Source organism: Pinus tabuliformis, chromosome 4_2 (genome assembly GCF_031772625.1).
Source record: "Pinus tabuliformis cultivar Carrire ecotype Pingquan chromosome 4_2, CPIR1, whole genome shotgun sequence".
Classification (NCBI taxonomy): Eukaryota; Viridiplantae; Streptophyta; class Pinopsida; order Pinales; family Pinaceae; genus Pinus; species Pinus tabuliformis.
This window is the reverse complement of record NC_142304.1, coordinates 504087364-504159452: the sequence shown is the minus strand read 5'-3', so window position 1 is coordinate 504159452 and position 72089 is coordinate 504087364. Positions and strand designations below refer to the sequence as shown.

Here is a 72089-nt window from a genome sequence, read left to right as displayed (position 1 = left end):
GCAAAAGTGGATGTAAACATGGCTGCAAAAATGGATGCAAAAGTTGATGCAACAAAATTCGATGCCAAAGTAGATGCAATATGAGACACAAAACCTGATGCAAATCTTGACGCAAAAGTGGATACAAAAAGGGATGCAAAAATAGATGTAAAATTTGATGAAAACCTAGATGTATATGAGGATGAAATCGTGGATGCAAATTTAGAAGGAAAAATGGGTGCAAAGGGAGGTGCCAAACTAGGTGCAAATTATGGCACAAGAAAATTGGATGCAATAGTGGACACAATAACATATGAAAAAGAGGATGTAAATATGGATGAAAAATAAGATGTAAAAGAGGATGCAACAAAAGTAGATGCAAAACTAGACACAAACCTCGATGCAAAACTTGGTGCAAAAGGGATGCAAAAATTGATGCAAAAAATGATTTTAAAAACGATTGAAAAGAGGATGCAAGAGATGATGCAAAAGTTGATGCAAGTGTAGGCGCAAAAAGTGGATGTAATAGAGGATGGAAAAGTTGGTGAAACAAAATTAGGTGCCAAACTTGATGCAAAATGTGGTACAAAGGATGGCACAAAACTTGGCATAAAACCTAACGTAAAACCTGATGTAAAATTTGGTGCAAAACCTATTACAATACCTAGTGCTAAACTTGGTTTAAGACTTGATGCAAAAATCGGTGCAAAATTTGCATCAAGTTTTGCACCATATTTGATAAATGGACACAAATAGCACCAAAAATGGGCTCTAGATGCAAAAGAGGAAGCAAAAAGGGATGCTAATCACAGGGTTTTGTTGTAGTGGGACCTTATTTCTTTTTGGAATAATCTATTTGCAAAATATCTACTAAATTGTCCAAACCTTGTGACTGGAGGGGGTCTAAATGTCAAACTAGGGATATCTAAGTCATGGGGACCTAATGCACAGGTGTATCCTCTGGAAAATTTCTTCTTAAACAAAATACGGATGGGGCGTCTTATTGATGTTAATATTATCAAAGAAACTCCCACCTAGAGGAATAGGAGGGTGGGTGAGGCAAGGGTTGCTAAGAGATTAGACTTCTTTATGATAAAAGATAATTTGGCTGCATATATTCCTTTTTTTCGCCAATGGGTTGGCACTGGGGGTGACTCTGACCGCTTCCCTATTTATATGGAACTAAAAGGGGCTAGTAGGAAGCCTGACTCGCCTTTTAAATTCAATTATTTAAAAGATTTGTCTTTCAATAAATTAGTTCGTGAGATTTGGAGTGCTCAGAATGGCTCCTCGGCTTTATCCCTTGCACGGTCCTTTATGGAGAAAATTAAAAAACAGAAACATGCTAGGCACTTATTCCTCATTAAATCAGTTTTACAGGCTATTCTAGTTTATTGGATTGCTCTTTCATAGGTTCTAAAAGGTATCCTTTCACAAATCTGGAAAATTTGTGGTCGTTTCTCTAGGCAGGATCAAAAGTGGAGGATGTACTTCCTTGGGTGGCATAGGAAACAATTGCCTACCCTAAATAGAAAAGAGGGTGGGGCATAAAGGACCTTCCCTATTTTTCTCTCTCACTGGTAGAAAAATCGGGATGGAGTCTCTTAACGAAGAACAATTTATGGACTTCAGTGATAAAAAGAAAATACATTAATCCCATTGATTTGATGGTTTGGTTGAGAGCTCCAGAGAAGTCTCATAGAAATTCTTCGGTTATTTGGAAGGCCACAACTGACTCTTTTGATATTATTGTTGATGGGTTATCATGGTTGGTTGGCAATGGTACTAATGTTCAGTGGGAATTGATCCATGGGTTGGTTGTAATGAGCCTTTCATTCTTACTAGGGGACTGGTTGAGTCACTTGCTGTTAAGGGGGTTTTTTCACTCAACCATGTTTCTCATGAAGAGTCTACTACTTGTTGGAAGTCTGTGGAGGCATTAGGGCTTGAGCCTCAGTGGATGGGGGTTTGGAGGGATTACATAAAGGAACTTCAAAGATCAAATGTTTGTCTAAAGGATAGGGTTGATGATGTTTGTTGGGTAAACTCTCCTAGTGGTCTATATGCTCTGAAATATGGTTACACTTATCAAATGGGAAGAAGGTTAGGGGATGCTCGACACTGGTGGTCTAAGTATTTGTGGAAGCTCAGTTGTCCCCCTAAATTTAGACTCTTATTCTGGTGCATTCTTGGGAACAAATTCCCAACCTGGGATAACCTACAAAAGAGGAACAAACATGGTCCTGGTTGGTGTACCCTGTGCAAATCCTCTGAAGAAATCTCTTATCATCTCTTCTTGTCATGTTCTTTTGCCTCTAAAACTTGGGAACATTTCTTAAAATCAGTTGGTATCGCCTCAAATTGGTCTGGGAACTTTATGGAGACTGCTTGGCAAAACTGGTGGGCTCATACTTCTGATCCTCATTATCGAAATATTCCCCCGATTATCAACTAGGCCATTTGGGTGGCTTGGAACAAAAGCATTTTCAAGGATAAGCCATTAGACCCATATGTTATAGGTATTCAATGTGCTTCCATTTATGAGTTGATCCCTCACAACATTCCTGCTACTCCTTCTTGGAATATTCAAGTAGAAACCATCATAACTGATATAATGTGGGCTTATTTTGATGGGACTTCTGATGCCCGCAATCATTGTGGGGCGGGGATCGTCATACACTTGAATGAACATAAAACCATAAATTATTTTGTGGGTATTGGGCATGGTTCAAATAACTTTTCTGAACTGTTTACCTTGAAAATTATTTTATGTTGGTTAAGGCAGCTGGGGGTGCTTTCTTCTCAGGTTTTTGGTGATTCTTTGAATGTGATCAATTGGGCAAGTAATGTGCAGTGTTGTCAAAATTTTACTCTAATGCCTATATTAGATGCGCATGCAAAGTTTATTATATAGCTGCCACCTCTCACCTCTCAGGTAGCTGGCTACCACCGTTTGCCACCGTCTGCCACCTCTCAGGTAGCTGGCTACCACCGCCTCTCAATTTCTTGCCACCAAACACAATATGAAATTAGTCTTTACCATCTGCGGAGGAAGGTTTCCGGTGAGACTGTTGTTGGATAGGCTTCAGAGCCGAAGTCTGCAATGGCAGGAGTGGCAGCAATGAGTGATGAAAGAGAAATGTTTGTTCTCTGATGAGAGGGACCTACTATTATGCTGCTCTATTTGTCACTCTCATGGTGCTCTGTTCGCAAGTATATTTGTCTCTATATTTGCAGCTGTTTGCTCGTTGAGCTAAATGTATGTTTGGCAGGTATGAGTTCCAAATGCAGTATGGATCGATAGGCTGGTCTGTAGGAGCAACACTGGGATATGCTCAAGCAACGCCAGAGAAGCGTTTAATATCATGCATTGGTGATGGAAGCTTTCAGGTGCAGATGCAAGGATTTTTATATAAAATTCTGTAATATTTTATTTAATGAATAACAATGAATCTGTATTTGAAATATTAAATTCCTTCGGGTTATCTGTTTTGTCCAAAAATCAGTAAGTTTTTATCCCTAAATGTATTCTTCCTTATTTCAACAGGTGACAGTCCAGGATGTGTCTACTATGATTCGAAATGGGCAGAATCCTATCATTTTTCTGATTAATAATGGAGGATATACTATAGAAGTTGAAATACATGATGGCCCATACAATGTCATAAAGAATTGGAACTACACCGGTTTAGTAGATGCCATTCATAACGGTGAAGGGAAATGCTGGACTGCCAAGGTATTTTTTTACATTATTGTAGACTTTGGGACTTACCTTTAGTTGGTCAAAACTCTGTATCAGATTGGTGATCTTAATCTACTCCTCTCTTTTTGATTCTTATCATGGCAGTTTTGTTGTTATTGTCAGCTTTTCATCGTTTTTTCTCAGCCCTAGAAAATGCAGGATGCCTAAGTACTCTGTACCAGGTATTTGTTTTGTTATTTAACAGCACCCCTTCTTTCTGTGCAGGTTAAGACGGAAGAAGAGGCTGTAGAGGCTATTAAAACTGCCCTAGGACCCAAAAAGGATTGCTTATGCTTCATTGAAGTTATTGTACACAAGGATGATACAAGCAAAGAGTTGCTTGAGTGGGGTTCCAGAGTCTCGGCAGCAAACAACAGGCCGCCAAATCCTCAATAGGGAGGCTTTGAAAAGACTAGCAATTGGAAACACTTTTTTGCGCCTCATGTCTGAGATGTCATTCTTTCTCTGGTCTGGCTTATAGGATCATGTTCGAATTATTTATATCTGAATTTACTTTCTTATATCCGAGGTCAAGTTGTGGTCACAAACATAGGGCTACTTTTTGGTGACTGGTTAGCATGCTTAGTGTTTAGTGTCAAACTTAGTCGGAGCTATTCTTGCAATATAATTAAAATAAAAAAATTTCTGGTTATGGATTTTTGATCTAGATGATCTGTATGCGTGAGAATCGCTGCAAAAAACACATGATTGACTGTGAGAATCGCTCCAAGTGAGGTAAGTTTAATGGTTAATGCTCATAGTCCAATATGTTACCATGTTCTTCATCTGATCCGCAAGCATACATCAACAATGTTGTTCAAACAACTGCTTTAGACATTCGCTGTGCAGAGATTTCAAATAACTTGGCCATGGATTTTGATAGGTCATTCCTGTTCAATTTCTTTTATATTATAATTCCTCAAGCAAAGACGACCTGAAACGCTAAACGCTAAACGACAATATTACCTGAAACGCTAAACTCCAATATTACCTGAAACGCTAAGCTGTTTTAGCACGACTCTAATGGTTTTGAACAGTGCCCACATAGCGATCCATGAAAAATAAGTCATATTTTGCCAATTAAAAATTACCTGAAACGCCAACAGACTCGCCGTTATTGCCAGTATTTCCGTCAATATAACGGTCGCACTCTCAGATGCTTCTCGGTCTTCTCTTTAACAGACGGACAGCAACAACGCTGTTCTCGGAAGAATGTAATTAGGATTCGACGGATAATTCAAGATTCAACGAACATTAACAGAGTTTATTGATTAGCAAGGAGATGAAAATCGGGCGTGCCGGTTCTCGCTGAAACTTATCCCAAATAAAACATTAATGGAAAACTTCCACACGTAGTCCGATGAACGGGCCCCATTTGACCAACTTGGTTCATGCAATTGATAAAGTGTGTCTGGTAAGAACCACGTGTCAAACTTTTTCATCAAACTTTTTGTGATCTGAAAAAGTGTCATGTAACTCGCTGTCTGCATGGGTATTGGCATGGTAGCCATATGGCAGTCTCACATCTGCTAAAAAAAAGATGTCATTGCAATTCCTATTATATCTAAAAAGATAAATGTTTATAGGTTTGCAGGTTTTGTTATCATGTCACTAGAACTCCTGTTATATCTAAATAACAGATCAATGTTTATAGGGTTCAGGTGTTTAGATGTTGTCTGTAAGATTCAGATTTGAATGGGTAATGGTTTGTTAATGGGAATAATGGATACTTTAGCATCTGCATTTGTATTCACCTAGTTTTATAGATATGGTATGAATGCTCGGCATTGGCTCTTACTGGATTGATCCATTTTTGTGGGAGATTCCATTTCTGTAACCAAATAATTTGAACCAGTTCTGAGTCCAAGGTATCCTGTTTAGAAACACCTGTTCTGGTAGATATACAATACAACCTTAGGTTATCAGACTGCATGACCTTACTGGTCGAGTCCAAGACCACGCCAGTAAATTTAGAACTGTTATCTTTTGATGTCTTTCTATCATCAAAATATGAGGACTTTGCACCAGTTTTATACTGACATTTTTCCATACAGGTTTGAAAAGGTGTGGAAAGAGCTGCAGACTTAGATGGTTGAACTATTTAAGACCTAATCTAAAGCATGGAGGGTTCTCAGAAGAAGAAGATAACATCATCTGTAACCTCTATATCAGTATTGGTAGCAGGTAGTTAAAAACAAGACAACCTTAAAAGCCACTCATTCATTGATCTGCAAAACTGAATTTTTTATTTTACAGTTATTGATTGGAACATTAAACTTGTCCTGTGAGTTCTGGCATTGTGCAGGTGGTCTATAATTGCTGCCCAGTTACCAGGCAGAACAGATAACGATATCAAGAACTACTGCTAAGATATTAACTCTCTGCCTGTATCAACTCATTCTCCTTAGTGCAGCGCACCAGAATACATTCAGCTCATTTTCCTGAGCACACAAGAATACCTTAGGCTGAGCGCACCAGAATACCTTCAACATTCAGCTCATTCTCCATAACATAGGCTTCACATGCGATTATGATCATATAACGGAAACAAATGAAGTATGTGTTTTGGAGACACGCAAAAGATTGATGTTTTCCATATCTATATGCCTCTTTGAAATCTGGAGATGCATGAAATGTTCCATATCTGCGATTCTTCCATATATGCATGCCTCTTGGAAATCTGGAGAAGCTTGAGGTCTGGCATATTTGTATGCCGCTTTACAATCTGGAGAAGCTTGAAGTTTGTCATATTTGTATGCCTCTTCACAACCTGGAGAAAATTGAAGTCTACCATATTTGGAAGCCCATACGAAGGTACTGCATATGAGAGCTGTGGAATAATATAATATAATTGAACATTTCTATGAGCAATGTTGTTATAGAATTATTTATTTCAAATTTCAAGAATATTCCTAGATCCCTGTGTATCAAATTTCGGAAAATGTTTTAAAATCTGCAATTTAAAAAAAAATGCCATTCTCCGTTCCTTTTAAATTCTTTAAATTGATTTTTCGTCTTCACTAGAGAAACCCATCTAAACTCAGAATCTGATCATTTTGTACACTTGTGCATAAAAAAATGCCATTCTCTGTTCCTTTTAAATTCTTTAAATTGATTTTTCGTCTTCACTAGAGAAACCCATCTAAACTCAGAATCTAATCATTTTGTGCACTTGTGCATATGATATAACACGGGTTTATATGATGGTAATTCTAAAGTCTGTGTATCCTTTGCATTGATTTTGATAACATTTTGAAATCCAAATTCGGCTGCCAAGATTTCATTAATGTTAATAACATAGTGGTTGCCTCCGCTCGGTGCTCTGTACTTGTAATTAGATGTTTTGGTTTTCAATTTACTTTGTACAATCGCTGCTAGCATATTGATATTGTAATGTTGTGGTTTCATTGGTAGCTTTAACCATAATGAAGCTAATTTTGTTGCCTGAAGGTAACATTCTCAAAATTATAGACAGCAGAGCCATGAACTCGCTCGAGGTAATTTCATTCTTATTCTGTTACACTTAATTGAGTTTATAGAGGGGTTTCTGTGTTTGCAGAATGAATAAGTCATGCCCAAGATTTTAGTGTTTTATTATACTTACATGAGATAAGAAATCATTGAGATTTATCCTTCAATACTTATTGTAGATCCATACATGGAATAAAAATCCATTGTGATCTGCGTAAGTCTGATGACTACCTAACTGGATTGGGCTTGCTAATGTTGTCTCCGCCATGGTTGCTTGCTCTGTTTTTCATCTTGCAGGGAAAATATAGAACAATATTGTATCTATCTAGAAACTGTACACAAATTATAACCAGGACAATGCAACCTACTAGCTAGCAATAGATTCGCACCAGCGAGAAATCCCAAGTGAGTAATGCAAGCTAGCGATGCACGCCATTAATCTTAGCAATAAAAGTCCCCTGCCCTGCCATTTCTTTCTTTCTCGGTTCCAGCGCCAACGTCCCTCCTTGTCAGTTCATTATTGTATAAAAATCAATAAGTCTCAGTAACTGGATGGGTATTGCGCAATGATTATGGAGTATATTTGAGTTACAGCTCACATTTTTGAGGAGAGATTGTCAAAATTCTGAATCTCTTAATATGCTCAGTAATAGAGTGACATTTTGAAATCCAAATTCGGCTGCCAAGATTTCATTAATGTTAATAACATAGTGGTTGCCTCCGCTCGGTGCTCTGTACTTGTAATTAGATGTTTTGGTTTTCAATTTACTTTGTACAATCGCTGCTAGCATATTGATATTGTAATGTTGTGGTTTCATTGGTAGCTTTAACCATAATGAAGCTAATTTTGTTGCCTGAAGGTAACATTCTCAAAATTATAGACAGCAGAGCCATGAACTCGCTCGAGGTAATTTCATTCTTATTCTGTCACACTTAATTGAGTTTATAGAGGGGTTTCTGTGTTTGCAGAATGAATAAGTCATGCCCAAGATTTTAGTGTTTTATTATACTTACATGAGATAAGAAATCATTGAGATTTATCCTTCAATACTTATTGTAGATCCATACATGGAATAAAATCCATTGTGATCTGCGTAAGTCTGATGACTACCTAACTGGATTGGGCTTGCTAATGTTGTCTCCGTCGTGGTTGCTTGCTCTGTTTTTCATCTTGCAGGGAAAATATAGAACAATATTGTATCTGTCTAGAAACTGTACACAAATTATAACCAGGACAATGCAGCCTACCAGCTAGCAATAGATTCGCACCAGCGAGCAATCCCAAGTGAGTAATGCAAGCCAGCGATGCACGCCATTAATCTTAGCAATAAAAGTCCCCTGCCCTGCCATTTCTTTCTTTCTCGGTTCCAACGCCAATGTCCCTCCTTGTCAGTTCATTATTGTATAAAAATCAATAAGTCTCAGTAACTGGATGGGTATTGCGCAATGATTATGGAGTATATTTGAGTTACAGCTCACATTTTTGAGGAGAGATTGTCAAAATTTTGAATCTCTTAATATGCTCAGTAATAGAGTGAACTTATGAGCATGAATTACTAGAATTTCTACATAGGAAATATTGTTGGTACGAATTGTCCCCATCACCATCCAAGATCCCAAAATTTCTTGTGCCTTCCATCAGTTTTGAAACAGAGCCAAAATTTGCTCGGGCAAGCCGGCCATATGCCCCTGTTTGTCTGGTAATAGAAGAAATGAAATGGGGAATTGGCATCGGCGAGTAATTTCGTTTTGGACAATTCGTTCCAATTAGTGCTTGCCAACGACAACAATTGTCACACACTTGCAACGACGTTGGCATCGACAACTTGCTAATTTTTCGGTTATATAGGCAGGGACTACCGGATGCATGCAACACTTGTTAACTTATTGTTGAACTTTCTTTTCCAACTTGGAAAAACTACTTGTATTCTCTCTGTGTTCTCTAAGCATAAGAGTTATACTTCAGCGAAGACAACATCTATTGTCTTACCATGTTTCGTCTTGATTTTTCATTATGCAAATACCCTGGAGCTACAGTTCCTTGGGATATTTTGTTTTCCCCTACGTTATTAGGGAAGGATGCCTAATAAGAGTCTTGAGTGAGTTATTATAAATACTATTTTTTTATACAAAATGTTTTGTTAACTCTTTCTATAATTGAAATTAATTATATATATATATATATACATTTTCTTCTTATCTTCTGATTTTTTTACTTCTATTGTCTTTATAATGTTACTTTTCTCTTTCTTCAAATCTATGACACTCTCTTTTGTTAATGCTAAATAGGTTACAACTAAATACATCCATTTTATTATGATATTAGTAGTATATACTAAACATAACCATGTTTCTACAACTCTAGCTTTTCATACAATTAGAATAAATGGAAGTGTGGATGTATTTATACACCATTATAATTGTTTGTACAATGATACATTCTTAAATATATATGAGAATAAATATAACAATTTATTCTTCTTTAAACTTAAAGTTTCCTTTTCATGCTCCTGTATGACATTTTTATAATTTTATATGTGACCTTTACCTATACCTAGTTACATTTTGCATATTTTTATGTAGTAAGAACCTTTGTACATTGACATTTTTTTATAGCTACTGTATTTTCTTAACTGTCCATTACTATAAAATAAAACATTCAAATATAATGAATTCATCTCTAGTAGTAACATTCTTATCTTTTAAGTGCATCATTAACATGTCCTCTAATATCTCACTAGTCCTTTATGTTTGATCATGAGTTTGAGGATGATAGGATGTACTAAATTTTAACTTACTTCCCATGTTTTGAAATAATCCTTTCCGTAATTTTGAGATGAATTTAGCATCTCTATCTAAAATTACAACCTTAGGTACCCCATGAAGTGTGAAAATCTCCAATATTTATAGCCTTAAATGTGGATTTTGTTGGAATAAAGTGTGCAACCTTCTTGAGTTTGTCAAATACAACCATAATTGCATCATGTTGCTTTCTAATCTTTGGTAACCTAGTAATAAAATCCATTGAAATAGTCTCCCATTTCCACTCAGGAATGGGTAATGGTTGTGACGAACCAATAGGATGTTGATGGGATGCCTTAACTTGCTAGCATTCAACACATCTTGCTACATATTCAAGTGTCTCCTTTTTCATTTTCATTTGGGTTGATAAGAATCCTTTCTCAAAATTGTGATCAACTTTTTGTAACTAGGATGACTAGCTATTAGTTATTTATGCAGCTCATCCAATACAAAGGATTTCAGATTTATTTCAATTGGTATGTAAATTATTCCACTAAATAACAATAAATTTTGGTTGTTAATTGAAAATTCATATTCCTCTCCTCCTAGTTTTTCAGTTTTCTGCATTTCCTCTTTAATTTTTACATACTCTAAATCTAAATTTGCAGTTGTTTTGACTTTTTAACTAGATTTGTGGACCAAGTAATTTCTCTTAGAGCACAAACATGGTTAACATTTCTACTTAAAATATCAACTAGCTTGCATCCCTTTTTTATGGCATATTTCAAAGTCATACTGACTTGTAAATGCCAACCATCTTTCTTGCGTTGTATTTATATTATTGGATTAAATAGGTATTTGAGACTCATGTTATTTTTTCTTAGTTGAAACTTTCTCCCTATCAGATGGAGGTGGCTCCACACACATGACAAAGAGGGCTTATGAGAGCTCGAAAATAAAAGTAACGAGAATTCTAATTGTTCTTCAATCAGAGAGTTCTTATGAAAGGAGGCCACAATTTGGATAGAACCCAGCCACCGTATTTCGGCCAGCCTCGGCCAGATTCCCGATGAATTTGTGGCCCGGTTAATTTGTCTCCTTCTCTCAAAATTTGAATTTTCAAAAAAAGGTGAGGTTTGTTATTTTAAATATATATATATAAAAGAAAACGGGGGTGGTGGGCGACCACCCCCACCACCCACGCCTCTCCTTTAACATCATAACCACTATATTAATGTGGGGCCGACGGGGATTGAACCCGCCTTGCCCACATAGGCCGGCCTCCACTTGGTGGCCCCATATATGGTGGGTACTGTTGTAGGGAAAAGTATCCGACTCGGATGACCCTATCCCACTCTAAGGGTGACAGTTCCTTAGCAACAACTGTAAAACAAACTACTTAAGGTTTACTTCTTTATGAAAGCAAAAGAGAATGGAGAAAGCACTAACCGTTGCCTTGCGCTTAATGTCGAATCCAAACTCTTCTCTTTGGCCGCTTGCTCCTAGCTCTTTGTTCTTCTGCTCGCCCAGCTACGATGAGATCCTGCAAAATAACAAAGAAGGAAACTACAAGAGGTATGCAATCATAACTAGTTCATGGATTAGTGTAAACCAAACATGCAATCATCACAATATATAATTGAAACAAGAGCACATAGAAGAACCTCAATAGCTTTTATTAATGAAGAAATAAAGGTTCTGAGAGTATTACAACCATTGAAGGCTCCAACCCAGCAACACCTCCCAGCAGAAAGAATTGCTCTTCTTCACCTCTCTCAAACAATCACCCAATAACTCAATAGTGAAACCAATAGCATATCATTACTTTGCACAAAATTCCAGCCTCCTGAGCTCATAGGAGAGAGCTCAATATATAGATGAATTGAGAAAGGATGAGTCAGCTTGCAACTGATGTGTAGCTGCCTTGTGTCCTCTCTCTCTTCAGTTAATCTTTAGTTGATCTTCAGTTCTTGAGTCCACTTGGAGAACTTTGCTTCCACTCGGAGAAACAGAGCCTCTGACTCATCACAAGGCGAAATACCTGATCCAAGTGTCATTTTTGGAAGATTCCAAAGCAATGACTCACTGTGCCACTTGTCCCTTTTCGCTCAGCGCAGGTGGCCTTTGTCCCACTTGCTTTGCAACGCAGGTACACCATGGAGCAACTGAGTTTCAGCGCAGAAACCTAGTGGAGCACCTGCTTTGATTTCAGGATTGCTTGTTTTTGAGTGTTTTCAGGTGGAGAACTGATCTGAGAGCTGTTGGTTTGCTGACCTTGTTCCTCTAGGGGTAGGAACATAATGTTTAGGGAACTTTGGATCCCTTGGATTATTGACAATTCATGCTTGTTGCTGTAAGGCACAAAATTGTCTATAACAGATGCCCCCTAAAGTATGAGGTCGTTTATCGAGTGAAATGCTTTATTGAGAGGATCCGAAGTTCATTCAATTTGCTGAGAAGTGTCCTGTAATAAGATACAATACAATACATTATTTTTCATACATTTTTCATGATCTAGCTGAGGCGGGCATCCCCATGCTCAGCTTTATAAATACATTTTGGTACATAGAACAGACGATCGTCTGATTGTAGACTGATAATTCTCTGCTGAAATTATCATCCTTTGAGAAGGATGATCATCTGCCGTAATGGTGTACATATCAAATGTCTTTATGTCCTGAATATATATTGCAGCCCGGATGGATGAAACTAGATCCGGGGTCTTCAATCTCTTCCGATCTTCACTCGATGTACAAGTCGATCCATGTGAGAATTTCTTGAAGTCGAACATGGAAAGACATCGCTTGATTACCGGTCAATGATGTAAACCGTTAACAAGCGCGAGAGGAGTCACTGATAAGGATGATGACCCTCAAGGTACGACAGTACAATCCACATGGTGGGAATAAAAGACTTGGCGTCGACCACCATGCAAAATCTTCTGGTCGAAGGTCATTGATGTATACCTGTCGCCGGAAGTGAGAAACTTGCCATTGAGGCATGCAAGCTTCAAAGTACTGAGGGGGGTGTTCCTAGATCAACTCCTTGGATAATGAGCTGATGTCGACAAGGAGCGATCCGTCAAAGGAGGGCCTTAATGAATCCCACATCAGTGACACGGAACGGAGCTAGTGATTGTGATGAGGTGAAAACAAACTGTGATGTATGATTCAGGGTGGCGGTCATGAAGTGGATGAAGGATAATGTATGGCAGTGGGTGGAACACGGTTGACTCTTTACAGAACCACATCTCTTGAACATATAACGACACTGATGTGATGGATTGGTAGCATTACCCCAATTGTGGATGGTGTGGCGAAGACCATGGTTATGAGACCGGTGAATGAAACAACCCAACCCGATGTGATACGGAGGACAAAGTGTCATGTTCAAGAGCGACTTGCTACCATTAATGCTGTGAGGTTCTCCCAATTTTTCCCCAGTCATTGCTGACCAGTACCTCTTTATTTTTGTCAAGCTTGAGGAGGATAACATATGCTTGTTCTATAACCTGCCCTTCGGGCAAGCCCATCGCTATGTTTTAACGAGCCTAGCGATAGGGAAACTCGTTCTCGTCTAAAGACAAGTTTGTCGCTATTTAATGAATTTAACGAGTCTAACGACAAGGATAACTCGGTCCTTTTCATTTTTTGAGAGTCTGAAAAGGTACATAAAGTCAACTCCAAAATTCCTTTTTCGTCATCTAATCCCTTAAGTCTGAAAAAGTATAAAACAATACAGAAGGGATGAATTTTCGATTGCTTTAACGAGCCGAACAAAACAAGCGCTCGATCTTTTTGTGCAATAATCCCTCAGGTCCAAAAAGATTAAAATCTAGAGGAGGGATAGCTCTTCCGGTTGCTTTAACGAGCTGGAAGGCCAAAACTCGGCAAACTTTTCATATTTTACGAGTCAGTGAAAAGAGCTCAAAGAAGACTCGTCTTTTGAGGAACGAGTGATAAACAGGGATAGCAGCAGATTCCAGGTACAGGTTGGAATTTTCCAATCACGGCAGTGTCACAAGGATGGCTAAGTGAAATCACTCTTCGCAGCTGTTCCTCAAAATGGGTAAACAAACATATGGAGATGAACGATTGGCCAAATGAACGGATGGAGGTGATGGCATATAAACACGACCAAGGGCTTTTAATATGGCTGTCAAAGGTTACATTTACCAAGGTTATTTACCGAGATGGGTTCGTTTTTTAACGAGCTTGAACACTGCTCGGTTCTTGCGTTTATTTTTTAACGAGCATGAACTATGCGCTAAAACTGCTCGGTTCTTGCGTTTATTTTTTAACGAGCATGAACTGTGTGCTAAAACTGCTCGATTATACCAGTCTTAATACAAGGAATGCTTTAGGTGAGGTAATCTTATTTAAGGAGCGATACCTCACTAATTACTCCAATTTGGCAGGTTTTAACTTTTGCCCTTCATCCTTTCTTTATGCAAGCTGGAAACGGCTAATCCTACGAGTTTAACGGGTTAGACCTACAGGTTTAAAGGGAGGACCTAAAAATTTAAAAAATAAATAGTCGTCCCGTGCTTGCATTCCAAAAGGTTCGCATGCCCCCAGGTATAAAGTATAATTTCTAGGTTCGTCCTCTTACTTATTATCCGAAAAATGGTTTTGTTCGCTGCCGCAAACTAAACTCTCTTTTCGGCGATGTCTATCATTAGGTTGCTAAGGATGGTGACTACTTGTTGCAGCAATTTCCTCTCTTTCTTTGAAGACTGCCCCTACTTCTCTTTTAAAACATATTGTTTTAATGGGTGAGGCTTGACATTCAAAGATGGTGCCTTCTTGCTGCCACAAATAGATCCCCTCCTTAGGAGAGCCCACCTCTTTAGACAAAGGGAGCGATTCTTCCGCTTCAACATAACTTTGACAAAAGAATTTTATCCTAGAACAACCCTCTCTTCCTTTTTTGGACGGGGTACGGACTAGTCCATTCTTCTGCGGAAATTAACTTTATACCTAAGGTTTTCTCTGCCCGAGGCAGGCCAGGGTGCATGCCCCCTGGGTCCCCATTCTTTTCTTCTCGAATTACTCGCATTCATCGGGAAGTAGAACCGGGGGCGGTGGCATTCCTTGAGTGAATAAACCGTTAAGGGATGGTATTTGACTATTTGCAATGCGTGATCCTGGAAATGAAAGTTGGTCTACGAGCTTGACCATTCTTCCTTCGTGCGGAAAACACATGACTCTAAAGAGCGAGGACACTATTGCCTCCATGCAATATATATAGTCTCGTCCAAGGAGTAAGTTATATGCCAAGGGTCCCTGGACGACCATGATGTTCATATGAACTGTCTTCCCTTTCAATGTAACTGGAACATTGGGGAGAATCCCTAACGGGTGACTGGTTCCTTTATCAAAACCTGATAGATTTCTCATCTCAGGTAAAAGCACCGGGCAACCCAGTGCTTTCCAAGCAACAGAGGAAAGGATACTCACAGATGCCCCTTCATCAATGATAGTTCCAGCCATCACCATTCTGTAGATTTGGACTATGATTCTGAATGGGATACTGGCTGGTAACCGGGGTCTGCCTAGTTGATTCCAATCAAAGGAAACAACTAGGTTGCTTGGTGGTGGGACCGAATATACGGCCGGATACGACCCTGACGATGTTCCTTCCTGCGATAAAGGAATGGGCGCATTGCCCTGATGCTCATCAGAGTCTGTGTTGATGAAAAGAATATGGACGGTGTCATCCTTATCCTCTTCAGTGAGGGTGTCATTTGAAGATGGGTCTTCAATGACGGGGTCATTGGAGGATGAAACCTCCGAAGGAAGAACGGGGTCGACTGCCGTTTCGACCTTTAGACTTTCGTCTGTTCTGGATTCAGTAGGTTCATTTTCAATGACCGACACTTCAGCTGACCACTTGAGCGGGTCAGCTGGATTTTCAACTACCGAGGGATTAGGCGCGAGTTTTTGGTATCCAGGAGGAAGTCGTAACGGTGAAACCGGACGATCTTCCAAAACTCTCTTTGCCTCATCTAAGAATGGACATTTGTGGATGGCGTGATCGCCTTCACACAATATACAGGGTGATCTTGGTCTCCCTCTTCGTCCTTCACTCTCGCTAGTTGACGGACTGCAATCAACATGACTACCAGAGGTTGATGCTACCGGATTGTGCAACCTTGGGAACCAGTCCCTTAGTACCCGGGGAATACAGGGACAATCACGATGGAAGTGGGCCCCTTTGCAAATGACACATGGCGATTTAGGCCCGGTTGGTGCAGTGTGTGGGTTTTTGTCAGCTGTCTTTTGCTTGCCCCCAGTCGCCTTCGCCATAGGCCCCTTCTGCTTCTTTTCTCTCTTCTTCTTTTCCTTCTTCTCCATGGGAGGCTGACTTTTGCCGGCTCTTCCTTGTGAAGATGAAGGATCAGAGGAAGAATTGTAAGAAGTGGAAGGCTGGTGGGTAGCTCTAGACTGTTCTGACTGTTGATTCGACTGCTCAGGATTAGAAGCGATCTGGACTACATTAGTTGAAAAGAGCCATACAGGTAGGCCAATTGTCAATCCTGGAAGTGACAATGTTGCCATATGAGGCGCACCAACATCTCCCCAAGAGGAGAAGGGATTTGGACTTCCACCAAGGTTGCTTCCTTGGTTGGTGGGCTCCATACTTTTCAACTGAAAGATCAACGTGGGAATAACAGGTGATTATGTTCCGCTTAAAATAAATTTTATTAACGACGCTTTTAGACACAAACTTGCTTTTTCATGTTTTAAGAGTCGAGAAAAAGCTAAAGATGACTCTAGTCGCCTTCGATGTTTTAACGAGCCCGAAGTGACAAATGCTCGGATGGACTTTTTCAATTATAGAGTTTGAAAAAGGCCAAAAGAAACTTCTCTGGAGTTCTAGGCAGAGGGTGTGCCAAACTTTTCGCGAAACCACAGAATACGTTTTACGGTACGGGTGGTCGATCTTCGTGAATGCTGTGTTCACTGCATCGCGATCAGTAGGGCGGTCGACACGGCTTCCTATGGATAAAGGATAATTGCCTATAGGGGTCTCCCAATATATACGCGACGGTACGTGGGAGCACAAGTCCGTATTAGTGCCACCGACTCTCAGGAGGAATCACCCACCTTCGTAGAGATCGACAGTCACTATGTTTAACGACGCCGGAACACGTCTCTACCTAGACCTCTATGTGTTTGCGTTATGTTACAAAGCGTTGTTATGTAAATTGGATTTATTTTAATGTTGATCTTGCTTATCAGTTTACCTTTAAGGATCACCACGAGATGTATATAACAAATTCCTGAATGCAGTCTAAGATGAGAAGCAAACTTTTCAATCTTTCAACTTTGAAAACCTTAACTACTGAGGGAAAAGAAAGGCAAATCTTTTCACACAGATCATAGAGCACACACTAAAATGCAAATCTTTCCTAAATCGTCAAGCACACAGTCAAATGCAAAATGCACAATGCATGTATTTTCTTTTCCCTTTCTTAATGTGGATGGATTACAAAAAGAAAGTGGTTATATAACTTTGATTTCGATTTAAAGCGAAAGTAAACAAGTTTGTCCAAAATCAAAAGACACCTTAAGATTCACTTGCTTAATCACTGGAAATACATGAAATCAAACCATACTAACGAAAGTAAAATGACTAATCAGCTATGGACAACAAACAAGCTAACTCTTTAGACCAGCAAAATGCCTAACACAGGTTCAGATCTAAGAGGCCAAAAGCAAGACTAGTTTACTCTTCGTTATGGGAAATTGTAAATGAGTAAGAAATACAAAGAACAAGTACAATTTCGTTATATAACAGAGGCAGAATGATGGCAAGTAATATTGGTTTCAAAACAGGCACAAGACTGACACCTAGCAGCAAAACTAAGTGAAAACAGGCAAGAGAAAGGAGGAAACCCCAAATGCACTAGGCAAATTTGGGCCAACGCAGGATCTGCACAGCCAAACTGGCTCTCAGCGCAGGTAGCCCCTTCGGGACCTGCGTTGCAAAGCAGGTAGCCTGTGTACTACCTGCTTTGGAAAACGAGAATTGCGTTTTCACAGTTTCCGGGTCATAATTTTCTAAAAAATGCACGGTTTTTGCTCAAATCAGAAGCAACCAGTCAAGCACACTCAAAGGGATGATTAGGAAGGTGCAAAGCTATCACTAAGAGCTTACAAGGATCCTTGTAGATCAGCTCTTCAAATCATGAATTTGCTTAGAAAATGAGCAAGAGTAGCTGCCCTCTACTTCGCTTTTGATATAGTCAAAAGCTTTTCGATTTGGTACTCTTTTGTTCAGGAAATGAATAGCAAAATACTACAAACACAATCAAACGGATACGATCCCCAGCGGAGTCGCCAGTTTGTTGTAGGGAAAAGTATCCGACTCGGATGACCCTATCCCACTCTAAGGGTGACAGTTCCTTAGCAACAACTGTAAAACAAACTACTTAAGGTTTACTTCTTTATGAAAGCAAAAGAGAATGGAGAAAGCACTAACCGTTGCCTTGCGCTTAATGTCGAATCCAAACTCTTCTCTTTGGACGCTTGCTCCTAGCTCTTTGTTCTTCTGCTCGCCCAGCTACGATGAGATCCTGCAAAATAACAAAGAAGGAAACTACAAGAGGTATGCAATCATAACTGGTTCATGGATTAGTGTAAACCAAACATGCAATCATCACAATATATAATTGAAACAAGAGCACATAGAAGAACCTCAATAGCTTTTATTAATGAAGAAATAAAGGTTCTGAGAGTATTACAACCATTGAAGGCTCCAACCCAGCAACACCTCCCAGCAGAAAGAATTGCTCTTCTTCACCTCTCTCAAACAATCACCCAATAACTCAATAGTGAAACCAACAGCATATCATTACTTTGCACAAAATTCCAGCCTCCTGAGCTCATAGGAGAGAGCTCAATATATAGATGAATTGAGAAAGGATGAGTCAGCTTGCAACTGATGTGTAGCTGCCTTGTGTCCTCTCTCTCTTCAGTTAATCTTTAGTTGATCTTCAGTTCTTGAGTCCACTTGGAGAACTTTGCTTCCACTCGGAGAAACAGAGCCTCTGACTCATCACAAGGCGAAATACCTGATCCAAGTGTCATTTTTGGAAGATTCCAAAGCAATGACTCACTGTGCCACTTGTCCCTTTTCGCTCAGCGCAGGTGGCCTTTGTCCCACTTGCTTTGCAACGCAGGTACACCATGGAGCAACTGAGTTTCAGCGCAGAAACCTAGTGGAGCACCTGCTTTGATTTCAGGATTGCTTGTTTTTGAGTGTTTTCAGGTGGAGAACTGATCTGAGAGCTATTGGTTTGCTGACCTTGTTCCTCTAGGGGTAGGAACATCATGTTTAGGGAACTTTGGATCCCTTGGATTATTGACAATTCATGCTTGTTGCTGTAAGGCACAAAATTGTCTATAACAGGTACACCATGAAACACATACATCCATTAAAACAAACGACCCCCACAAATTAATTAATTTGCCATTTTTAAGTGCGAGAGGCATGGCGCGGGCCACACAATGCAGACCCTACCCCCATTTAATACATGCACTTATGATAAAATGAGAAAAGGTTAAACCATGGAGGGGGCAAGGTTTGACCACCCCACCTCCTCCACCTAACGCGGAATCCTAACCAATCCACCAAACTCATTTCCTTGGGTAATCTACCCTCTATTTTTTATAAACCATCATTTGTTCAGTGCGCTAGAAGATGGAGGAACTACGAGTGGGCACACATTTCGAGGCAGAGGAGGCAGTGCACGCAGTTCGAGGCAACATTTTGCATGGGGGCCGAATTTTAACTTTTTGAGATTTTGACAAATTTTATATGGTTTCAACACTTCTAGACACCACGAACGTAATGGCACTTTCCATTTCTCCATCAGAGTTCTGCATTTTTCGGCTATTTTTCAGTATGGAGGTGGAACCATGACTGGTGTAGAAACATGGAGCAGAATCATGATCCTTGAAATTTTCCTGAGGATGTAATTTTTCTCCATGTACGAATATAGTCAAGTTTATAGTAGTTTTTCATGGTTTTCTGCAGGGATCACAATGGCAAGGTCAGAGTCGCCTTTTGAGTTGCATATTTCCAGTCCACCCATGGAGTAGAATCTTTGAGGAATCTAAAATATTCCTTGAGCACCACATTCTCAATTTCTCAGAATTCAAAAATTTGACAGTCGATTTTGTACTATTCGACTCCACAAATCTGATGGTCCATTCAGATTTTTAATTTGTTCATTGTATTCTTTAGCCACTTTTTAAAGGGGAGTGCAGGTGTGAGCATTCATGGTGAGCAGCCATTTCCATGTGATTGATGCCATGAGATCGAGGGTCCGAATAGCTTCAACAGTTTGACATCTGCTTCTTTAGATGGCCCTTGGTTGTGAGGTATATGCAGTGTGTTCATGTAATTATTTTGCTATGCATTGTGCTGCATAGATCCCTGTTTCATGTTGATGAGAGATCTTGTTTATTACTTATTTTCATGATTCTTGCTTGATGTGACGCGAAATAGTCTATGTGATGTACTTGCTGTCATGATTTGTCATGTGTTTTGAGATCCCTTTGTTGTATGTTGATGGGATATTCATGTTTTCATCATGCATGTTTGCATTGAGATCACTTTTATGTTGTTTTGGCGGGATTCTCATCATGCATGAGTTTGTGTCATATGATAGGAGTCTTTTTTATTAAGAGTTCCTATAGCGGAACATCTCGTAGAGCCACTCCTGCGTGAGGGCATTTTTCCTTGTATGATCGCGACATCGCCTCTTGTGTACATCATCACTATTAACAACAATTAATGTAGCGGCCTACACCATCTTGACACTGGGGCCCAGAGACGTAGTCCCTCCTTGACGAACTCTGTTTATCAACGACTTATGTTTTTATGTTGTTGATGATTGTCATGTTCCTCTTCTTTACACCATGTAGATGTATTCATTTATGTTTCTTTTTAAAAATGCAATTTAACACATCATGAAAGTAAAAGGCCTTGGAAGGGTCCTTCGTCACACCCGAACCTAGATCAAGTGGTATCAGAGCAGTCTTTGTGTGGATGTGAATTGCAGCATGAACAATGGAATGTGTAGCGACAAAGGATGAAAAAGCGATGTACGAGACCATGCTCAAAATTTCCAAAAGGGTGGAAATAATGTATGAAACTCTAGAGAAAGAGACAGAGGAAAAGGAGCGATTGTAGCTTCAGTTGTAAGCCACAGAAGAGGCTGTGAAAGAACTGAAGCACAACAAACATAATCTTCAAACAGAGAATGCTAAATTAAAGATGCATCTACAAGAAGAGAAATAGGAGAAACATAGTCTACTACAGTAGCTACAAGCAAAGGATGAGGCCTTGGAAAAGCTGCAGCGGTAGCCGTAGCGGTAGTCCCTGCCGGGGTTGAGAAACTCCAGTTCCGCGTACGGTATTCATATCGAATTGATTTCCTGTCACTTTCTTCAATTGTGTCTTTCCTGTTTCTTTGGCTGTGTATTATACATTGAACATGCATCTTTGGCCATGGACTTTAGATCTTTGGATGGGCTCTTAGGTACATGGTATGGTTGCATCTTCAAGCATATTTTGCTGTGCGTGGAACACTTTTCCGGACGTGGTCTTCTAGAACATATAAAATAAAAATAAACAAATATAATAAGCATTTTCTAGTATAGATGGAGTACCACTACTAAAGATTTTTACCAAGCCAAAAACAAGTTTCATTAAAAGTATTACCAAAAATCCTAGTGGCCATTGCCTCCTGAGTAAAGAAAGATAATAAATGGAGGACATAGAGCTCCTTAAACGGTCTCAATAATAAGATACATAAACATCCAACCCCTCAAATATAAAATCAATGTTATGTGCCATAAAAATGGAAAGGTTTCAACCAATAAATTATAAAAAAGAGCAGTGTGTAATACGACAGTTCTAATTGCTGAAAACGAACTTGACCCTTCGGTTTAGACGCTGTCATGTAACAGTCGCCAAAGAGAAATGGTTCATGCCTGGAACAAGGAAACCCAAATTAAAAATTAGAAAATGAGTATGGGGGATTTATAACCCAAAAGAGAAGACACACAGAATGGTGTTTACTTGAAGGAAAATTGATTCTCAACACTTTGAATTTACTTGCAATACATCAGGGGCATAGTCAGAGAAATAATATAATAGCGAATTTGCAGAGAATATAGCATTCAGAAGTGGCAAGAAATAAGCAAGCTATGATACTTACTTAGAACCAGCAGCAGTAGACTACTCGTTTGAAGATCAATACAATATTCACCTACTTCACCTACTTTTTGATTTGAGAAATTTTTACTTCCAAAAATTAATTGCCTTATATCTATTTTCAAAATAAAACCTAAAACATAATTTTATTAACTTATACATATTCTCAAAATAAAATTTAATATCTTTATTTTTATACTTAAAAAATGATATGTCGTTACCAATTTTATGCCACATACATACATATTTATACCCTCTCCATACATATATTTATAAAATTAAAATCTATAAAATTGTACATTTCAATAATTATAATAAAATTATGTGCTATTTATTAAACTAATATAATAAATTTACTCAAAATATTATAATTTACTTAAAAAAATAAAAAAATTGGATCCTCTTACACGAGTCTAAATGGATTAACCTATTTCTAAATGGATTAAACTGTGTGAACTTTTCATGGTTTTTAATAATAACCATAAATCACTAAACTTATATTAACATTTACCAGAAAGAAGAAAACACATTTTGATATTGAGAAAAACCTTGGCTGTGCTTACACAGGTCTAAATGGATTATCCCGTAATATAACGCTCATGATAATAGAAAAACTGATGAGAACAGGTGCTCATACAACCGATTTCCATTTTCCAAAGATGAGCTACGCCACTGATTCCACTGCACGAATAAAGTACGCACCTGCATGCGCTGCTTGCAAAATCAAGCGAAAAAGATGTTCAGAAAAATGCGTGTTAGCTCCATATTTTCCTCCGGACAATATCCGCAGGTTCCTGCTGATACGCAGAGTAACATAACATAACAAACAACTCCCTTTAGATAATCATGGCATCCTAACACAGAAGGTTCTTGGCAGAGCTCTTAAATTTCTGCTTTATCTTCCAGGCAAAAGTTGTATTAAGTGGCAGAGCTCTTAAATTTCTACTTGATCTCCGAGGCAAAAGTTGTATTGAGTGGTTATAACTGTAAAGTGGTTATATCTCATATAATTATAGATGTTAAATTTGCTTCCCTAGAAATAAAATATTCTGCACTATAATCCACTTCCGCCTGGTGCCAGATATATGAAAATGCCTGCAACCTCTAATATTTTGTGAGTATTCCCCAGAGTTACTTTAACAGACAAGGATCCCAATTATATAGATATCAATAGTCCGCACCTCATAATATAAAGCATAACTGGTAATAAACACACATTGAATAGAAAATCAAGACAGTTGTACAAAGATGAAAATCTACTAATTGCTACTGTACATGCACATGCCAACATAATCATGACTATATTTTGGGGATAGTTGGATTGCTTGAAGAAAAGCAAGATCAGTCCCTTGAAAAGAGAAAACGAAATAACATTACCATCTCATAATGGTTTCGATTCTCTATAACTGGAAATTAAGGGAAGTAGACCACAAGGATACATACCCAAATTAAAGTCTTCTTTTCCATTTTTGTTCTCCCCGTTATGATCCATCTCAAGCTCAACCAATGCCTTCCTTCCTGTCAACATTTCTCAAGTAAAATATTTGGTATAAGCAGTGCCCAAATTATTTGTACGAGCATTTATATATGTCCTATATAAAGCTACCACATGACATTTTAAAATTTTCGGACAAGAAGCAGCGGCTGCATCGATTCTTTTCCACTGGCATCCATCAGCTATTGCATAATATTCGTCGACTAACTGGGCGGACACTTAGTCGACTTAGCTGCTCATTATACTCCTCTCAGTCGGGAGACATCAATCAACCACGAATATAAACATGGGATTGCCAAAGAATCCACCTGGCCTACATGCAAGCCCTCTAATACTTAATCTACAATTTTTATATTTTTATGTTTTTATTAGGTTATTTTTAATTTAATTTATTATTTTTCATTAAACTTTTTAATTTACAAATCCATTGTTGTGTTGCTATCTGAATATAAACATGGGATTGCCAAAGAATCCACCTGGCCTACATGCAAGCCCTCTAATACTTAATCTAAAACTTTTATGGTTTTAGTAGGTTATTTTTAATTTAATTTATTATTTTTCATTAAACTTTTTAATTTACAATTCCACTGTTGCGTTGCTATCCGAGTGGCAAGGAACAAAGCCTATGCATCCATATCGATCATTCTCATTGCCTGACATTGGTCTCTAAACGGATTGAGTTAATCCCTTTGGCCTGGAAATTGCTCTGTTTTTTTATCTCTACTGTGTTGTGAGTCGTTCTTAGCCTTGTGTGGATGGGGGTGTGGGAATTCCTTGGACTCGCCATCACAGTTATAACTCAGGCATTCATATTTTTTACTGCATTCAACACCTTGAAGAATGAGGTCATCTGGTTGTTTGTCATTTATTTCCTCTGTATGAGGCCTTGTGAAGACAGGGTTGGGGCATCGAATCACCAAGTATTTTTTCAAATGGCTAGGAATACCATTTTAGTGCTTTCCTAATGATTGACCGATTGAACATGAGTGAAGTGCTTGTTGCCCCAACAATGTCCAATACGAATACTAGAGCCAAAGGTGTTCTTTTTCCATTATCAAGTCTTCGTTGCTCTCCAGAGGTAGTTTTCAATTCCACGTTTTTAACTCCATAAATCTACATTTTTTTTCTCTGAGATTACGTTTTAATGACATGAATTTAATTTTCCCTAAAATTTTAAATTTAGGCTTGGTTAAATTTCAGGAGATTTTTCTGTAATTCGCAATGTATATATTATGCTATCAACGGTATATTTTTTTTGGCCATAATTCTATGCCATAATAATGAGTTTATTCTTATTTTATACAATAATAATGATTTTCAAAACCCTCTCATTTTTCGAGAGCAAAGACAGAATTGAGTAAATGGCCATGGACATATTCGTGCAGGGTGAACCCTAATTCATTCCTTTCAGCTGAAGAAATCTTTGACTCTGTCTGGCACAATAGATTTGACCAAGCAAGAAAAAGCCATGAAAGAAACAAATGAAGGTGCACAGGAAAATCAATTCTATTTGCAGCTAGAAACATCGCCATTGTAAAACCAACCAGGCAACAAAAACTACATGTAGCGTGTAATGCACACAAGTAGCTAACCAAAAGTTTGAGACAGCTAGAGTTGCATGCATTGCCCCCACGTGTTTACAAGTTTTTTTATTTATTATATTTCTTATTTTAGCTTTTATTAATATTTTTATTTTTTTCAAATTTTGCAGTGGTGCAATGATTATTGAAAAAACAGGACGAATACACCGCATAGGGGTATCCATCAAATTCCATTCCCAACAGTTTCTGCACAGGATCTTCAGGAAACCTTCATGTACTGGACAAATAGATTCCAAAAATTTAGGTGGTTACAGTAAATTTAGGGTGGTCACATAGAGAAATATATTGGATACATAGATTTTAAGTTCTAGTTGTCCAGGAAAAAGAAAGTTGATTTACCTAGGAAAAAGAAAGTTGATTTACGTTGTCGTTGCTTTCAGGGTATGAGGGATACCTCAGCTCCCCACAAGGTCCCATTCCAACTTGAATTTCCTGCATGTATGTCAAAGTTACAGTTTTGGAAAGGAAACAAACAACATCATTTCAGTTCAATGGAAAACTTGAAATGGAAATATATCTTTCAATTAATTGGAAAGAGATTTAGATCGACATACCACTATGACTTTTCTGAGCATATCTCTGAACACATCTCCGAAACTTCTCATATAATTTGCATACGCCTGAAACAATGTTTTTCCCTTGAGCAGAGGTAGGGTGCCGTACCCTAACCGTTTCTCCTTCGAGCCTTATGGACAGTTTCCATGAAAAATGGTGCGTTTGCTGCATGCCATCTTCATCCACCGATGGGCAGGTCAGTTTTGGCCACCTGGTCCACATGCGTTATGCTGCAGTCATCATTCTTTAGACCATGACCCTCTAGGGTTTAAACAATATGGTTACAACCATGGAGCTCTCAGGTGCTTCGGGGTTTAACGAAGATGACAAGCCTAAATCTAGCCACTATATGGTTACATCCATGGCACGCTGGGGTTTAACACATACAACAATCTTGAATCATGCCACTGTATGGTTACGACCATGGAGCTTTGGTTTTAACGTACAAGCATGAATCTGGAAACTGTGTGGTTACGGCTATGGCACTCTAGGGTTTAACGCAGACCACAAACCCTAATATGGCGAGCTAGGCTGCCGAAACCTTGATTATATTTATAATATAGATGCCTTGGTTATATTTATAATATAGAGGCCTTGGTTAGATAAAAGCATGAAAGGAATTGCATTGCAGACAGAACAAAAAAGACAAACCAAAAGGGTAAACTGAAAGCTTGCGAATTCACAGGAAAAACTGTACTCACATACAAAGAACAATTCAAGTAGTAGTTAGATGTAAGCAATAAGCTCATTTGATGGCAAACATGTTACTAATTCCTCGAAGGGAACAACTGTTTATTAAAAAATTCCATTAAATTTATTTCAAACACAATTCAAAAAAATAGGGAAAAAGAGGAATCTTGAGCTTCAAGTTCATGTATGGCAATAGAAACCCTAGCACACAAAGCAAAGGAAACTGCAACACATGTTTAGATATCCTTGAATGAAACGTATGGACAGGTAATTTCTGTAGCCGATAGTTGAAAAAGAGAAGTTCGACTTCCTGATACACTAAAGCCTTCGGGGTTACAGTATGAACACAAGAAGAAAAAATACGTTGAAATTTGCTATACTTTCAAGGCATCAACATTTATACCTGATAATGCTGTGAGCGTTGAGCGTAATACCTCGAAGCACAAAGAAAATGGTCAATAGAACATTTGGGTGTGATGGAGAGTAGAGCGACTATCTCGCCTCATCACAAAGAAAACCAAATAACTTAGTTCAGTTACGGAATAGGGATTTGCTTACCTTTGAAAAGCCTTGAAGGATTTCCACCGCTAGCATCCATTAAAGAAAATCTCCCCTAAATCTCCCCTCATCCATTTCAAGCAAAAACAACATTTGAACCCTGTAGCCGGGAGGGCCATCACCATCTTCATCTCCAAGTGGTATGCTGGATCAAGGGCCTGGACTACGGCACATTTAAGTAACAGGGTAGAAATTACATGGATGTGGTTCATGCGCTAAAGCAACCTGTAGTAGCGCAAAGCGTCAATGATGATTACTGGTATTTTCATTGCGGTTTTGCACATACAGGTGAAGGGCGCGAAGTGTCAATGATGGATGTTGCTGGCATTAATTAATTTGAAAACCAAGCGTTGCATGCATGAGGGCGTGTGTCTACGCCAAGTGATATTTAACTTTGAGATTATTCAGATGCCCACATTTATGTACGTGTGTTTATAAATTTTACATGTCGCACGTTGCATTACAAATGTCGTGTCAAATTAGTAAACCATCAACCATATGCATCAAGCATCAAATATATGTTTTGTACATGCTATAATGTTGACTAGGATGATTAATTGTATTATACTTGTTTCAAATAAGTAATTTGTACACGCCAATAGCAGGATGATCCCTATGATAATTTTTAGTTTTAAACTAATATAAGATTAAGCCAATAAAACAAGACAGATCGAACGCATGGCATAGCCGGATGATCACTATGATAATTTTTGGTTTTAAACTAGTATAAAATTAAAAAATTCGAAGGGCCAAAAAATATTTAAACACAACAAATCAATATTCCATATTCCAGAAAGCGACGATGTTCAACCCTGACACAAGGAACGCTCTGTTTCCTTAAACGAGCAGTAAACGAGAGCGTTTGAATTGTTCCCACTTGCAATTCCTTTTGAGTCGCTCGAAATAAACTGCAGATCTTGAATATCGCCAACTCATTGACTTTAAAGTGGGGAGGAGATGAGATGTTGCTGAATAAAACATAAATCCGTGGTCCGCATATCGTAAGTCTCGTCGACTAATGGACTCCAAAATGGAAGACCTCCTCAAAATCGTGTTGATATTTTTATATATTATGATAATTGTATCGACGAGATTTCAGTTTGGAATGACGAAATGAGTCAGATTCAAAATTAATTTTATATTTATAAGTCTCTTAAGGATTGATTAAGGATGGCACACGCTTACAATGAAGTAAGGATTCCAGACCCGGCCATAGTGGTAGTCCCTGCTGGGGTTGAGAAACTCCAGTTCTGTGTACGGTATTCATATCGAATTGATTTCCTGTCACTTTCTTCAATTGTGTCTTTCATGTTTCTTTGGCTGTGTATTATACATTGAACATGCATCTCTGTAGATCTTTGGATGGGCTCTTAGGTACATGGTATGGTTGCATCTTCAAGCATATTTTGCTGTGCGTGGAACACTTTTCCGGACGTGGTCTTCTAGAACATATAAAATAAAAATAAACAAATAGAATAAGCATTTTCTAGTATAGATGGAGTACCACTACGGCGCATTTAGGTAAATTCGAAAGATTTTTACCAAGCCAAAAACAAGTTTCATTAAAAGTATTACCAAAAATCCTAGTGGCCATTGCCTCCTGAGTAAAGAAAGATAATAAATGGAGGACATAGAGCTCCTTAAATGGTCTCAATAATAAGATACATAAACATCCAAGCCCTCAAATATAAAATCAATGTTATGTGCCATAAAAATGGAAAGGTTTCAACCAATAAATTATAAAAAAGAGCAATGTGTAATACGACAGTTCTAATTGCTGAAAACGAACTTGACCCTTCGGTTTAGACGCTGTCATGTAACAGTCACCAAAGAGAAATGGTTCATGCCTGGAACAAGGAAACCCAAATTAAAAATTAGAAAATGAGTATGGGGGATTTATAACCCAAAAGAGAAGACACACAGAATGGTGTTTACTTGAAGGAAAATTGATTCTCAACACTTTGAATACCCTAAACACGTATTCTTGACATATTAGTCATTGTAAGGTCGATATTGTTCATGGTTAATCTAATTCTCAAGGTCCTATTATTAATAAATTACAAATATATAAATAAAGAGATCTTGCTTATGAAGATGAATATAAATTTTTAATTTATAAAAAAGCCATTTTAAAAAAAGTTAATATTATTCATAGGGGGTGGGGTCCTTAGGCTTCAATACTATGTCAAAACATAATATAAATAATGTAAGGAAATACATCATATTTATAGAATCTTGTAGACTCTGGACTTCAAATTTTCTCTCAAAGTATTTGCTAAATGATAAGATTAGGTCTTCAAAAAGAATCTCTTTGTATGGCATATCCAACAATATCTATGGTCACATCAAACCTACTTTAAACTATTTAATCTTTCTTTATTAAAATGGATTCTTAATGAGGATCCTATAACCATTTGGCAATATCTACTCTTGAGATAAATTACTTTTACAAAAACATATAAATATTGTCATTAAAACATATACAATCTTCACTATGCATGAATATATAAAAAAAATCTTTGTGCTAAAAAATAGGGTACAATTTAACAATGTCAAAGTCATGTACCATTGGGTTGTATGTTTTTGTTGTTTCAAATTGAAACATATAGTATTAGCATTGATTGTGATGATCAACTAATATCATAATCTTTATTGGAAAGTATTGGACGAAGCACTAGTGGCTTGGAGGGAGAAACCATTGTTTATTTTCCTAACATAAGTTTCCAAGTCTAATTTAGAAAGTAATGATCCAAAAGAATTGCAAGAATACTAAAAATATGTTTAAGAAAACTAGTTATCATAATTACTATAAAGACACATTTAACATTCAAAAAACATAACAACCATAATTCTATCATTTTGTTTCCATTTACCATGATTGATGATAGTAAGGGACTGAGAGCTATTGAGAAAAAGATTAAAAAAGAGATTAAATCAAAACCACACATAATGCCATGGAAAATCCATTTTCTAACCTCACAAAGTATATTTGCAAATGTTTTCAAGCCCTCCCAACATACCCAAAATATTGTTTAAACTACCAAGTTTAGGATTTTGTTTTCCATGAACCACGGCCATAGCATGGCCATGTGGTGGTTTTCATTTAAAATCAATTCATTTAAATCAAGAAATAATAAATAATTTATTATTTATTAGAATAGGTAAGGTTGTATTTTCGATAACATAGTTAACAGGGTAATCATGTATAGCATTCAGTGCCAAACTTTCATTGCCATTGGTATGGGACTTCGTCAGGACCTCAGCCCGCTCGGAGGAAAGCGGGTTTGACTTCAAAACGCCAAAAATGTTACCAAAGTTGCTGAGTGAATTATGAAATGAAATGAACATGGGGAGTAAATTACAAAATAAAATGAATATAAATATATATGATTCGATTGAAATATCTCACAAGATCGAAAAGTTATGAATTCCTCTAAATCAAATATAAATATAAAGAGTCATCGATTGCTATCATATTCATGGATATCAACAGACATGGATTACTAACATCTCTTATTCATCCATATGAATAGTCATGAATTTATACTAAGATCCTTATTTCTTAATTAATGGATTTCAACGCACCACTGTTATTTACCAATACATGACATTATGAATTAATGCCTTATGAGTAAAACTATTATTGTTTAACCAATCACATTGTACTCACACATTTTTTAATATATGACATTCTAATGGCACATGGTGTAAATTAAATAGCAGTGCTGTTGGGAATTCCCTTGCCAGTGAGTCCTCCTTTGTGAGTCAGATCTGAGGTGTTTGGATAAAGCAAAGTATAGGGAACCTTGGCCGGACCACACCTGTTCTTCAATATTTCTGCATTCAGGTTTCTTTCTGTTATATTCTTCTCTATCTCCTTCAACTTTGTTCCGAAACGTTCAAAAGCCTCTATCACACGTTCATCATCACTCCATTCATTCGTGGCTCTCTGCCCCAAATAAACCTCGTCTGTTGAATGCCTCGACAGGATTTCTATCAGGGCTATACCAAGGGTGGTTTGAAATGGGTTACTTAGAGTTCTAAGGATAGCCAAGTCTGGATTCTCCTCCAGCTCTGAGAACTCCTGGGACCCTTCTTCAGGTACTAACCTTCTGCTGATGGTGGGGCGATCAGGCATGTATCCGCCGTAAGAGTATTGCCCGTAATCAACCGCAGCGTGAAGAGCCGAGGCCACCCATATGATTGTTGTTATTGCCTTTTCAACTTCTTCCACGCTCTCCATGCTGTACCACCATGTCTCGTCCTTCTTGTCTCCGTGACCAACATTTCTGATTTCGGTCCACCATGCTTGAAGCTCTGTATCAGATTTCACTGCATCATCACTCTGGTAGTACAAGGACAGGTACTCCTTAACCCATGAAACTATTGCGAACCATATCTCCAATCCATCCACAGCATAAGGGTAGTCTTCGATCATCAGCTTCAGCCCGTAGGGCGTTGATGAGTCCACCACTGCCATACCCCTGTCAAGTTGTAGCCACATATATATATCAAAATTCAAATGGATGAAACAGATCGAGATTAGATTTTAGGCAGTATTAATTATGATTACCTCTTAAGGAGATCTGCAGGCAACCCTTGTTCGTCAAACCTCCAGTCCTTGTACGCTACCGCAGACATCTCCATGCTATACTTTCCAGGAAATACTGTTGTTTCAAGAATGCCTCCACCATTTATAAGAGTTTGGCGAGCCAGAGCATTAATGTTCATGGTGTCTCGGAAATGGGGACTCAGTAGCTTATACACGGGATGCATCACACTCAGCTGTCTGTTGGTGGCGATGACAAATGGCTCCGTGACTGCGTGAGTCTTAAGCCTGAAAAAATCCCACCATTACTCAGTTGGGACCCTATATTATATAATGATATTGTAAATACTAAATAGATTCTGAATATATATTCCCAGATTCTGCATGATTTTACCAGTGGCTGATAAGCTCATGGTAACCAGAATCATTAACGGCTACGTAGCATTTGGCGAGCTGCCATAGAGCTCCTTGTGCGCCTTCCTCTGCAGGAGTGAACACCTTCTGAACACTTTCGCGGCGTTGATGTGAAGGGGGTAGGCTCAGCTCGATTGCGACTGGCCTTAATGTGCCATCCTTCTTAAGGAACAGAATTGTTCGAGAAGCATATATCTTGGTGGTAGGCAGAGCGTTGATTCGGTTCACATAAGGCATGAAGACATCATGGTGGTCCAGAATGAACAGCCTGTTGTCCTCCAGACTCTGAACGTACACATCATATTAATTTACAAATACGTATCTTTGAATATCATACCTTCGAAAGTGATCCAATTTCTTGACTATAAGATTTTTAATAATTTAATACATCTGACCAAAGATAAGAGACCTATAATATTAATTTATATATACGTATTTTTGAAATCTTCAATATAAGATTTTTAATAGTATAATTGCCTTTGATAAGAGACCTATCATATTAATTTATAAATACATATATTTGAAAGGATCCAAGATTTATGTTGGACTATAAGATTTCTGATAATTTAATATACATCCTTCCATCGACACGAGATATACTTTTTTAATTGAAGTTCGTCTTAAATGGTTATTATTTATTATTATTTAATAATAATTTAATTTTTGTAATTATTTGTAATTAATAATTTATTTTTTTGTTAGGGTGAATGTTCTTTTAGCCATAAAATTAATTTATTCATAATGGTTTTTGGTGATTATGTGTTATAGACTTATTGTTTTCGTTGGAAAATAAGGATATCGTAAAAGAGATTTGATGAAAGTTTTTGGAATTGTTTTTAAAAATGATTTAATTATTATATTTTATAGAGGTGTGTATATTTTATTTTTTATTAGATTTGAATTTGTGATGTGTTACGATTGAGTATATATTTTAAATTATTATGTTCACATAATTATAAGCAATAAATAATTTCATTTATTGAAGCTAGTTTTGAAAGGAAAACAAATATATTAGAATTGATACATTCAGAGAAGCTTCATATTTTGTAATATTCATAGATGATGTAACTAGCTTGATTTCGGCTTATCTCTGAAAAACAAATTAGGTGAGATGTTTGAGAAAATCATGTTCTTGAAAGAGAGACTAACATATTGTTGAATTGTTTGAGAACATATAATGATTGAGAATATTGTTCCATCCAATGACTTTAAGCATTATTGTAATAGGTTTTAGATAAAGCAAGAGAAGATGATACTCCTCAACATAATGGTACTATGGAAATGATGAATTACTTGAGATGGTGAGAAGTATCTCAAATTTAAGATTTGAAAAATATTTTTGGGTAGAAGCACTAAGGATAATTTGTTCTTCATCATCACCTAGTATAATTAGAGATGGTGGCATTCATGTGGAAGTTTGATATAAAGTATTCTCATCTGAAATTTTCTTGATGTTAAGCATTTATGCATAATTCAAGTTAATCCCCACAAATAAAATTTGAGGGGATTGACAGCCTATTTAGCATAAACTCGATTTGGATATAGAGTAAATTTACTTGCAAGTAACCCATGGTATTATCACATTATGTAGTCTATTTAATGACATGATGAACCCATTGTAAATTGCCACTTGAGCCATTACTAGAGCATGGTAAAAGAAAAAAGATACTTTAAAAATGTTAAAGAATTTGTTGGATAAACCACTTAAATTGTTTTTTTAATCAAATTTTCATAATTTTATATTTGAATGATTATTATATTTCTAATAGTTCTCTTTTGCATATAACAATTTCAAGGTTGAGTGAGTCTAAAGATTAAGAACATGTGTTTCCTTGTAAAAAGTCACATGCTCAAAACCATAGAAGAATAAAATATATATACCTTATTAAATTTTAGTAATCTAATTATTTGCCAATAAATTAATTATCCCACACACAAGTAAGTTCCTTATCCCCACATAAGTAAGTTCCTTATCTCACAAACCAGAAGTATAATACACAAATACGGATGTTTGACTTATCAAATTATCAAATATAAAATCACAAATAGTTACTGCATTGAAATATGACATCTTTATTATACTATACTGTAAATATTTGTTACCATTCTGCATGCAATGAATTTCATTTACATAATTACATAAGCAGAATCAGATTAAGAAACAAGTATACGGTTGGATGATACCTGCTTTACTGTTAGCCCATCGAGATTCTTTTGTATATGTGAAGCGTTAATGGAACTGATCTGACAACCATATATCTCTGGGTCCAGTTTACTTCTCGGAGGAAAACTCTGTGAATTCAATCATTCATAACATGAAAACAATGTAAAGTAAGGATAACTAAAATATCAAACGAGGTTCTGTATATTGATAATGGCAGAAGGGGCCAGCTCTTTGCTAATTACTTGAAGTCTCTGTATAACAACAGGATCGACACCGGCCAACATCTGGCGCGCAAACTCTTCGTCTGTCCTCCACGCAAATTCGTCAGCTGTGTACATTCATTCCATAATTTGTATCAATTTCAATTAATATCAGGTCGAAATTTAATGCAGAATAAGAACATGAAGGGATCAGTTTAGAAGAAAAGTACTGACTGGCAATAACTTGAGGAAGCGGATACTTGAGCAACTTTTCGCCGTCTGTTGTGAGGAACTCCTTGATGAGTTCAAGAGGGATGAGACTCGTGATAGCGTCCAGAATTGGGTTCTCGGGCAGCTTTATCCCGTCGGAGTAGAGCTTCATAATGTCTTCAAAGGAATCGAATTCGTTGGGGGTTGGATCGAACAGAGATTGGAGCTCTGGTATCAGGAATTGGACGACTGACTTGAGGGCATACGCCAAGAAATCAGACATTTTCAGATGCCCAAAACGTTCATCTCTGGGAACGTAGATGTCAAGGCTCATGTCTAATGGCAATCTGCTTTCGGTAGCGGGGTCTGTAATGCCACAAAATCAACGAATGCCACACAATTAAGCAATTGAGTGGGAACATAGGGATTGTGTTGTTTTATAGATCGGCACTACAAATGAACTAACCTGTTTTTGTAGGAGGGCGGCCCGTTCTGCCCCTCCGCGGGTATGGAAACTGTTGAGACCCTCCCAGCACTGGTCGGCTGAGCTCCACACTCTTGTCTGGGTCTCCGAGATCATTGTAGAAATCGTAGTCATACACTCTGTCCCTCTCCTTCCTCTCAGTCTCTGCCATTCCATCGTATTCGCCTCTCAGGTTTAGCAGTTCCTCATTCCTCAGTTTTATGAGCGCGGGAGGACAATTCGCAGGGAGATAGCTCTGCAGATTACAATAAAACACGGTTAGTAGCGCAAAATTTCGTCAGTTCCTATTCAAAGCATTGTGCCCGATCTCATAGATGTGATCAATGTTAGTGTGGTTCGATGTCATAGATGTCATGATCAATGTTACGGTGGTTTCGTGTAGAGAATTTATGGTTTTGGGCAAAACCTTATATTCTACATAAATATCATGGGCAAAAACAAAAGTTCTCATATAAACCTGGTGGTCGAAAAGTACTTAGCAAACTTTACGTGCACCACACTGAAAATCAATGAAGATTGCACAAAACACTACATAAAGATCATATATATACATATTACCCGATTAGAGAAAAAGATACGGCCTCTATTGTCTGTAGAGGCGGGATACACCCATGAGTTGCAGTCGAAATGAACGTTGCCATGATGGGGAACTTCAAGCGTGAGTGAGTTGAGGAAGAACTCATCATGATGCGAATTAGTGATGAAGACAGCTCCAGGGGGTCCGAAGTCGGAGTCCCAATCAAAGTCGATACTATACGTAGTCTGGCCTGTAACGAGTCTTTCAGGGGTAGAAATCCAGTTTTGTAGAAGCGCTTTCTCGCCAAACTTTCCACTTCCACTGCCTGCAGATGAATTTTCGAACAGCTTACATATTAAATTATAGAAAAATGGGTGAATCAAAAGGAAAAAACAGCTTGAGGATTGAATCTATATGAAGGAAAGCAGCACCCACTGGAATCGATTTGAGATGTGCTGACGAGCTGGAATGAAACTCCCTTCCCAATCAGCTCGCTAAGATCGTCTAGGATGTCTGCACTGAAATCACTAAAATCTAAAACATTTTTCTTTTGTAGCACCACAAACCCTTTAATTTTCTTTTGCTGTCCAGACGTAGACTTGCAATGGGGAGCAAAGTGAAAGACCTCTGCAAGTTTATCCATGGTGGATGGATGAATTGAATATTGCTGCAAGTACCCTAACTGGAATAATGTGAAGGCGAGATGTAAATGTAATGTTAGTTTCTGCCAAAGGAAAAGATGCAGCAAAGAAACGATGATATTGCTAAAAGGAGGAAGTCAAGATCCATTTTATACTGTATTGTATACGGGATACTGATGCCATGCGATATATCTTGGACACCCATCTAGTACCTACTGTGATGAGGTCTCATTAACCATACAAGAAAAGTCAACAGTTTCCTTGCGAAACGGTTCAGGACTTTTATGCCATCTGCATGACAAGTTCAAAGGGTTACGGGTTGGCAGTGCAGCAATAGATGTTGGAATCAATTACGTAAGGGCAGGGTTCCATGATTTACTGCTCAGATTACGAAAGGCTGCATTCGTTACAGATTCGAATTGATATGTTAGTTGATGTTTCCATAGTATCCATGGACTGTTAGGTGGTCTGGCCTCCTAGTTTATTGCGGGCAGGATCATTTTCAATATACGGACGCAGCGTCTACCCGATGAGGCAAACGTGTATCGATGGAGGGGTTTCAATTCAGATATTGCGTTCCACTAGCCTGTTGGGTAGATCTACTTGCAGGTCTATGAGGAAAATAAGAAGCCATAGCTAATTTTTAATGTGTAATTGTGCGTACATGCCTCAAACTTAGTTTAAGCCACGTGTATATAGATATATACCGTCGTGGCCCATAGGGACAGTGGGGCACCACAATTTTAACGTGCGACATCATTAAGTCACTGATACTAACTTCAATTCTGTTGCGTCCTTGATCGCTCACTCATATTTATTTCCATCCCAAGCTTATCCACACAGAAATATACATATTTATTTCCATCCCAAGCTTATCCACACAGAAATATACATATTTATTTCCATTCCATTTTCCAGCACGCAAAGTTATTGGGAGATAGGGACCTCTTCATTGTATCGACCCTTTGAAGTATGAAAATGTCAAGTTCAAGCGAGATTGACGAGAAAAGGGTTTCCAGGCGTCACGGTAGCTGGAACCCTAGCATTTGGTTCCCTTATTTTTCTTGTTACCCAGTTTTGTTTCTCTGCCACTTTGGTCGACTGTTGGCCATGGCCGCCATCAAATGTCGTTGCTAATGCGTTTCTCTTTCCTGGAGCTGGGTTCATTGTTGCTTTCTGTAGAGGTCTTGTTTGTGGCTCGCTTCTCTTTGGGGTATCTGCTGTTTTACCATGTTCATTTTGTATTCAGGTGCATAGATGGTGTGTTGTTATCTTCTACATGTTTTTGTTATCGCAGAAGTTCTTCTCTAGTGACATTTTCTGGGTGTCCAGGCTATATCTAATATTCTTTATAGGTGTTTCTGAAAGTATTTTGATATCATTCAAATGTAATAGGGGAATATGTAAATATCATTTTATTTAATAGAAACATAAGTCTCAATGGAGAAGACTACGGCTTGAAGTTTCCATATACCTAATTCATAATAATCTAATTTTTCATGGGCCTTTTGATGGGCTCCTTTCATGTTGTGTAGATGATAAAGTTGTTAATAGATTGTTGCAAGTATTTCAGGCATTCACTTTTTCTTATATGCACATTGGCTGCCACTTCCCTGCCAAATCCAAAACATACAAAATTCTCAAAGTTGGTTTCTAATGGTCATCTATCTTGAGGGACAACTATAAGTTTGTTTACAATTGTGAGGAATGTCAAAAGGCTATTAGAATAACAAAATATTATGCATTTCCTTTGCAACTTGCCATTCCTGATTTCACTCTCTAAATGGGGATTATATTTTATTGGCCCTATAAGCCCACATTCATCTGCTAGGCATATTTTTATTTTAATTGCAACTGATTATTTTACAAAATGGATAGAAGCAGTTCCTTTGAAAATTTCTAGCAGGTGATTGAATTCCTTGAAAATAATATATTTCCCATATTTGGTTTATCACTATAAATAGTTTGGGATAATTTGTCGGCCTTCATCTCTGCGAAGTTCACTCATTTTTGTGTGGATATTGAATCAATAGGGTCGAGTCAACTAATTAAAATCCTCATAAAAAGTATCAATGATAAGCCAAGAAATTTTCATTCTCTTCTAAATTATGCTTTGTGGGTAGACAGACTTAATTATATCCATTTAAACTCTTTTATGGTCAAGAAGTTTCCATGTTTGTTGAATTCTAGCTAACCTCCCTACATTTAACATTACAAGCAGAAGAGTTGAACTCTATTGATATTCTGAAAGAGTCCTCGCTTTGTTTGCTTTGGAAGACAAAGAAATTATTCGCTAAATAATCTGAAGTGCAGATAACAAATTGTCAAAAAATATTTCAGTAAAAAATCTAAAAGTCTTAGCTTTCAGGTTGGAAAGTTCTATTATCGAACTCTGCCATGCAGAAAAAGGGAAGCATTCAAAATTCCATAAATTATGGATATGTCCTTTCACAATCATAGCCACAGTGAGAAGTAACATGTATTTGCTTAAATATGATAATGATTGCCTCTTTACTTATACTACTAATGGATCATGCCTCAGGCCCGATATTAAGTTGGACAAACGATGGACAAAATATATATATGATCTTTCATGTACATATTGCTTTCCTTTCTTTTAAATTTTTTGTCATTGTTGTTTTTATGTTTCTTTTTGCATTTTCTTGATTTCTTTACCTTTTTTTTTCACCAGTGGTCATTGAGTATAGTGTTGTCCCCCTTTGAATTTGGACCATTTCTAATAAGATTGTCAAAAGTTGCTAATTATGTAAATTTTGTACTAATATCTTCTTACCAACTAAATATATTATAGAGCAGGAGAATATAGTGACCATCTATCGGTATGCAAGAAGATGATGCTACTGAACTTAGAATTTCCTCATCACATTTTCTGCATAAAAACACAATAGGTGATGACTCGACCCCATTTTCTTGCATCCCCTACTTCGTCTCCATATATGATAATTTTCCTACCCTCTCTCACTACTCCAAGCTCTTTTTCACCAAGAGATCCCAAAAATTATGGGTTCTCGCCTATACATACAACCCTCCCTATGAAGTCACCAGATTTTGAGCCAATTTTATAAAAAAAAATGTACAATCCATTGCACTTTTCATGAAAACTCCTAAAAATGCTTAAAAATAATTCCCCTAAATTAACTAAAAATCTTAAAGCCTTAGTAGGTGGGATCCCCTGGAGAAATCGGTACTTACATGACATCATCTTGTAGTTCATATTTTTATTTCAACACATTATGTTACAAGGAGTTATAGATGGTCTTATATATGCTTATTTATACATTTCACATGTTGTTTAAGGGTTTTAATTATATTGATAGTACTAATATGTTCACAAAATTGATAGCTAGAACATCATTATGGGCATGTTATTTTCATGATTAGTCCTTTGGCATAATAGAGAAAAATGGACACTTCCCTCATTGAACAATTATTCTCTACAATATCATTATATTCCTGAGCACAAATATATTACAAAGAAGGATGAAATATGCAAATCTGGAAATTTCTTGATCAGATCATGAATGATCCTTGTGGATATAAAAGTTATTTATTTTAAGTATTAAATATAGTAATTTCGTGATAAGTCTTTGTCATGAAAGTGAAAAATCCAAGTGTGATGGCATAACCACTTGATTAAAAGGATTATCTTCAAAGTATTCAATATAATGACCAACACATAGCCATAAAAGGTGTAAGTACACGTTCATGAGGCATCATAAATTTTATTAAAGGTGATGCACCCCCACCAATGTGGGTAACACAAAGTCATATGATGCAAACTATTGTGAAGGCATGTAATATGCATCACACACTTGACAACATGAACATGATATGCCCTACCAACACTATACACCCCTATATGAGGCCACGCATGGGCGTCCATAGCATACATGTGGTACTACACCTTGTAGAGTTGTAAGGCAGAAATATGAGCCACATGTTATAGTATGGTCATAATGTTTTTCATTTAGATTATTAAACGTTACCAACAATGTGGCAACAATATAAGTTATGTGACAAAGAACATATATGAAATTATGGTCATAGAACATAATACACTCCCTTATATGTGAGGTTGATTAAATGATGGCAATCACACTGCCATAACTATTCATGCATAAATATTAATCAGTTTTTTCAAGCCTACACCATGTATATCAACAAAGATTTATAAAGTTGTAAATAGTATACCTGTGGACCATACATAAATGGATTTGATCATTGATCTAAAGTTATGAGACATGATGTGTGCTAACTCTATCGAAGCCTGACAAGCACGTCTGGACTCACAACTAAATAGAAGTAGTTGTAAGGGAGATTTCTAACTCACCCTTATTCACTTTCATTCCAAAAGAAGAACCTAATCTCATTGTCCCTTTAAGACCTTTGTTTATTGCTCACAACCACTGAAGGGAATCATTGGAAACTGACTCAAGGATATATAAAGCTTGTGGTCACAGGTTGGTGGAAATGTAACTAGTTTGGGTCTTCATCATTTTTTTAAGGGTGGTTCACAAACATTGGGTGGCTACTACATCCATGATAAAATCCAGGCAGATCAACCTGAAGGGATCTACCTGTCAGTAAAACAAGCAGGGCCTAACCCCAAGGGTGTCGAGGAGATTTGACCTCGTGACGTCCCAACGATGAGGTGCTTAGCAACGGGAACTCCACCAACTAAGCTAACCCTTGGGGTTGTTTGGGTCTTCATCATTGTTATTGTACTCATTTCAATATGTATCTTACGTAACAAAAAAAAGAATAAAACAAAAAGTTATTATTTTAAAGCATGGGCTTCATGCTCTTTATTGATGGTCTTCTAGGTTAAATCATGTTCTTCATGCTTCTAGCGTTTGTTAGGTCATAGGATATATTTTCATGAGCCAAAAGCATCAACATCATGATTGTAAGACCCTTGCAGGTAAGAAGTACCTTGTAAAAGAATTTATTTTTGAGTCTAGAAATTCATGGAAGCCTCCTAGCACAAGTCGACTCTTGGCAAAGACAAGTCAGCCTAGAAAGGGGTATTTGACCCACACATACGAGTATAAATAGAAGCAGTTCGACCTCATTTGTTCACCAATTTGATCTTCAATCAAGGAACTCAATCTAAGGTGTGAAGTTGAGGAAGGAAGACAAGAAATAAAAGGAAGAAGGAAGCAGTAGCTGGAAGGAATAAAAAATGAATTTTTTCCCTAATTATCTATCACACATGTGAGTTTCTAGAGTAGTTGCAGGCGTCAAATTTTATAAAGTAACTGTACAAATAAATATGAAATCCTTTGTATTGGATGAGCTGCATAAATAACTAATAGCTAGTCATCCTAGTTACAAAAAGTTGATCACAATTTTGAGAAAGGATTCTTATCGACCCAAATGAAAATGAAAAAGAAGACACTTGAATATGTAGCAAGATGTGTTGAATGCTAGCAAGTTAAGGCATCTCATCAACATCCTATTGGTTTGTCACAACCATTACCCATTCCTGAGTGGAAATGGGAGACTATTTCAATGGATTTTATTACTAGGTTACCAAAGATTAGAAAGCAACATGATGCAATTATGGTTGTATTTGACAAACTCAAGAAGGTTGCACACTTTATTCCAACAAAATCCACATTTAAGGCTATAAATATTGGAGATTTTCACACTTCATGGGGTACCTAAGGTTATAATTTTAGATAGAGATGCTAAATTCATCTCAAAATTACGGAAAGGATTATTTCAAAACATGGGAAGTAAGTTAAAATTTAGTACATCCTATCATCCTCAAACTCATGATCAAACATAAAGGACTAGTGAGATATTAGAGGACATGTTAATGATGCACTTAAAAGATAAGAATGTTACTACTAGAGATGAATTCATTAGATTTGAATGTTTTATTTTATAGTAATGGACAGTTAAGAAAATACATTAGCTATAAAAAAATGTCAATGTACAAAGGTTCTTACTACATAAAAATATGCAAAATGTAACTAGGTATAGGTAAAGGTCACATATAAAATTATAAAAATGTCATACAGGAGCATGAAAAGGAAACTTTAAGTTTAAAGAAGAATAAATTGTTATATTTATTCTCATATATATTTAAGAATGTATCATTGTACATACTATTATAATGGTGTATAAATACATCCACACTTCCATTTATTCTAATTGTATGAAAAGCTAGAGTTGTAGAAACATGGTTATGTTTAGTATATACTACTAATGTCATAACAAAATGGATGTATTTAGTTGTAACCTATTTAGCATTAACAAAAGATAGTGTCATAGATTTGAAGAAAGAGAAAAGTAACATTATAAGGACAATAGAAGTAAAAAAATTAGAAGATAAGAAGAAAATGTATATATATATATATATATATATATATATATATATATATATATATATATATATAATTTCAATTGTAGAAGGAGTTAACAAAACATTTTGTATATAAAAAAAAGTATTTATAATAACTCACTCAAGACTCTTATTAGGCATCCTTCCCTACTAACGTAGGGGAAAACAAAATATTCCAAGGAACTGTAGCTCCAGGGTATTTGCATAATGAAAAATCAAGACGAAACATGGTAAGACAATAGATGTTGTCTTCGCTGAAGTATAACTCTTATGCTTAGAGAAGAGAGAATACAAGTAGTTTTTCCAAGTTGGAAAAGAAAGTTCAACAAAGAAATTACTTGGTCCACAAATCTAGTTAAAACGTCAAAACAACTGCAAATTTAGATTTAGAGTATGTAAAAATTAAAGAGGAAATTTAGAAAACTGAAAAACTAGGAGGAGAGGAATATGAATTTTCAATTAACAAGCAAAATTTATTGTTATTTAGTGGAATGATTTACATACCAATTGAAATAAATCTGAAATCCTTTGTGTTGGATGAGCTGCATAAATCCAAGAGAAAGAGTTACAAAAAGTTGATCACAATTTTGAGAAAGGATTCTTATTGACCCAAATGAAAATGAAAAAGGAGACACTTGAATATGTAGCAAGATGTGTTGAATGCTAGCAAGTTAAGGCATCTCATCAACATCCTATTGGTTTGTCACAACCATTACCCATTCCTGAGTGGAAATGTGAGACTATTTCAATGGATTTTATTACTAGGTTACCAAAGATTAGAAAGAAACATGATGCAATTATGGTTGTATTTGACAAACTCAAGAAGGTTGCACACTTTATTCCAACAAAATCCACATTTAAGGCTATAAATATTGGAGATTTTCACACTTCATGAGGTACCTAAGGTTGTAATTTTAGATAGAGATGCTAAATTCATCTCAAAATTACGGAAAGGATTATTTCAAAACATGGGAAGTAAGTTAAAATTTAGTACATCCTATCATCCTCAAACTCATGATCAAACATAAAGGACTAGTGAGATATTAGAGGACATGTTAATGATGCACTTAAAAGATAAGAATGTTACTACTAGAGATGAATTCATTAGATTTGAATGTTTTATTTTATAATAATGGACAGTGGAGAGAACATAGTTGCATGGAAATGGAAACATGGCTACATATTGAGGTCAAAGTAGTGGCAAGGTGAAAGTATTGTGGCATTTGGAGGCACATGTATGGCAAAAGGGAAAAAGAAAAAAAACTTTAGAGACAATTGTTTTCTTAAACTACATGAAAATAGATGTATGACTATAAGACTTGGTTAAGCCTGTGTAACCCTAGTAAAGTCAAAAGTGATAAGTGGATGGCATGAGGTTTTCCTCAAATATTTTCTGTATGTAAATTTTAAAGGAAGGATTAGTAGATAAATTTGACTTAGTCAAATGTCAATTGTTATATAAATTTGACTCGTCAAATGAGCTTAGTATATAATAATGAGGTCAAAAGTGAATAGGTGTTGGACTCACTCAACTAGTAATTTTATATTTAACCAAAAAGTAATTAAAATTTCATAGATGATTTTTTTCATAAAAGTTTTTTCAAAATAACTTTGTTAATGTTATTTTTATATTATAATTACTTAAAAAAGACTTTAATACTTTTTAATTATTATTATTTATTCATTTGTAATTTTTTTATCAAATTTAAATCAAATATTATTTTATCTTGTAAAATTTAAATGAAACAAATAATTAATTTTTCAAAATTTAAAATTTTAATGAATGATATTTAAAATTTGAATGAATGCTCTTTTGAAATAGAATTTACTATCTTCTTCCATTTTAATTATAAAGTTTGAAATATTATCCAAACATATTGTAATGAAATTAATTGTATAAGGTTAAATTAATTGTATAAGGTTAATGTTATTATTATAATTATTTTGTTTTTATAATTTTAAATTTAAAAAATAATATTAATATTTAATTTTTATTTTTATTTATAATTAAAATAATATAATTATTATAGAAAATATTAATTTGGGAAATCGTATTGGTGGTTTCGTTGATTTGTTTTTTATTATATGGTTAATTTTTATTTGGAATTTTTATAAATTATGAATAATTAATTTATTGCAACATATTTTTTTAAATGAATTTGAGATCATGAGAAAAAAATAAATGAATTTTTATAAATTGTGAATAATTAATCCATTGCAACATATTTCTTTCATCACCACAAAAATTCAAAACTATATATTTTAAAGAAATTATGAATATTCTTATATAACTAAAAAATTATTTTATTTTTAAATTAATATTTTAAATTAAAATAATTTTGAAATTTCATATGCAACAAATTTTTTTTTTACATATTGATACTCTTATCACTTGATTTTGATTAACCTATTTTATACTCTTATCACTATTTCGATTGACTTATTTTATCATTAAAAAAATATATATTTTAAACATAAATTTTGTATAATTGGATATGGGAGTATTTAATATCATCTCATTTTTGTTTATAGCGTTGAATTCAAATTCAATTTTAATAAAAATTATGATTTTTACATTGTGTGGAGAAAGTATTTTCAGCCTAATATAATATTTTAAAATGTAATATTTTTATTTTAAAAAATAATATAATAATTTTATAATTTTTTTAATAAATTTGTTTTTATTTTAAAAACTAAAAAAAATAAAAATAATATCTAGAAGGATAACTTAATTGATCAAGTTTTTGTTGCTAAGTTTCTCGCCTATCAAAAATTTATGGGTCAAATGATGTCTTTGGGGTTAGGCTTTGTTAGTTTGGCGGATATGTAGATCCCTTTTTATTGATCTACCTAGATTTAGGCCTTGCTAGTTTGGCCGACATGTAGATCCCTTTTTATTGATCTACCTAGATTTTTCGTTGGATATAAATCCCTTTTTATTGATAAGGTAAACCACCGGTAATAAAATTAATAACAATATTACAAAGTTACTTTTTATTAAAATTATAACCATGCAACCAATCATTGTAACTATAATCATGGGTGGGTAAACCCTCCAAGAAAAAGTGAAGTGAAAAATAAAAACCATATGTACAACATTGTAGGCATAAATCCTCAGTGAAAACAAGAGTATGGAATCTCTAAATTACAGATTCATCGTTAAGAAAATATGTTAGATAACAAAGATGACCTAGGGAAAATATGTTCGGTAACAAATATGACGAAGGGTTCATTTAAAGAGAAGAGAAACCCCGTAGAAGGTAGCATGCTACTATAGAGTCAATGGGAGGTGAGTAAAATCATGGAAGCCGACCTGTGAGCCATCCCAAAAGAATTTAGGTCGACCTTCAATTTGACTAGAAGTCTCGACGTATACGAGATAAAGGATTTATTTTTCCTTGAAACTATACAAGTACACATAACAAGCGAAGAGAGATTGGAAAAGAGAATAATAAAGTAAACAAATCTGAAAGAATAATTTTGAAGGGTTTATGAGAATCCATGCTTACCTCTGAAAACCAGGATAAATGTCCTTCATTCAACATTGTCAGGATAGAAGACTATAAGTTAACATAGAAATGAATGATAAAAGTTTTTCCACAACATCACCCGAAAGAAAATGTTTCTTACCTTATTATAACAAGTGCTGCATGCAGCCGGTAGTCCCTGCCGTAAGCGAATGGCCTCCCTCAAGCACAAATGAAGCCCTTTTCTGATTTGTGCACCATTTCTCGTGCTTTCGGCAAAGAAGCTAGCTGACATCAATTCATGTGGGTGCTGCGCAGTACGCCTTTAAGGTCCTTTAAATCCAGAGAGAAAACAAAGCTTTTCCTTTAAGGTGCTGTTGCAATTGTGTGACAATTGTTGCCGTTGCAAAATAGACGGGATCCGCAAGCACTAACTGGAACGAATTGTCCAAAACTAGTCGTTATTCGTTGATGTTCACTGACCACACCTGATTAATTGTCCAAAACTAGACGTTATTCGTTGATGCTCACTAACGACAGGTGATTAAGGGTGATTTCGCCATTACTCTTGTGCTGGTATCAGAAATCACAGCATGCTTGTCGGGTTATGTTCGGGTTTCACTTGTGCTCCTTGCGATGTTGATAATAGATGGCAGGGTCCTCATAGGAAAACAGGCTAACTGTTCCATTCCATTACTCGCCGATGCCAATTCCCCATTTCATTTCTTCTGTTACCAGACAGGGGCATATGGCCGGCTGGCCCGAGCAGATTCCAGCTCTGTTTCAAAACTGATGGAAGGCACAAGAAATTTTGGGATCTTGGATGGTGATGGGGACAATTCGACTGTTCACAACCGGGAGGGAAGGATTCTTGTAATGGGAGATCTGGCCTGGCCAAGACACACGGAAGAGCCCGTCCATGTAGCAAAGACTCTGATGTGGTGGACGATCAACAGAGGAACTTCAAAACTTGTGAATGGAACAATGAGAGCTCTGGGACGAGCACGGTCATGTCTGAGGGCAAGAGGAAGAATATGTATTATAGGTTGCTTTCTGTGACCTCCACCGGAAACCCAAGCGGCGCAGATATAATTGTTAGATGGAAGAACCGTGAGTATCAGCAACAGCAACAACACAAGTCTGTTTTTGGGCAGATGAGATGCCATTCGGAGCGGGAGTTGAAGGGCATCCTGCCCGCACATGTGTTCGCCAAGATAAGAGTCAAAATCGTAACGCCTCCTACAATGCCAAGGCAAATGATAGTGCCATACGAACTTGATAAGCTCAAGTATAGAATTCCCATTACTAATTGCATCAGTAAAAGATAAGTCCACCAATGGATGCTTTGTCCCACAATTCATATTATTCTCTTGAAGCAGCAAATCATTGAACTGTACCAGTGTTATTTTATATAAGCAGACATGTGCTTCAGTCTTATCATTGTGATTTGGATGAAGAAAGGCCACTTCGCCTGAACCCCATGTCAAACCGGGTTTTATTTCTAATAGAGTGATTTGGTCCCCTGACATTTCATTAGAGACATGTTTAAATGATACCTAAGGGAAGGATGCTCCAAGACAATCATTGCCCACCTCAGAAGCATGCCTATATAGTATATGCATACCCAACCATATCTAATATCCACGCATGGTTGAAGGAATTGTGTGACTGAAAGTTCAATTCACTACACAGATTTCTCAGGGGGTCAATGAAATGATCCAGCTATTCCAAACTCTTCTCTTCAATAAATTGAAAGAAGCAAATAGCTTGCTACAAGTGAAATTTAGAAGCAGGCCTGGTGCTGGATATTGTCCTATGGAGTGAGGAATACATGCCATTACAGTGCAGAAAGTGGATTGAATTATGGGAAAAATGGATTTTCATAGGATTCTATTCCAAACTTACTGAAAAGGTTTGCTTCTGTATTCACACTTGCAGACTCATCAGACTTCTGCATAATCAGATAAGAGTCAAAATCGTAAGGCCTCCTACAATGCCAAGGCAAATGATAATGCCATACGAACTTGATAAGCTCAAGTATAGAATTCCCATTACTAATTGCATCAGTAGAAGATAAGTCCACCAATGGATGCTCTGTCCCACAATTCATATTATTCTCTTGAAGCAGCAAATCATTGAACTGTACCAGTGTTATTTTATATAAGCAGACATGTGCTTCACTCTTATCATTGTGATTTGGATGAAGAAAGGCCACTTCGCCTGAACCCCATGTCTTTGTGTAGAGGCCACAATATTGGTAGAATAAACGGCATGGCTATCGATGGTCATATTGAATTTTCAAAAGGTATAGGTATCGTTATGAACCTAGCTAGCTATGCTGAACCTTGGGCATTTACATTGATTTCTGAGTTCAGGTATTTTAAGAAAGAAAAACCGGGTTTTATTTCTAATAGAGTGATTTGGTCCCCTGACATTTCATTAGAGACATGTTTAAATGATACCTAAGGGAAGGATGCTCCAAGACAATCATTGCCCACCTCAGAAGCATGCCTATATAGTATATGCATACCCAACCATATCTAATATTCACGCATGGTTGAAGCAATTGTGTGACTGAAAGTTCAATTCACTACACAGATTTCTCAGGGGGTCAATGAAATGATCTAGCTATTCCAAACTCTTCTCTTCACTAAATTGAAAGAAGCAAATAGCTTTCTACAAGTGAGGAATACATGCCATTACAGTGCAGAAAGTGGATTGAATTATGGGAAAAAAGGATTTTCATAGGATTCTATTCCAAACTTACTGAAAAGGTTTGCTTATGTATTCACACTTGTAGACTCATCAGACTTCTGCAACATGTCTCCTTGGACTTGTGTGCATGTGCATCAGAAATCAACATTATTTGATGAATGTATATAAGCATTGAGCTCTCAATGTCTTCAGAAATATCAAAAGCCACGCATCCCTAGCAAGAGTGTCAAATGACAAGTAAATTTTATGGGTTACGAATCCTCCTTCCAAGGCCTCCAGAAGCTTGTCCATTTTGTTAGTCAGAGAAGAAAACTTTCAACATGGTTTTCAACTCTTCCACCTTCCAAATACAAGTTTGGACTATTTACGGTATTTTACAGTTATGTCGTTGATACAGCTACAGAAATCTACAAAGCTGCTAGGAAGACTAAACTGTAAAATATGCCCTGTTTCATATGAATGCTAGAAATGGCATAACTAAAAACTGTAGCTGAAGTCCTATGAAATGAATCCATGGGTATCATTGGGGCAACTCTACATTATCTTGTTTTTGTTTTTAGGATGTCAGTGATTACAAACAGACCTGAATACAGTGATGGTTGGGCAAGGAATGATCTAGAATTGAAGCATTCGGGATCAAAAACAATAATTCCTTAGTCATAGCAAAAACGATGGCAGGGAGTAATGCTTTAGAACCGACACCAAAAGTAACTTGTAATTCAGTGTGTATATTGAGGAAAAGTCAAGTGGAAGTGGATACATGAAAAAAAAAATCATCAACAACCAAAAAAATAGAGATGGGGTTTTTACCACTTTGAATATACAGGAAAGAATTGGATGCATCTTCTTTAGAGCAACTTGTGCCAACAAGTAATAGGGGATTTTACCATTCTAGCAGCTCTACATTATCTTGTTTTTGTTTTGAGGATGTCAGTGATTACACACAGACCTGAATACCTTAATTTCTTTTGATAGGGCAATGAATTTAGCATGCAATAACAACCTAACAGAAGTCATATTTATAAATAACAAAGGAATTGGAAATGGAAAAATTGATGGAAATGGAAAAATGAGTGCAGCCATATAGTAATTATTTTAGTCAGTAATATATAATTTTTATTTTCACTAAAAAAATACCACTCGTCATGACAAACAGTCCCAAAAAAACATTGTTACTATATTCAATATTCTAGTAATAAAAAGCAATATTACCAGAGTCTTAGAAAAACAATATTACCATTTTCAATATTCTAGTAATAAAAAGCAATGTTACCACATTCAATATTCTAGTAATAATAGATCGTCTCCTCCTCTTATAAAAAAGTTTTCATTTAATCACATGGAAGCAATCCCCACCCTGCCCACCTTTCGAAGCCACTCTAATAGTATTTGGTGAATTTCTGTGATGAGTATGGTAAGTGATTAACACATTTCTTATAGATATTAGAAGTTGGAAGTGTCAGTTAAGGGTAAACATAAGGTGCAAGCAATATAGTTGTACATGATATAAGTGTTAGGTGGATAATATTAAAGTAATATAATAATTACATATGTAACATTCTTCTCGCATTTTTTATATATAAGTGTTAGGTGGATAATATTAAAGTAATATAATAATTACATATGTAACATTCTTCTCGCATTTTTTATTCTTTCAACATTCCAAATGCATTGTATTGAAACAATTTTCATGTAATTAATTATAAACCAAATTTATTTTTAATTGTATTTAAGTAAAATGTTATCTCATATTTTTGCAATATTATTCACATTTTTAGTTTTTTATAATAAACAAAATGTTAATTCCAAATGCATTGTATAAAAAACAATTTCATTTTCAGTTTTTTATAATAAGCAAAATGTTAATTCCAAATGCATTGTATAAAAACAATTTTAATGTAGTTAGGATAAAAGATCCATCAATAATAAGATAGTATCCCCGTTAAAAGAATTTATATGTTGTGAAAATACAAAAACAACAATAATGGATGATAATGTAGTTAGGATAAAAGATCCATCAATAATAAGATAGTATCCCCGTTAAAAGAATTTATATGTTGTGAAAATACAAAAACAACAATAATGGATGATAATCTCATTATGTATTGATACATTGTTTTCATGTCTAAGTGGTCATTGTAAACATTTGGAGCATAACTAAGGTGTGAGTTATTAGAGAAGCATGAAGTTAGGTTAGAGTCATGAACTTTGCCAATTCAAATACAACCATTTCTATATTTCTTTTGTTTTTTTATATTTTTTTTCAAGTATTGTAGTTTTGTTTTCTCTTGCACAAGAAAATGCTCAATGTTAGTAAGGCCAATGTGGTTTAGGTTGAATATAGTGTTTGGATAAGATGCTACTATACAAATTACCTAGATTCAAAGTTCGATGACTAAATGTTTTTATCTAGTAAATCCACTAAATACACACCAAATGCCTCAACCAAATTTTATTAAACCAAATCAATAATTTACATGCAAATTTATTAATTTATGGAACTTGGATTTTGCTTCAACAATTGGCATGAAAGTATGGTCTTTGGAAAATATAACTGCGATCTCCTCAAACAATTTGATTCTACAAGAGAGAATTTCACCCTTGAAGATTAACTCGGATTCCTCTAAGAATTTGGGCTCTTAAGAAATTTGGCTTGCCCAATAAAAACCTTGGAGCTGCTGCAATGGATAAATTGGCTTTGTCTCCACGTTCTCGATCTTATCAAACTTTTTGTTCTCATTAAATCCTAATGGAGAATTTGATTGATTCTTCCCTTGGATCAACTAAGGTGGATAGGCTCACTAGCTAGGGTGGATTAGTCTCACCACCAAAACTGATTCTCATGAGGGTTTCACCTTTGCACATAAAGCTACAAGAGCTCTCCAATTCAAATTCACAAATAATCAGATCTTAAACTTAGTGAGTTCTAATTCTGTTTTTATAATTTTAACATTGGAAAGCCATGGGTCATCAAATAACACCCCTTTTAATTTAATTGCTCAACATCATTAGTTTTTTCATTGTAATGAACCATGGGTGGGCCCATACCAAGGGGCCACACAAGCATTTGGCTTGACTATTGGAGCCCGACCTAGGTGGACCCAAAGGATCGGACCCGCGCCTTGTGATAGAGGGCCAACGAACTAGCAGGGGGGCTTCGACCAATCGGGCTACTAGTTCGAGCTATAACATAATCTTAAAAATGATGTTATATAATTAAATTAATCGATCCCCTTCTCTCGACTATATCCTATAGGAATTAGATGGGATACTAAGTCAACCTCTTGTAGTCATTACTTACAAATGGAAATTACAGTCCTCCCTTCTTGAGATTTATTTTTGTCAAACATATGTAAACTAAGATGTTGTAAAATATGATCTCTCTCTCATGTGGCATCTTCTACTGGGAAGTACTTCCACTTGACAAGATATTCCTTTGATCTATTTGCTTCTCAACCTCCTCTCCTCAACATCCAAAACCTCCCTAGGAATCACAACTAGCCTCCCTTCTTCATTTAATGGGGGTAACTGAGTTGAAGTGGAAACCTGTTTCCCTAGTACCTTCTTGAGACACGACACATGAAACATGTTATGGATCCTTCTTTCCTCTGGTAGCTCCAACTCGTAGGCTACTTCCTTGACTCTTTGTATGACCTTGTAGGGATAATGAAAACACGATTTCAATTATTTTTCCCCTCTTTTCTTTAGTGAAAACTACTTGTATGGTTGCAACCTTAGAAAAACCTAGTCTCCTACCTCAAATTTGTGCTCCACCTGATGTTTATCTGGATTAATATTTTGTTGATCCTGGGCAACTTGCAAGTTTAACTGAAGAACCTTGAGGACATCTTAACTTTCCTATATCTAATCCTTAGCTTTGGGAGCTCTACTGTTTCCAAAAGCCAACTCTGCAAATGAAGGAGTATCATAGCCATATAATTCTCAGAATGGGGTCATACCAATAGACATATGATGAGTGGTATAGTAGCAGTGTTCATGAGGGGGAACGATTTAATCCAATCCCTCTACTACCTTGACACAATTCTGCATATACCCTTCAATTTATTTATTTAAATTTTCTTTTTGGCCATCTGTATGCGGGTGATAATTGGTGATAAAAGTCAACTCTATGCCAACGAACATGAATAAATCCCAGCTGAATGCACTACAAAACCTATTTTCCCTATCTTTGACAATGTATCTAGGCACTTATGGAGTCTAAATATCTCCTTCAAAAATGACTTTGCTACTTGTGCTTCCTTTTATTATGATGAAATCACAAAGAATTTTTCAAATTTGCTCAATTGATCAACCACTACAAGAATGCCATATCAACCTTGCACCTTTGGAAGACCTGTGATGATATCCATGTACAAGCTCTCCCACTTTTACTCGGGAATAGACAAGGGATACAACAAACCTGTAGGATGAGTCTGTTCTGACTTGTTTTGCTAACAAGTCATACACTCTCACATATCTCAGTATATCATCCTTGAGGCCCTTCCAAGAGAACCTCTCTCTGATATGTCTATAAGTTTTGAAATACCCCAGATGCCCTGCTAATGGTGAGTCATGAACAACTCTCATAATATTCTCCTTGAATTTGGATTTAGGGACTAAGTAGATCTTGTCTTTATAAAAGATAATATCATCCACTACTTTGTATTGGTCATCTCGAATGTAGCCATCAATTAACTCACAAACAAATTTGTTCTTGGAATACTCCACTAATAAGAGTGTTTTCCAATCCATTGAGATCTCCATGAGTTACCATGTTGTCAGTTTATTAGAAGGGACGTCCACAATAAAGTTCTTTCGCTTCACATATGCAATGTCAAAGTCATAGACTTGTAGCTTGCTTACCCACTCCTTCTACCTCTTGTTCAAGTCTTTTTGCTCCAGGAAATATCACAAATTGTTGTGGTTGGTGCTAACCACAAATTTACCACCCACCAAACACTGCTTGAATTTATTCAAAGCAGGCGTGATGGTGAGCATATTCTTGTCATAAATAGAGTAGAACCTCTTTGTATCCCTGAGATTTTGACTCTCAAATTCTATTTGATGTTTGTTCTGTGTCAAGACAACCCTTATACCTTCTCTAAAGGCATCACACTCAAGCTGAAAGGCTTGAGTGAAGTCAGATAGTTCCAAAACGGGGTAAGATCTCATCACCTCCTTGAGCTTGTCAAATATTTGTTGAGCATTCCCTATCCATCTAAATTCCCCTTTCTTCATCAATTTTTTCAAGGGTGCAACCAATTGTGATAACCCCTTAACAAAGCACCTATAGTGGCTGCAAAATCCCATGAATCCTCTTATCTCTGTAAGGGTCACTAGTGTTGGCCAATTTAATATGCCCTAAATCTTGTCCCGATGTACTTGTACACCCTGTGTGTTGATCATATGGCCCATATACAAAATCCTTGTTATGCCAAATTCACATTTTGATTCATCTAGATGTCTCAAGTTGTATTCCCATGACTGACTATATACAAGAAGATCATCAAACAACACTAGTAGGAATTTTTGCAACATCCTGTAGAAAATATGATTTGTGCAGGATTGGAAAGTGGTAGGTGTGTTGGTCAACCTAAATGGCATGACCAGGGACTCATAATGCCCATAATGACACCGAAAAGTAGTCTTGTGTACATCCTATTCTCTAACTTTGATTCAATGATACCTAGGTCGAAGTTCAATCTTCGAAAAACAAATTACCCCATGCAACTTGTGGAGCAGCTCATTGATCTTAGGTATGGGGTACCTATTTTTAATTTCCTTCTTATTCAGGGCCCAATAACCAATGCAGATCTTCATGGTTCCATCCTTCTTTTTAACTAATACAACTAATGAAGAAAATGGGTTGAAACTAGGTTGGATGTGCCCCATTTCTAATAGTTCCTTGATCATTTTTTGATCTCCTCGAAATTCATGGGGTGCATGTATGTAGTGGTTATCACTAGCTTTTCCCCCTCTTCTAGCTTGATGGTATACTCAAATCCCCTGTCAGGAGGTTCCTTGGTGGATTGTTTTCGAAGACCTTGTTATGTTTATCAACAATGATTGAATATCTGTGTGATAATTTTGATTGCTTTCTAGAAGTATATTTGATGTAACCAAACAATTTTCTACCCAAGATATGTCACCATGCCTGAATATACTCTCCATTCATTTGGTTGTAACAACTTTAGGTACCATTGGTCATTCCCCCCAGAATCACTTTCTTGCCATCCATTGTAGTGAACTCCATATCCATTATTAGGTAGTGATCCTTCCAGTTCGTCCCTATATATATAAGCCACTGGACACCCAATACAAGATTGGTATCAACCAACTCTACTACATAAATCATCCATGAGTGCGTTGCTCCCCATATTTAGTTCCAATTATGGAACCCTTTTAGTGCTTGTCATAGCATGTCATACCATAATCATGTTATCATATCCTTGTGGCTTAAGAATGATAAAAAAACCAATAATTACAATCCACTTCAAGGGGGAAACATCCTTTTACAATAAATACAACGAACAAAACAATTTTTGATGATCCCAAGACTAGGTCTCCTTAGTATATATATATAGATATGAAACAAGGGGTACAATTATAATAAAATGGGACCATGAGGGGTTCTAGCCTACATAACTATATAACAATAGAAATGTAATCACTTAATATCTAATACTTAAAAACGAGTTTTTGGGTTAACAAAGGGATTATATAGGGCTTAACAAATCATTGAACACTTCCACATCGAACTCCTCAAAATCTTCTCTAGGAATGTCTCTCCTGGCTACCAACGCTGAGTCAATAAAGTTATGGGTTGACCCACCCTTGATTAGAACAATGACTCACGGTCTTTGTGATCTGAATGGAAAGTGGCATCCATCCATGGTATTTACCCATGGTGTTCACCCATGGTATTTACCCATGGTATTGAATGATGTAACTCAATAAGGCATTGCTAATACTATAAATAATGGGCTTCATCTTGCATAAAGGAAAGATTTGTCCTCCACAATGTAATGGTAAATGGATCTTCAATCCAAATAAATAAAGAATTAGGTTGTTTTTTACTCTCTTTCTTTTCAAGTGTTGTTTAGTGTTTAGTTTCATGACACATCTATATGGTTTCTCTCCTTCTTTCTCAATGTTCATGATTCCTGGATCTTAAGCCCCAAGATATGGATTAGTGGTATCAGAGCAAGTTGGTCCAATAGCTCCAAGACTAAGCCATTTATTTGAGATTCTAGTTATTATTCAGGTGGTAGATTGGATTTCCCCTTGGAGAGGGTTAATCCTTTTATTTTTTCACATCAGTCACCATTCGAATTTGGTGAAATCACTAGTGTGGGCCAAAGGCTATATGTCCATTGACTCCCTCATGAAATCATTTGTGAAGGCAAAGGATTGAACCCTGTGGTTGTGGTAGCCATTAAAGTGGTTGTATGCAACTCTAATTCAGAGGGATGAAATGACGACATGCTTTAGACTAGAGATGTGGTGGAGGAACTCTGGATTGGAAACGACATCACTCTTTTCGTGCCTTTCAAGAATGACAAAATAAAGAAGGAGTTGCATAAGTTTTATTATAAATGCAAAATACTCGTCCAGGTTTGAGTCCGGTGGGGGAACGACCTCACGACCACGCTGTAAGCCTGTATCATGCCCAACAATGTTGCTTCCAAGAAGTAGCAGTACATGCTCAGAGCACTTATTGGTCCTAATTTTGTCGTTGCCTTGGTTGATTCCACCCTGGAATACTACCTCACCCTCCAAGAATCAAGAGATTCTAGGGTCAAATATGCTCTGAGCCATGCATAAATTAAGGATGAATACGTGGCATACGCTTGGGAGGATAAGATGTACAAATAATCTGGTAGTTTCTTCTCTCTTCTTATCTTTTCCCACATCCCAACCCACGGGGTTGAATAATACAATTATTTGGAGGATACCATGGACACGACCTACACTTGGCTCACTACTTTTCAAGCCTCTAGAGTGCTCATTGTTCTCCTCAACATTCAAACTAACCCTTTGCTTACCAAGATATCTGGCAAAAGGGTGGCAACTGTGTTGAATGGAGTTTCCCTCTCCAACCTCTCAAGCATAGGAAACACAAGCCTCTATGGCTTGGAAGGTTACAATGACATCAACATGGGTGTTTTGAAAGCAATTCACCCCTGGTACTCTCCCTTAACTAGAGAGATTCCAATTCATCTCAAACTCAGGGAAGGAGATACCAAACTCAAAAATTTTCCATCAACTGAACGAATGAGGGTTTCTTTATTCATTTCTTCTCTCATGGATGAACTGGGTCAAGCTCGGTGACATCTAGAGCTAGACTAACCGATCTATAAAGAGACACATGATGTTGGTAAGAGCTTGGTAATTTCCAGAATCTTCAATAAGAAGATCATCCCTTGGACGGTCTCGTACGCGGTTCCTCATTCTACTACATTGACTTCTTTTGCGTCACCTTTCCATGGAGAAATGAGCAGATTTCCCTAGCTTGTGCAGTGAAATTTGTGATGAAGGATGATATCTTTGAGAAAAATTTCAGTTCATTAGGTACTGGAGATGAAAAAAATACTCCCCTGCTACTGAAATGAGGATAGAATGTCTCCAATTTTTATTCTAGCTAGCGTCGATATTTCCAAGGCTTGTTTGTGACCATGGAGCTTCAGAGTAGGCCTGGTATGATATCTTGGATGTATAATAATATAGTGCCTTGTAAGGATGAGGACAATATCGAGGTTTATATGAATGGGGATGGTATGGATGCTATGGTGTTTGCACTAGCCAGGAAAAAGGGCGCCAAGAGTATGCAAAAGAAGAATAGGGATCTCTAACAATATGCCAGTTTGCTTATGCCACCTTCGAATTAGAAGTGGCTTGGCAAGGTGCTTGTTGCAATGGTGGAGTTCCAGGAGGTGGCATAGGATTTTGATGTAGGCCTGAAGTTTAATTTCAATGTCAACAAGATTTTTATCCTTTAAGCCCAAAATGTTTCAAATCCAGAACCAAAAGAGGAAAGGCTTACCTTACAGGAAAACCATTGGCTCAAGCATTTTTTTCCTTTTTATAATAGCCACCATAGCCAACACACAACCAATCTACTTCAACTTCAGCATGAGGAACTGACCCACATGACCTGACACATGATCACCCTGCTACATTTCGGACCTCGCCAAAAACCCAAGTTGTTGTGCTTTCACTCCAATCTTCCGAGATGACAGACTTTGAGATTATTCCATCAATTATTACTGATTTTTCCATCACTCACTCCATCATATGTGGGAACCTCGACGTTTACTAAAAAATGTATCTTGAAAAATTCTTTCGAGGAGTTTTCTTTGAGAAATATGTTCTAAGACAAAAACTTCATGACGAACCACCTCTCGTCTTCTATCAGGTGTTATCCTTGACCCTTCTTAAAAGTGCGCACAAATACCTTACCTCTGGAGGAGTCAGTTGTACTGTGGTCCCACTTCACTCCGCTCATTCCATGCCACTGACTTCCATGACACCCGACCTTCTCCATATTAGCACACTTCCACGTCTGTCCGGTCCTCGTTGCCCTGATGCATTCCTTTGTATGCTTCTCTTTCAGTCACGCAGGGAAAGAACTCCTGGGAAACGTCACCACGACACTATCTCTTGATGGTTCTTCTGACAAGACTCTGGTTCTATTACTGTGACCCTTGTCAAGTGATGGACTGTCGTTGGAAGTAAAAAAAAAAAACACCACGAAGTGTTGCGTGGCTCACCTGGGTACTCTGTTCTCAGTTCCATTAACTGTTGCTGCCACTCCTTTATCACTCCTACAGGTTTCCAATTCACGCATCCACAAAAGAATAGTCCAATTGTCCTTGTCTCTGGTTATAGTGGCAAAAACAAAGTCTAGGGAGTGGTCTAAGTCCCTTGCAATTATATATATATATGTATGTTTTTATGTATGTATGCAATTAAGAAATGAAATTAGAGATTACGAAGGATTGACTTACAATATTTGTCTGAAAAAAATCACTGTTGCCACACTAATATGAAATTAAGAAATGAAAATAGAGATTGCAGAAGGATTGACTTACAATATTTGTCTGAAAAATCACTCTTGCCACACTGATTATTTTTATTAAATCAATCATTAAATAAATACATCACTACGAGTCACTCGAGATCCATAGAAATAGGATCAAATGGACCAATTTAGGAAAAATGAACCAAATCCCAACAATTATCTAATTTAAATGAATTACATGGAAATCCAAACCAACTCTATCCTAACAAACCCACTCATTAAGGAACCAACTGCTCTGGTAAAAGATTTTTACCTCTCAGTCAATAGATTTTACGGATGCCTCTACATCATATTTGGTCCCAGATATCATGTTTGATCAAGCTTTTAATGAAAAATCATTTGCCAAGTATGGTAAGGGTCTCTTTTCATTACATTTCATAGATCAATACATATCTGGTTCACATAGAAAGATACTTAGGTTTAAGTTTGCTCCATCCACCAGCAATATGGTTGATGTTAAACCTTTTATATTGATCTTATTGGGCGCTACAAGATAAGCACTCATGCTCATGCCAAAGAAAACTTTGCAAGAACAAAGGTCAATCATGAGTTATATAAAGAACAACAGATTGCTCGACAAGAAGTAATTCAGAGAAGAAAGGAACACAAGGAGTACCAAACCAACAACTTGGTCATGATTTTTGTTTGAATTTCACATCTTCCTTTTCTTCTTTTTGACAGAGCTCTACCTTTTGACAGATGCCATTATTATGATATTTGACCTTACTAGCTTATATTTTGCTGTAGTGATGGTTCATCTGATCCTTGGCACAACTCCAACCATGTGATTTATTAGTTCTATAGTAATATCTTCAACTATGTAAAGCTTGGCCACTCTGGTTCGCATGAGCCAGAATTCACATCTATCGTTGCTAACAAAGGCTCAATTAATTTCAAGGCATTTGATAAGGTGTCTGCAGATCATGCATTACCATTTTAGAGGAAGAATCCAGACATTGTACTCTATATGTACTTTACTTGTGAGGTGTGTCACCCAATGCACCTAGGTGACACAAGAGGCACACTCATCTCCCACTATTTGTCTCGCTGATAGGGGTTCCCATGGTGATAGGATTATCTTTGAGGACTATTGTGAAGTGTACTTCTGGCTGTGACAAAATACCTCTCCTAATTCCGAGTTAATGTCATGGTGGAACTATCAAATCATAGCAATGGGAAACAAAAGTGTGAAACTTGAGTACTTGGAGGAAACCTTTACAACATCTAATTGGATAGTGAGAATTTACAATTATAAGCCACTATCTTTTTACCATACCTTGGCAGACTGGAAAGCGAACTATCCCAAAGTCCATTTTCTAGGCCATACACTATTAGCATCACATTTAGCCCACGAGATTTACAGGGTATCTCTATCCTCATGCCTTTGTTCATCATGGTTATGGTTCACCCACAAACCCATGATTATGGTTCAACCACACAAAGCACTTGCCATTGAAGTCCATTTGCTAGGCCATAGACTATAAGTATCACAGTTGGCCCACAAGAATTACAGGGTATCTCTATCCTTGGAGCTTTGTTCATCATGGTTATGGGTCAAGCACACAAAACCCTTGCCATTGAAGTCCCATCTGCTAGGGAATACACTATCAGTATCATAGTTTGCCCACAAGCATTACACGATAAATATATCCTTGGATTTTCATTAATCATGGTTCTGGGTCACCGACACAAAAGCCTTCTCTTAATTGTATCATATTCAACAAAAGATTCTTTGGAGGGAACTTGATGCAATGGGAACCATTGCTTCCTAAGGTGGGAGGATTAATTTGAATGGAATGTTGCGTCCACCCATGGTATTTACCCTTGGTATTTATCCATTTTTGTTTGTTTTTCAAGTTGTTTGTGATCCTCCAGGCTTGAGGAGTTGCGACCCAAGGGCATCTAAGCCATCAAAGTCACTCGGGGATCGCACCCGGACTATGCTGCACCAACCCTTAGATGACTGGATTTTTTAGCATGTCACCTCCCCCTAGCACAGGGCACAACCACCCCCCGTGAGGTTTGATCCTGGGTCGCCTTGCTGATGAGGCCCATCCTCAACTGGTTGTGCTAGTGGGACTTAACACCCATGGTATTTATACATGGTATTGAATGATGTAACTCAACAAGGCATTGAGAATACTATAAATAATGGGCCTCACCTTGCAAAAGGACAAATTGGCCCTCCACAATGTAATGGTAAATGGGTCTTCTTCCAAATTAATAATGAATTAGGTTGTTTTTTCTCTATTTCTTTTCAAGTGTTGTTAAATGTTTAGTTCCATGACACATCTATATGGTTTCTATTCTCCTCTCTCTCAGCATTCATGTTTCTTAGATCTTAGCTCCCAAGATCCGGATCACCCTGTATGACTCCTCTGACCTTGAAGGTATTATATCTAGGAACACATGATAGTTTTTCTATGGTACCACCTTTAACCTCCACCCATGGCAATTCCTTATTAGTATTGCTATGTTATCCGTCTTGAGTTGATCTTGCTTCTTCTTCTTCAAGACTTTTTGAAAGTAACTCTATGTAATGAACATTCCCTTTTCCCATGCACACAATGACTTGGTTCCCAAGGTCCATTGCATTTAAATCAAATTTTCTTTATTCTTAGTGATGGGTCTCCTAAATATGCATAGATAAAGGTCCATATGGCCATCCTTCAACATACATTTACCTCTCTCTTTGCATTTGATAACACCTTTTTGGACTATAATGTGTTTATTAGGGAGATTAAGGAACATTTATCATATCCTATGGCCTAACATGTTTAATGTGCTGGAAAAAAGAGTATTTATTATGCAGAAGTACGTTACAGACCAACTGGAGGGAATGTAGGGAGGCTCATTTCTTGCATTAACTCACCACCAATTCAATTGACTATTGGACAACTACCACACTCAGTGACTGTGAGGATATCAGGAGACTAGATCCACTTTTATAGGGATTTCAAAGGTAAGCAACCCTCCTTCCAAGGAGGTTGCTCCCTCACTTATTTTTTATAAATAAAGGAGCCCAAAAACTTAGTAGGATTCAAATTTATAGAGGAGCATAATGACTGCTAGAGCTAGGGACTTGTTGCCTATCATTTCAATTCCTATATCATGTATTTGATTTTTTTTTTAGATCAATAGAGATCACCTTGTTGCCTACAGTTTGAGCATGTTTTAGAGGGTTGAGTACCCTTGGGTTAGGGCCCAACCCAAGCACTCTAGTCTCTCTCCCTTGTACATTTTTTAATGCATTTTCTCTTATGTACGTAGCATAGCTGTGTTTTCTTTTTGCAAGATTTGCTTATGTAAAAGTTACCTTTGTAGATTTTTCAATCATCTCCCTTGGAAAGTGTGGTTATAGACTTTGTATTGGCAAGCACAAAAATATAGGTTTTCTTTTGACGCTATAGTTAGATCTTGATTAAACTTCAACGCATTCTTTCCTTTCTAGTTTGATTTTCTACAATTAGTATTGTTGGAATTCTTTACGCTTCGATGTTTTTCAAGTTGAGTTCCCTTTTGGTGTGTAGGTCATACTAATGGTTTACAGGGAAGAGCACTTCATTTTGTTTTGTAACCATACCATCAACATCCTCTTTTCATTCTCATCAACTTCTTCAAACAACCTACACATAGAAAATTCATTTCATATTTGTTAGAGGCTATTGATTGCATTCTCCCTTGTGCAAGATGGGCTCTTGAGGAGTACTAAGCTTTGGAAGGGCTCTCATACCCTTCTCAAACCTTATCCCATCCTTCCTCACCTTCAAATCACCTTCTAAGCTCTTGGAATGCTCTCAGATTCAATCATGTAGCATCTTGTAACAATCATGTACCATCTTGTAGCAACACACAAAACCCATAAGAACTTGGCCATAATTTCCCCTTAAGCCCAATTTTTGCTTCTTCACCCTTTACAACATATCCTAAGCCTTGAGACCAAGCTTGAGGAAGATCAAATACCACCTAGGACCTTTCTTTTCATCATTGCAATTTATTTCTACAATTAGGGTTAATTATTGATTTCATGAATTTAATAGCACAAGGATAGTTTACATTGTTACTTCTTGAAGCATTTATTGAATTTTTTCATTAGAATAGGATCTCCTTTGAATGCAATAGTTTAAGATTGATTTCATGCTATTTACTTTATGCAACTAGACTAGGTTTATTTTTTTGTCATTTATTTTCTGCAATAGGTTAGGGTTTTTATTCCAAGCATTTAATTCCTTGAAAGTAGATTAAAATTTCATTTTATGCAAAATTTTCATTCCTTGCAAGTAGATTATGATTTCCTTTTATGCAACATTTTTTCTTTCTTGCAAAATCTAGATTTAGTTTGCAAAATGGTCTCTGTACACCTTGGTTTGATTCACTGCCTCAAAGCAGTTTAAGTAGAACTTAGCTTACTATGCATACATCACTGTCACCTCTTAAGTTTGTACTAATCCTGGATTGATAAATTAGAGCTAGTAACCTTGGGAGTTGCAACATTCTTTTTGCAATACTAGAGCTCATCACTTTTTGGCACCATTGCTGGGGAGGTGTCAAAGTAGGTGTTGATTATGCTTTGAGTTGCTATCTCCTTTCATTCTATTTCTTGAAAAACAAAAAAATACCTTTGCATCAGTGTTTTGTCTATCTAGAAATATCCACAAAGAAAATAAAAAACACAAAAAATACACATTTATTTCATGCCCCGTAGGGTTAGGGACAACCTAGGGAATTTTTTTCCAAAACCCCCCTCTCCTACAAGAAATCAACCATCGATCTTCTTTGGTGACTATGGACCTCTTACTCTGACCTTTGAGGATTTGGAGAACCCTTTAGGTGAGCAGCCATAGATCTTTGAAGAACCTATAGGGAGGAAAAACCTACATCACCTACCCAATAGATGGCTGAAATTAGGCATCCCGAGCTCTTTCATATAAGAGAAACCAATGGGGAAGCCAAAATGAAGAACATAAGCCCCACTACTCTCCCACACTTCCATGGCCTAACTTTTGAGGACCTTGATACATTCATGTTTGAGTTTGCTATGGTTTTTAGAACCTATGATTACACTTATGATGAGAAAAAACTAAATTTGTTTCCTTCGACTCTCAAGGGTGGAGCCCTGTGCTGGTTCATGAGTATAGAAGGAGGCAAAATTACCACTTGGTCTCAAATGTAGAAAGCCTTCAATTAGAAGTACAAAGACTATTGTATATCCAGGGACACTAAGGAGGAAATCTTTAGAATGAATAAGGGGATAGATGAGTCCCTAGAGGACTATGAAGAAATATTTCAACTCAGCTATAGGAGAGCTAATTGCACCCTTGACTTAGATTCAGTAAATCTTGTGTTCCTTAGAGGAGTCAAAGCTGAGCTAATGGTAACCCTTAACATGATGTATGGTGGAGAAATTTACCAACTGAATTATGATGACATCAAGACAATATTTAAGAATCACTCTAGGGCTACAAGGAAAAGAGGTAGATCTAGTCAAGGTTTAGGAAATTATTCATCCTCTACCTCAACCATCAAACATGAAATAGGGAATATGTTAGAAGAATTTAAGTGTGAAATGTTGCATAAATTTGCTTTAAAAATGGAGACCATGAAAATTAAGAAGAAACAAGAGGATTCAGAAAGGGCGCTTGCTATATTTTTCCCTAGATGCACCAAGAGGTGCCCTAGAAATGAGTGCCCACTAAATGTACTAGAAATCTACTCAGTTTGTGAAGAGAATCATGCCACTAAAAAAATCCCATCTATTCTAGGTCTAAAGGCAGTATACCAAGGGACATAAGGTGGCTTGAAGCAAATTTTTGTTTTCAACTAAAGAAGACCACAAGGCACTTGACCATATCAACAAGGTGTGCAAGGGTACACTCTCCTTCTTTCAATCAAAATTAGGATACACCTTTTCAGCCTTGGTATCTTCCGGGAAACTCACCTTAATCCATGCCTTCCCATTGGTCCTACCCTCCTCAGTATCCTCCTCATTCTGCCAATACACCCTTCCAACCATATCATCCCCAACCTTCTCAATGGGGAAATCTTTCACATGGATGGAGGCCTCAGGCGACCCAACCATAGGCCTTAATGCCTCCTCCTCCTCCTCCTCCTCAACCACAACTTACCCATAATAATCCACCTAAGAAACCTCAAATTCCTGCACAACACAATCCGAACCCAAAGAACAAGCATGCCCGACAGGTCTATAGTGGGGAAACATCTTATCTTAATTACGCTATGGAGATCCAAGAAATCAACCTTATGTATGGGAAGTTACTTCCAGATGCTCACACAGTTTCTCCATCAGAATATCTTGAAGAAGAGAAGGAATAAAGTATCCCTTATGATAATATACCTCCCTATCCTAAAAGGTTGGTCCAACCCAAGCATCACACCCAAGAAGGGGCTAAAATTATGGGAGAACTAAAGAACCCGTGTGTTAAAATACCCCTCCTCCAGGCCATCAAGGATGTTCCCATCTATAACAAGCTCATTAGGGAAGAGTGCTTTAAGAGGCTCGAAAGGAAGAAAAGAGATGCCCCCACTAATAATGTTATTGGGTAGCTGGCTAATCTAATGCTTGGGAAGGTCATCTCCCAAAAGTATTTGGGTCTTGGTAGGTTAGTAGTGGATGTGCATATTAATAATATTGTAGTCCACAACATAATGATCTATCTTGGGGTTGCAATCAATGTCATGACTAGGGAGACTATGTTGAAGCTCAACCTCTAGGGAGCCCTAAGGAAAACCACCAAAATGCTGCAACTTGCAGACATATCCATAATAGCCCCTAAGGGTTTTATTGAAGATGTGATGGTATCCATCGATTATGGGGAGTACCCCACTGATTTCCTTAAACTCCAAACCAATACCAATTTTAATGGATATCCTCTCCTTTTAGGGAGACCTTGGTTAGCTACTGCTGATGCTTATACCAGATGTAGAGCTAGGAACATGACAACTAAAAACGGGCACCTCACAAAGCAACTTGTATTATACCCCCCTGTTCAACCCCTTGTTGAGCATGATTTACCTATGTGGGTAGAGGAAGAAGAAGAAAAAGAATTATACCAGTCATCCCCATACCCAATCTGTACATTAGAAACCACTATATGGAGCAGGCAACTAGATGAGGATGATCTCGTTGATAATTTTTTTGCAAATCCAACATCCTACTACCATGAAAATTGATGAACTAGTAGAGGTATCTTTAGGGAAGCCTAATAAAAACCCATGGTCAAAACTATTCACTGCTGGTTCTGATCAATATCATGCCAAGATTGTCGAAATTAGTCCATCTAAAACCCTTAAAATCAGTCATTCCATCTCCGCAGAGCAAGAAGTGTAATTTCTCACTATATTGTGACAACATATTGATGCATTTGTTTGGGACTATAAAGAGATGAATGGGGTGCATCCATAAATTTGTACACATCACATCTACATTAAAGAGGGATGTAAACTTGTGTGCCAATCCCTGAGGAGAATGAACCCGACCCTTGAAGACACTGTGAAAGAAGAAATGCAGAAGTTATTGGATGCATGATTCATTTACCTTATTTCAAATAGTGAGTGGGTGTCACCTCTTGTTATAGTACTAAAAAATAATGAGAAGTGGATAATTTGTGCTGATTATAGGGAACTAAACAAGGCTACAAAGAAATATCATTTTCCCTTACCTTTTATTGATCAAGTTTTGGATGGTCTTGCAGGGAAGAAGTTATTTTCATTCTTGGATGGTTTTAGTGGGTACAATCAAATCCAAATCAGCCCTGAGGATTAGGATAAGACCACCTTCACATGTCCATGGGGTACCTTTTCCTATAGGGTCCTTCCCTTTGGATTGTGTAATGCCCCTGCTACCTTCCAAAGGGAAGTGTTGAGTATTTTTGTTGATCTTGTTCATGATACAGTTGAAATTTATATGGATGAATTCACTCCTTATGGGGATGATTTCTAGGAAGCCCTCTCCAACCTATGTAAAGTTTTAAAAAAGTGCATTGAAATGAATCTCTCACTAAGTCCATAAAAGTGTGATTTTTTTATGAATGTAGGGATTGTCCTAGGTCACTTCCTCTCTAAGGAAGGGATCCAAGTTGACCCTAACAATATTTCCATTATCAAAAGGGTCCCTATCCCTTAAAAACAAAGGGATGTTAGGAGTTTCTTAGGACTAGATGGATATTATAGGAGATTTATCAAGGATTTTAGTAAGATGGCCTCACCTTTTTTTGGATTATTAACTAAGGATTCATATTTTTGTTGGAAAAATAAGTGTCAAGAAGCATTTGAAGAGCTAAAGGAGAAATTGACCACTACACCAGTTCTTAGGGCTCAAATGGGGCCTTGCCTTTTCACATTCACATAGATGCATCTGATAGAGATGTCGGGGTAGCCATGGGAAAAGTGGAAGCTAAATTTCCCTATGCCATCTATTTTATTAGTAAAAATCAATCCAAGGATGAACTCAAGTACACATTGAATGAAAAATAGCTCTTATCTATTGTACACTCCTTGAACAAACTTAGAAATTACATCACAGGGTACCAAGTTTTTGTACATACCGATCATGCAACCATTAAATATTTAATGAAAAAACCCGATGTCAATGCTAGGATCATTAGATGGTTATTGTTGTTACAACAATTTAATCTAACAATTGTTGACAAGCCAGGAAAGGAAAATGTGGTTGTATATTTTTTTTTATAGACTAACATTGCCCACAGAGAATGAGGATATGATAGATGATCAACTTCCTAATGAGCACCTCTTCGCCATTTCATTTCTATCCCATTGGTTCGTTGACAGAACAAACTTCTTGGTTTCTAGGAAATTTCCTCCCAATCTATCCTCCAAGGAAAAGCACATAATTGTTAGGAAAAGTGCCCCTTACACTTAGATTGGGGGAAACCTTTTCAGATTGGGACCATATTAGATCTTGAGGAGGTGTGTAAGGGAAGATGAGGTATTTGACATCCTCTTAGCATGCCATGATGGACCCTATGGGGGCCATTTTGTTGCCAAGAGGACAACCTTCAAAATTCTCCAAGCATGATACTATTGGCCTACCCTACATCAATATGCCAGGAGGTACACTACTAGATGTGATGAATTCCAAAGGATGGGTAATCCTACACCAAAGGATGAAATTCCATTACAACCTCAAGTGACTCTTGAGCCATTTGAGAAGTGGGGCATGGATTTCATTAGACCAATTGACCCCCCATCTGAAAAAAAGAGGTACATCATTGTATGCACTGATTATTTGACAAAATTGGTTGAAGTGAAGGTAGTTAAAGCAAGTACGGCGCAAAAGGTGGTATATTTCTTGAGGGAGAACATCTTCTATAAGTTTGGTTTCCCAAGGGAGTTGGTCACTGATCAAGGAACAAAATTCACTTCTAATTTGATTGATGGAATCATGGAACAGCATCACACCAGTCAAAAAATATCCACTCCCTATCACCCTCAAGAAAATGGGTAGGTGGAGGTGGCAAACAAATATATGGAAAGCATCTTAACCAAAGTGGTAGCAACAACAAAAAGGATTGGGCAACTGAACTTGCGGAGGCCACTTCGGCGTATAGCACCATGATAAACCACCACTAGGTTCACTCCCTTTGAGCTGGTTTATGGAAAAAAGGAACTTCTGTCCATTTAATTTAAGTACAACACCCTGAGAATGACAACACAATTGGACCTAGACATCACTAAAGCTTAGAAGGAGAGGCTACAACAACTCAATGCTCTTGATGAACTTAGGTTGCAGGCTCTCATGCATACTGAGGTGGTTCAATTAAAGAGGAACATATGTCATGACAAAAACATCAAATAAAGGACCTTCTAGGAGGGTGATTTTTCCCTTTTGTATGACTCCAGATTTAAGGACTTCAAGGGAAAGCCGGTGACAAGATGGATACGTCCCTACCTAGTGGAAAAGTGTTATGAAAATGGCTCAAATCATAACAATTGATGAGGAGAAAGTTCCACTGTTTGTCAATGGTTACAAGTTGAAGCTTTACAAGAAACCTCTATCAAAAGAATAAATTAATAATTTACCAATTCAATAAGTAGAGAACTGAATGTGATTGGGAGCCTCAAAGCACCCAATCCATCCATCCTATGATCAACAGAGAAAAAAGAAAAAAAATGAAAAAATGAAAAAAGAGAAAAAAAATGAAAAAAGAGAAAAAAGGGATAAAAAGCGCAGGTGAAAACCTCCATGAGGCACTTGAGGCAAGATATTGGATTGAAAACCTCCATGAGGCAATCCAAGAGTCTAAAAAAATAAAAAAAAATGATGAAAAGAAATAATATATCCCCAGGTGGAAACCTCCTTTGAGGAAACCTACATGTCTAAAGAAAGAAGAGAAAAAACAAACAAAGAAGAAAAGGAAGAAAAAAAGAAGAGCAATGGGGGCCCTTACATTATTTTTCTAAATTTTGTTGCTGGGTTCTAATGACAATCAATGGAGTTCAGCAAAAAAAGAAGTATATTCAAAAAATCCACTTCCATATCCTCCAAACCAACCCTTTAAATGCACTCCATCCCTCCGTTGATATTCCCCAAGTTTTTCCATCATCAAATTACCTTCCTCACCTGATCCCACCATAGTCTTGAATTGCTATAAGATTTCCCTAGAATTGCTACATGATTGCGATTGGCATAAAAAGAAGAAGCGGTTTGTGTGTTTTTCACTCAAGAACAAGGGAGGGGGCCCACAATAGCCTTATCATCCATTTGCAACATCATCTGACCTCTTCTCCACCTTCATTCCCATTTTTCCATCAAAAGCCTTGCCTTTCACCCCTTCATCGACATTTCCTATCGCAACAAAGCTCTTTGACAGCCATCCTTAGATTCCTTATAAATTATCAAAATTTTCGGAATTGGTACTTGGAAGAATGAGAGATCTTAAGATGGTATGTGTGACTTCGACAAGAAGACACACAATCTTGTAACAATTTGCACATATCCTACAAGACCACAACTAGAGCACTGGATCCAAAGTCAATCACCATGGAGCATTTGAGGATTGTAACCCCGATCTTGAGCATATATAGGACCCTTTGCAAGATGTTACAGGATCTGTGTTCACTCAACAAGAAATAACATCCGATCCATAATGGAACCTGCATCCTGAAGGACCTGCAATATCAAGCTTCAATCAACAAGGAACATTTAGTTATTTTTTTTCTCAAGCAAAAAATGCATGGAGAAAGGAAGACAAAGAGATGACATCTTAGAATACATTAAAATTTTCCTCACCCACGTCCATGAATTCCATGCAAGCATCAAGTGATCAACACAACAATGAGCACCACCAGGGAGGCACATGTATGAAAAATTCCTAACCTCTCCCTTGAGCGCACCGTAGTTTAAAAAAATGTTGTCAATGCATGAGATACAAGGTTTTGTAGCATAGAATTGGTTTAGTAGTCTCAACCACCCTCAAACATTTAGCTGGACTTGTCTTTCTCTCTCATCCCATGTGTAGAAAAGACAAAATAAAAAAAAGGTGATGACTACAAGGGGTGGGTCAATGAGCCTATGGTGGAGCTGCGAAGGTGGTGTGTGGGGGCCAACTCATACAATGCGCTGAGCCCACCACCCAACCACCGATGGCATAAAAGCGGGCCTAAGCCTCATTTGGTATAAAGGTTTCATTCTAAAAAAGGAAAGGAGGCCCACTACCATCGTTGGGAGTCAAGCTACCTATACCAGAGGTATCATAGACTACTACAAAGAGGCTACAAGGCTGGGAGACAACCACTTTAGGATTGGAACACTTTGTTACAAGATACAGTCTATGCACTACAAGATTGTCTCAAGAGGTGCAAAAGAGCCAAAACTTGAGAAATTTTGACCACAAAACCCTATATTTATGAAGGAACCTCCAAAGGAAGGGTAAGTACCTAATTTTCCGTACCTTCTATGAACAATAATCCTGTGCAACTGTTCATATTTTCCCATAGAACATCCTGTTGCAAATCTCTCAAAACGAAAGAAAATTGAAGAGTGATTCTTTCTTGAGAATTGAGCATGATAGTAGGGAAACAAACTTGTTTTAATTTGGGCATGCAATTTTTCCTTCCCCTAACAAACAAATTTAACTAATCCTTTTACTCTTGTTTTGAAACCCTAAATTGCTCTAAAATTGGTAATTGATAGCAGAATTCCCTTGCTAAACTTTGAAGAAACTACAATAGGAGTCATAGGGGGTGGTTTTAATCGAAGAGATCCCACATACTCATGAAGGATTCACCAACACCCTGAGATATCTTTGCAAATCACCAGTGGTTGCGATTCTTTGAGAAATTTAAGGGGTTTGATGATGAAATTACTCACGAGTTTACAGTAGGCCTTTAACCTCAAGGGGAAGATACTGCTACATCCATTCTGAGGGGGATCATCATCCATCTAAATGTAGAAGTTATTATCATGGTGACCACATTTCCCCTAGGAGTAAGATGGAGAAAGGAGGAGAGAACAAATGCTATCACATCCAAAAAGAACTTTTTCCTCCCAGAGGAGCAACAAATTGAAGACAAAAATGGGGTTAGGAGAGAAAGTATACCCTATCCATGGGATGAGGTAGCTTATCACATTCTGAAATACATATCCTATGAAGGGAGACTCAACATTGTATATGCCTATCAGTTTAGGCTGCTCTATTAGCTAAGGTTCCAAATGGATTTTCCTAGCCCAAGTAGATTAAACATTCCCCAATTCCTTTTCCAACCCATAATAGAGATGATATGAAGAGTAAGAGGGGTAAAACATCAATATATAGCTCGCCATGGGCTCATAAGGATCATTTTCATGGATACTCTGGAGCATGTTCAAAACCCTGTGTAATGGATAAATTTTGTGGATATGGATAGGGAGGCTTTCCTTGAAACTCAATCCCAAGCCTTGCTAGATCTTGGAGAGACAAAAAAGCATGGTTTTGCGGAAGAAGAGGCCGGTGTAGAAGAGGAAGAGGAAAAATAAGAGGAAGAAGAAGAGGCTAGTGAAGAAGAGGAAGAAGAAAAACTAGAGAAGAAGATAAAGGGAGAAAAATGGGAACAAGGAACCCCAAAGGTTATTGGGGAATCTTCTATGCCTCAGAAAAGAAGGAGACAAGAGCAACATGCAAGCATTTCAGAAGGGAATATTGAGCAAGAAGTGGCTTCCACCTTGGCAGCCTTAAGTACACCAGTCAAGCCCAAG

The 72089-nt window shown here is 37.1% G+C and overlaps 2 protein-coding genes and 1 pseudogene across 2 annotated transcripts; 2 read left to right on the top strand and 1 right to left on the bottom strand.

Moving 5' to 3' along the window:
- Nucleotides 1-3212: 3212 nt before the first annotated feature.
- LOC149170206 (pyruvate decarboxylase 2-like) lies at nucleotides 3213-4132 on the top strand. Its single transcript, XM_089427277.1, has 3 exons — nucleotides 3213-3369; nucleotides 3527-3715; nucleotides 3947-4132. The coding sequence occupies exons 1-3, from the start codon at nucleotides 3241-3243 to the stop codon at nucleotides 4115-4117; spliced, it is 489 nt and encodes a 162-aa protein (XP_089283403.1). The 5' UTR covers nucleotides 3213-3240; the 3' UTR covers nucleotides 4118-4132.
- A 26644-nt stretch (nucleotides 4133-30776) lies between these two features.
- Nucleotides 30777-36245, bottom strand: LOC149170205 (putative linoleate 9S-lipoxygenase 5). The gene is made up of 9 exons (XM_089425478.1): nucleotides 36038-36245; nucleotides 35644-35927; nucleotides 35068-35320; nucleotides 34626-34967; nucleotides 34434-34519; nucleotides 34212-34319; nucleotides 32008-32312; nucleotides 31638-31901; nucleotides 30777-31548 (listed from the first exon to the last, which is right to left on the bottom strand). Exons 1-9 carry the CDS (start codon nucleotides 36243-36245, stop codon nucleotides 30777-30779), a joined length of 2622 nt encoding a protein of 873 aa, XP_089281604.1.
- A 10471-nt stretch (nucleotides 36246-46716) lies between these two features.
- On the top strand, nucleotides 46717-59525 carry LOC149170204 (uncharacterized protein At5g49945-like; annotated as a pseudogene).
- The last annotated feature ends 12564 nt before the right edge of the window (nucleotides 59526-72089 follow it).

Bases quoted from the DNA above. Each gene is read 5' to 3' on its own strand.
- LOC149170205 (XM_089425478.1), bottom strand. From the start codon at position 36,245: ATGGATAAACTTGCAGAGGTCTTTCACTTTGCTCCCCATTGCAAGTCT. The intron at 35,928-36,037 runs GTGGGTGCTGCT...ATTCATCTGCAG, and splicing joins CACATCTCAAATCGATTCCA to GCAGTGGAAGTGGAAAGTTT. The intron at 35,321-35,643 runs GTAATATGTATA...TGTAATCTGCAG, and splicing joins GTATCTTTTTCTCTAATCGG to AGCTATCTCCCTGCGAATTG.
- LOC149170206 (XM_089427277.1), top strand. From the start codon at position 3,241: ATGTTTGGCAGGTATGAGTTCCAAATGCAGTATGGATCGATAGGCTGG. The intron at 3,370-3,526 runs GTGCAGATGCAA...TTATTTCAACAG, and splicing joins TTGGTGATGGAAGCTTTCAG to GTGACAGTCCAGGATGTGTC. The intron at 3,716-3,946 runs GTATTTTTTTAC...CTTTCTGTGCAG, and splicing joins GGAAATGCTGGACTGCCAAG to GTTAAGACGGAAGAAGAGGC.